The sequence below is a fragment of the Apium graveolens genome, chromosome 6, assembly GCF_009905375.1.
Source record: "Apium graveolens cultivar Ventura chromosome 6, ASM990537v1, whole genome shotgun sequence".
Taxonomy (NCBI): Eukaryota; Viridiplantae; Streptophyta; class Magnoliopsida; order Apiales; family Apiaceae; genus Apium; species Apium graveolens.
Genome location: NC_133652.1, coordinates 54,483,025 through 54,554,225, shown reverse-complemented (window position 1 = coordinate 54,554,225; position 71,201 = coordinate 54,483,025). Strand labels below are relative to the sequence as shown.

The following is a 71,201-nucleotide window of genomic DNA, read 5'->3' as shown; positions in this document are numbered from 1 at the left end:
ATCAGCTGCTTCATCCTTTGAATTTAAGAGTAACACCCACGTGTATCTGGAAAAATCATCAACAATTACTAAGCCATATTTCTTTTTTGACATAGATCTGACATTGATAGGACCAAACAAATCCATTTGAAGGAGTTGTAATGGTTCAGTGATGTCAGTCATTGTCTTCTTCTTGTGTGATGCCCTCTTTGACTTTTCTTTCTCACATATTTCACAAAGTCCATTATGTTGGATTTTTAACGCAGCGGGGGCATGGCAAAACACTTTTACACATACAAAATCCAAATAAAAGCATATAAATCATGAATAAAAATTCGAGGGATCGAATCTAACCTTTTAAAATAATTTGGAGACAACGATCAGAGATCCTTAGCAGTTGCTCCTCAAGTGTGAAGCACTCCACCGGTATCCACCAAGAAAACGATGTTAAGGAGGAGGTAGGAGGTGGAGAGAATTGGGTTTTCCAAACTTTTTGGGTTTTCGGGTTCGATGTGGGTTCGAATAAAATAGGGTCTATAATAGTGTATTTATAGGCAAAATTTTCAGCTAAAATTTTCCCATAAATAATATTATTATTATCCCATTTATTATTCTCATTAATAATTAAAACACCTTTTAATTATTAATTCTTTTTCTAAACACTTTAGAAATAATTCTCTCTCTTGATTTAATTTCCAAAAATTAAATCCTTAATTAATAATATTAAGAACTTTTCTTAATTAATTTATAATCAATTAAATCTCATTTAATCAATTATTAAATTTGCCAATTAGTTATTTATTTCACAAATAAATAATTATTAGCCATTATTAATTAATTCCTCCACCAATAAATCATTCTCTTTTTATGGTGTGACCCTGTAGGTTCAATATTAAGCCGGTAGTAGAAATAAATAATAATAAAACTATTTTATCATTATTTATATAAATTCTCTAATTTATTAAATATGATTAATTAATTAATCACATTTATTCTACATCGTGAGTGATGCTTCTCAACATATCGCGACTATCCGGATAATATGAATTCACTGCTTAGAATACCAAGAACCTGTCAGTGAATAGTAACCGTACAATAAACTCCTTCTACCCTACAATGTCCCGATTAAATACAAGGCATGGATCTCGTGTCAAGCCTATCTAATTTAATCACTTGCTTACCATTTACTATGCGTAGTTCTATGCAAATTAGAAACTCCTTTCTAATTTCATTCACTCTGGCCAGAGATTCCTGAACTAGCATAAGTGGATCAGCCTTGAACATTCGCTTCCTTCACTAGAAGGGGTAGATCCTTTATTGATCATACACTATCTTCGTGTACAAATTCCTATACCCAGAAGAGCCCTAATAATTGTCCCTGGAGACTAAGGACTAAACCAAAGCATAGTTCAGTGTACACAAGATGACTATGATGACCTCAAGTCTAAGGATACTTGTACAACTATCACTAAGCGAACAACTGCTGACACGTGAGTGAACTCCATCAGTTGTTCAGCTAGGCGAGTCATGTTCAGTGAACTTATTCTATAATAAACACCTACATACTAGCTATAGTGTCACCACACAAATGTCTATGAGAACAGACATCCTTCATAATGAAGCAAGCATAGTATGTACCGATCTTTGCGGATTATTAATTACCAGTTAGTAATCCTATGACCAGGAACTATTTAAGTTTAGAGTTATCATCTTTTAGGTCTCACTATTATGATCTCATCATATTCCATAAAAAGCTTTACTCTAAACTATGGTATATCTTATTTAAACACTTAAATAGATAAAGCCCGTAATAAAAACAAAACAAGTCTTTATTAATATCAATGAAATCAAAACAGATTTCATAAAAGTTATTCCTAAATCCTAATACATGATTGGACTTAGGACATATTCCTTTCACATTAGGACTGAATTCCATCTCGGGAAATCCTCTCACCAATTGCCTCTTAACCAAAGAAGTCATGGTCTTAAATTTCAAGTGGGAGAGCTTCTTATGCCATAACCAACTTTAATCTAGAGAAGCTTTCCTGTAGAAACACATAACTTGTCCATTTGCAGAATTCCAGTCAACTACGAACAAATCACCCTTTCTAACTTTATTGAGAGTCAGCTTCTCATTCTTCTGATTAGAGATTAAACACTTCTCATTCTTGAACAATAATTCACATCCTTTGTCAGAGAATTGACTGATCCTGAGAAGATTGTGCATAAGACCTTCAACCAGAGAGATTTCTTCAATGATGACACTGTCAATTTCCAGAGAGATTATGCATCCTTGTCACTTTCAGAAGCACCAACAGACTTGCTCTTGGGCTTGGTGATAGGTGCCACTTTCCTAGCTTTGGGAGGGCTTACAGTCTTTGATCTACCAGTGTTCTTACTAACGTGCTTATCATGATCATGAGATGTATCATGTGTGCGTGTGGAATCAAGATAAGTGTGCATGAAAGAAACTACACATGGCATGCAAACAGATTTATCACACTTAGAAACTTTAGGCATGTTAGGCATGTTATGCACATAAGCATTTGTTAGTCCCTAACAATGCAACAAGAATTACAGAAGGGGGTTGAATGGAATTCTTGAAACTTTTTCTGAAAAATAAAATATTCTAACTTAATATATATAAGACAGTGTTTTGATTTGCAGAATGCAGAATAACAAGTTAAAGATGAATCAAAATACAAAGTAATAAAAACTAAAGTCTTTAAAACTTTCTAGTGGATTTGAATGTATCCACCAGATATATATATATATATATATATATATATATATATATATATATATATCAAGAGAAATCTGTGAAGCTTGAATAGCTCACAGCTGCTTACAACAATAAGAACAACAAAACTTACAGAGAAATGCTAAGGATACAGCTTACAAATGTTTCTCTTAGAAAATACTTGCTTAGTCTTCTTTTTGTTCTAATTGCTACTCTTGGTTTATATATCACCAAGATTACACAGTAATAAGATAAGATAATAAAACAAAGCCTGTTAAGTCTAATACTATGCTACTTCATTACTCTATTCCAACATCTTTGAATAACTTTATAATAGCATGAAAATGGCAATGCTTCGTTGTTCTCAAAAACCCAGTTGAATAGGCTTCCACATTCCTTTTGCATACACTCGACGCATGTGACTGTGTTTTCACTATCAACAGATGTTTGAATTGATTATCCGCCGGGTACACGATCATCTGTCGGGTTGCCTTGTTGATCATCCGTCGAGTAGCATTGTTGATTATCCGTCGGGTAGCTATTTGGAACTTGACTTCATTTCATTTATGCAGAATTACAAGACATCATCTATGTATAATTAATCAACCTATTCTGCATATCTAATTAAAGTCAACATGACTTATATGCTACTACAGAATCTATACAATGGTGTTTGCAGAAATGTGTTTCATGACTTATTATTACACAAGCTACTCACTCAATGGATAACAAATTATCATCCGTCGGGACTATATTGAGTCATCCGTCGGGACTATAAGCCTTATCCGTCGAGTGCTACATTTCTCACTAAGTTAAATATACTAAGGTGTTTTGTTAATGAAATCATAAAGTTCACAACATATTCAGAACAACATTCTTAGCATTGTCTACTTTAACCTCTCTACAAGCATGAGTAAGGTGACCAGCAGAACCACAATTATTACATAACTTTTTAGGGTCATTATTTCTTATCCTGCCATTCCTGTTTCTACTTTTCTTAGTCTTGGAAGTAAAACCTGGTCCGACAAAAGATAAGTCAGAATCACTAGCAACAGACATAGTTTTCTTTGCCTTTTATCTCCTTAAGAGCTCGAGATCCTCAACAAGCATCTCATGATGAATATAAAGATTATCTTCATCAAAGGGATCAACAGTAGCTTTCTTAAACAGAGGCTTCTTAGCTTCTTTAAGAACATGAGGTGTACTAGAGGGATTCACAAATTTCTCAACAGGGTCATTTTCAACTACTCGATTCTTAGAAGCTTTTCTAAGTTCGTCATAGTCTAGACCTATCCCAACCTTTCCACCTACTACTTGATCAGCCATGAGCTTCTTAGCAAGATTTGCAAAATCTATAAAAGCATGCAATTTGGTTTCTAATTCCGCATTCTTGTTCTTAATCTCTTCCTCTGTCTCAAGGTGCTTCTTATTCTTAAGCTCTATATAGGCATTATTTTGCTTAAGATTTTCTACACAGACCCTATCAATAACTAACTTATCATTTTCATCTTTAACCTTCTTTAGTTCTAATTTTAGGTCCTCAACAGTCATCTTAGAACACCTTAATGTAGTACAAACATTTCTATACACTTCTTTTAAGGCAACACGTTCTTCAACACATTCTTTTTTTGTCATATTGTGCCTTAAGATAGTGATGAGAAACTGTATTTCCATACACTAAGACTTTCTGTCTAAAAGCTACACAGTGTTCATTCTCACATAGACTATTAGAGGGTAAAGCACGAACATTTGAGAATTGTACCTATGAAGAAGATTCTGCCATCAATGCAAGATTCCATTTGCTCTTCTTGATCGCAGTATCATCCCAGCTCTTTCCTTCAATTATGTAAGATTTCACCGGATACTTTCTCGAGCTACTCATGTCCTTCTTCTGATAAGCTTTCCCTTTGTCTTTTGCTTGTTGAGACTTTCTACACTCAGTGGCAAAGTGCCCAACCTCATCACAATTGAAGCATCTGAACTTGTTTCTGTCAACCATTCCTGTCTTGTAGCCAAATCCAGATGATGAAATTGACCTCTGTCCACGATTGCTGCTTCCAGAACCCGTAAAGCCTTGTTTCCTTCTAAACCTAATGTTACTGAACATCCCTGCTAGGTTGGCCATAGTAAGATCTTCCATACTATGTAGCTCCTCAATGGTGTATTAGTCACTAGGATTACCAGAGAGGTTTCCTTCATCCATCTCAACTTTAAAGAGCATTTCAGCTTTAGACTTAGGCTTTTCAGCAGTAATGTCAAGCTCTTAGATCCCACTAGCCACAAGAGCAGTTGTCTTGAGTAGTTCATAATTCTTGCTATCAACTGTACCACCACCATAGTGTTAGGGATTCGGGCATTAAAACGCAGTGGAATAACATAAAAACTTCGAATCCCTACCTCAGGATCTATGTATAATGAACGGATGATAATGGAGAATAGGATCATGTACCTTAATAAAGCTTTCCTTATGAATGTAATGGCGTTCTGATCTTGATGAACCACAACAGCCCTCCTTGCGACGATCTGCTCTCCAAAGGTATCCACACGAACGTCCGATCGTTCAACGATCACCGGAGCCGGTACTAGCCAATTTGGTTGCCTCTTCCTCTCTCTCTCTCCCACCCTCTCTCTCTCTCTCTCTATATATATATATATATAGCCTCTCTAGGATGTAGAGCTACTAGGGTTTTTCTCCAAAAACGTGATGCAACAACCAACCCTAAAATTTTACATCTTAATGTATATATAGGGGAGAGAGAGGATTAAGGCCTAACCCTAAACCTAATGGGCTTCCAAAAGACCCATTATGTTTTTGGGTTTATGTTATTATTAAATTTGAATTCTAATATATTTACAATTAATCAAGTCACACTTAATTAATTTAATTAAATTTAAATTAATAATAAATAATATTTAAATTCAAAATTTTAAATAACACTCCGTTTTAAACGTTCTTTGTGTGTGACCCTTTAGGTTATTATTACGTTGACAATAATTTTATTTTCTAATAATAAAATTATAAACAATGAGTGACACCTAGTAAAACATCATTGCTACCCAAGTAATAATAATAATTGGTGATTCAATTAAACCTTTCGTGAATAATGTACAATATAATATAATCCCTTTAGCCGTATATTATAGATCAAACTCGAGGCATGCATTGTGTCATCCTCTTCAAACGTTTAATCATTCTTTCCCTGATCAATGAGTAAACTATTAAACAAATCACTATTTGAGCACGACCATGCATTTTATAGTTTTACTCAATCAAGAGGCCAATAATATCACTCCTTTAATAAAGGAGGGCTAGCTAAATCCCATCTAGATCATCCATATTTCTCATACGATTCATAATATACCCAACGACTACTTTTATGATTACCCGGTCAAGGATAACTTTCAATAGTATCAAAGTATATTAATTCTCATATAGAAATATAATGATTTCAGGTCTAAGGACCAATACATCATTATCACTGTAAGATTAACTTATGACACATTAAACATGTGAGATTATGTGCCTGTGTTTTGACTTTAGTATCACCATACCTATGATCAATGAGATGTGATCATCGGTCAACAAACACACTAGTCTCAACATATTCATTATCGTCCCTCAACATTAATACTTGACTAGGGACCTTTAGGAATAATAATACTATTCTCATAATCTCATTTCTAAGTCACGTATTTAGAGATATAGATTTACATATAATATTCCAAGGATATTTAGTAATCTAACATTTTATCGCAAAAAATAAAGATATAACAAATTACAAAACAATAATCCATAAAATCATAATTAATAATCCAAATGTTTCATAATATAAATATAAAAGTGTTGTCTCTAGGGCACACACACTAACACATAGATGATTTTCCTTTGTTCCTGCTCCATTTCATGTGTCTTCAATTTACCATAAAACTTTTCATGTGTCATGGTTTCAAAATCAACACGTTCACGAATAGATGAAGCTTTATTCTCTAAGTGATGAGGTAGGACCAGTATAAACTTCTTGTTGACTTCTCTCTGCAGATAACTCTTGCCATAGATGCTTAATTCATTCAACAACTTGTTGAGCCTTTCAAAGACCTGTGTTATACTTTCTCCAGGAAAAGACTTAAAGGCCTCATATTTTGAAGTCAACATATCTAGTCGATTTTTCTTGACGTCTTCATTTCCTTCCATCAGCAGTTCTATGGTCTCCCACATGTGCTTGGCACTCTCACAGACCATTATCTGGTTACTCATATCATCATCCATTGACTCCACCAGAATAAGCTGTAGGCTTACATCCAAAACAACCAATTCTTTATCCCTATCAGACCATTCTGATTCAAGAACTGACATTCTAGATACAGGAATGTCTGGAACCTCCTTCATAGGCACATGTCTTCCATTTTTCAATACCTTCATATATTCTGGATTTCAAGCCCAAATATATAAAAGCATTTTCTTCTTCTATAGATTATATCTTGATTTATCAAATTGAGGAACCTTGATATTACTAACTTTTCGAGTACTCATCTTTTCATATCTGAGAAATATTTGTAATACACCATCTCAAACACAAATGCCCAGTCAGTCAACAATACCCAAAGCCAGTCAAGTCAAAACTAACAAACCCAAAATCAGATCTACACACCAAAAACACTCCCACACTATGACAACCAAAATCAACAACAAAACTTGTTAATCTAACGGATCTGATATGTATATCAATCAAAAAGCTCTGATACCAATTGTTAGGTCCAAAAGGTACATACAGGGGGGTGAATGTATGTTTTTCATTTTTTAACAAATAAAGCAGCGGATAATAAAATTCAAAATGAAATAAACAAACACGAAGGATTCTGGGTAAATATGCTTTTATTCAAAGTATAAATACCGAGAGGGTTTGCTTACAACTCCAAATACAAAAGATTTGAAGCTACAAATATAAAAAGAACCAAAATAATAAGCTATCAAACTAGGGTTCTTCTTATCGCTCTAAAGATCTAAAGCTCTTATCTAATGACATTAAATATAATCAAAGAAGCTTTAAATAATGAGTGTTACAAGTTTGTAAGGCTTTAAATGGTGTGAATCAAATTGGACATGACCTCTCCTTGTCAAATTAAGCTTTTAAATGTGCTGAATATAATTTGCAAGAGCTTCTCTATATTCAAGAATGGAGAGATGCATAACCATTCTGCATCTATTTGTTTATATAGACTGGTAGGCATTCTAGAGAGAGAAAGGACACGTGACACTCTATCAACCAAGTAAATTGAATTGAACAGCTTGCATAAATGTTACTTGCGTTTCCTGGAGTTCTTTTCTTCTTGACTTGCGACTAGAAGTAATAGAATAGGACTTGAATTCTTTTTCCAAAGCTTACTGGCGACCAGGGAATAGAACTTTGCACTTAGTTTTTCCTTCATTCAAAGTTAGTGGCGACTAGAGCATCCAAGGGAACTCTACCATGCTACTTGCGACTACTAATGCTAGGATGAGAATTGCCTTAGTCATTTTGCAAGCTAACTGGCGACTAGAGTAAGTTTTCTACTTAGCTTTTTTGAGAACAATCCTAACTTGCGAGTTCATGCATCCAAGAATGTAGGTTGTGACCAAGTTTCTCCTTGTATGCTTACTTACGACTTGAAATCTCTCCTTGGAAACTTTCGCAAGTTGATTGTGGGCCATAGAAGCACACGAGGCTGTTTCTCTTTCCTCTTCCATTCTAACTCGCGATTAGGAATACTAGTATAGCTAGAAGAATTGATTTGCCTTAGAAAATAACCAAACAATGCAAATTAACTTCTTAAGGGACCCACAAGAACATAGACTGATTTTTCTCTTTCTTTCCAATTGTTACTTGCGACCAAGCTTCCTAGTGTAGCTAGGAACTCCATTTTGCCTTTGAAAATAATCATACAATGCTGATTTACTCCTCACTGGCAACCAAGGTGATAAACAAGCAATTCTGAATTTCTTTTTGCTCTAGTTTATTCCCAGATGCTCCTACTAAATCAAGACCAAATCCTGTACCGATATATTGAACTATATTTCCAGGATATTGCTTTTGATATTCAATATACTGATCATGGTGACTCCTACTACAAGATAGTGATCACTTTGAATTAGTTTCTCTAGAGCATTGCAATCCCAAAGTTGTCCTGTCTTCAAGTCTTCTCTATTGAATCTCCGTATAAACCATAAAACCTGTATTCCCAGATACGAATCCTCACTTAAAAATATTTCTAATGATAGTACTTAGTTTCCTTTCATGAATCACTAACACCTAGTACAATGGTCTGGTTCACAAGTGACTAGTTCCACTCTCAAGCCTTCGTACTATAATCTCTCAAATCATTGTCAAGTCTTTTACCAGATACAAACAACTTCACACGGAATCCTTGAGATCTTCACACTGATACTGATAACTGCTTCGAATGACTCCAACTTTATTCCTCCGTTGCCTGAACATGTTAATGTACTTCATACAGATCACTATTGATGTCTTATTCGCTGTAGCTACCAAAACCATCATGTATATGCGCAATAAACAATCTTTACTGATTCTAATGGAATATAGATTATTTCAAAGTACTTTATTCTATGTTGAGTTATCCAAACCAGTATTGTTGAGTTATATATACATTTTCAATCTTACTCAACACAAATTATTAAATTTTAGCACAAATACAAAATTTTCTGATCCCAAGATTCAGGCAAAATTGAGAAAGATGGGAGTATCACGGATTTAAATGTGAATCTTCTCATAAATCATCTCTTCTCATTAATCATCAACATATGATTATTATATCTACCATTATCTTCATAATCACAATACTCTGAAAATAATCTAACCTGATCAAAGATTATCATAGATAAATGAGAAATGGTCGGAATGCGGATTGATTGAACAAATTTGAAGCCGTTAAAGATGAAAGATATGTGGTCAAGGGAAACATAAATGTACCTATACAATATGATTAGAGCGGGCAATTCGTGTCGTACGTACACTTTCTTTTCGTGTACTTTCGTGTTTCGTGTAGTGAAGGGTAAACACATATCCGACCCGTTTAGCATTCATGTACTCAAGGGTAAACACATACCCGTAACTCATCGTTTCGTGTATAAAATAAATAAATTAATTAATAAATATATAAAATATTATATAGTTGGATTTAATTTTACATATATATATTTACATATATATTAAAAATATATATATTTACATATAATGGTATATTTTTGGATATATTTTTATAAATATACATGAATCTTATGTATATATACATATAATATTAGAGTAATATGTATATTTATATAAATGAATATATAAATATTTAAAAAATTATTAAAAAAATTATTATTTCGTGTACTTTCATGTCGTGTCGTGTATCCAAGGGTAAACACATATCCGTACCCGTTTAGATTTCGTGTTCTTTCGTGTCGTGTACTTTCGTGTTCGTGTACCAAAAAGGTGAACACATATCCATTTATATTGTGTCGTTCTCGTGTCGTTTTATCGTGTCGTATACCAAATTGCCAGCTCTAAATATGATCGATGAAGAAGCTGATTTGAAAGTTAAGGTAGGTGTAGTGTAGTCGGAGGGTGACAAAAATGAGTAGGTAGGGATTCTTTGAAATAAGTTATAGGAATAATATAATGTAGGAATATGCGTAAAAGTGATAATCGGTGCATTAAAAATGTTGTGACTAAAATTTAAAGTAATTAAAATGTGGGTTTTAGATTGGTTCTCATTTTTCATTCAAAATTATAAGATATTTTAATCATAACTAAATGACTACAATTACAACAAATGCATCGACTCGACCCTATCTTTTGTAGCATGCATTCCCATCCGTGTCGCAACTGATTCGGTAAGCTACGTGTCCGGTGCACGGAGAACTGCCTTGGGTCCCCAAACTGACTTACTCGTGGCAACCTTCCGGCCGCCCAACGACCTATAACGCTAGTCACTATTCCCCCCGGGGCTAGGAAGTAAGCCCCACAACCCAAAGCGGAAAAAAACAAATAGAATTTGCTACAAAAGCCGGCTTACGGGGGTACTCCTGCGTATGAGAACATAGTAATGGAGAAGGTAATAGCCGAAATGAATGGGGCAGGGGCCTTGTCGTACGAAGGGAACTGAGAGTGCACTTTGCGAAGCTTAGATAAAGCGGGATTGCAGAGCTGTGAAGCGGCAAAGCCGACTATAGATACACCACACTTGCGCTTTTAGTGATAATCTTTTGCTGTAATCTTACTTGGATTAAGTATCTAACCATTGCTGGATATTTCTCAAAAGCCTTAGTCTCTCTTCCTTCAAACTCCCTTGTATAACTTTCGATTTGAATCTGTAATTCATAGAAATGAAATCTTTATCCGTTTTACAATCATAATAACCATCTTTTAACATTTTTAAAAATATTGTTGTCTCTAAATTTTGTCAAAAATGTGTTTACTAAGAAAATAATAACAAAATTGACACTTTACTAGAAAACTCAGTATCGTTAACATGTTATCCTACTAAACGAGTATACAAGATTGTCATTAATATATTTAATTAAAATTTATAATCACAACTTTTACGATAAACTGAGCATAAAAAAGTATTTAGTTTGCAAAATCTTATCTATTTACACTTAATTTTATTTTTAATAAACAAATAAAAAATACGTTGACATTATAAGTTTTCATGTATAAGCACAAGGTAGTGTTAAAATAAATACTACCTTGTGCTTTGCATTTTTACCACGTGTTGACAATATCTATAACTTCTTATAATATATATATATAAATGATGAATTATAGGAATTAGAATGCATAGCACCTTGTGCTTTGCAAGATTTTCCATTTTTATTATAATTTTCTACAAAGAAAATAAAGAAATGACATTATAATTATTATAATAAAAACTATTTGATGTTGTAGAAATTCAAATGTGTAACATTGTGCTAAACTCTATTTCATACTCTGAAGTCGAAAGGAACTACTACCAACTACTAAAATTTAAATTAATCGACATGCAGAGATTATTTCGAAAATGAACCGATTAAAATAATATGAAATATAAATTCATGAAATTAAATATGCCCCGTGCTTTGCACGGGCTATCATGCTAGTTATTAGTTAAGAATGCAACCATTACTCTACTTTTTGCAGCTGATTTTGAAACTTAGTTACACAACTTACACTACTACTCAAGAATGCAACAATCAGTTTAATTATCTACTCTTTGCAGCTGATTTTGATTTTGGTAGTGTTCCAAATACTCTATCCCAAAGTGAGGAAGTTATACCAAATCCCATAGTTTGAATGCGAAAGTGGTGGTTCAAATGATATCTCTGCAAAAGCGTAAAATTTTGAGTTAGTTTGTATCAATAAAACCCCAAAAAAAAAACTTGTTTGTAGACAAATCCAGGCTCCATTTTGATTATTCTCAACTGTAAAGTGTTTTTAAAAAATGGGGGTATACAACAAAACGATGGCGGTTGAGGATCTGAATAGACTCTTCCCTAGTATTTCAAGCTTTCATTATGTAAGAGATTGTTAGATTTATAATAGGATTGCAACTTTATATTTATCATGAAGATGTGCATCTATGGAAAGACATTAAACTTTGACTGTTAAAAACCACCTACACTTTATGCGTGTGCAATTACTTACCTTGAGATATCTTGGCACTTCACTTGTTGGTTGTCCATGGTGCAGGTAATAATGGGTCATATCATACAATACATACCCAAATAAACCACCTCCAACCAACCCCGGAGTAGTAGAAGGCGTAGCTGCAAGTTTCACCAAATTCCATAACTGCGAGATGTACATTGCAAAGTGTCGGTCAGGTACATTTAACATCTCCCAGAAAATTCTTCATTTAACATCTTGGAGGGTTCATATGGTGATTTTAATCTGAAATAATCTTTCTTTTTAAAATTAATGTTTCTCTATCCTCCGGACTTAGGTGGTTAATGTGCCACCAGCAGTGAGAAGTATTTCTTGACAGGATCATTGCTTCGGCCTCGATTATTTAATCAAATCATCACAATCTTTTCTTAGATTTAGTGTTAAAACACTTGATGCAACAAATTGTACAGTTATTGCTTACAGCAGATCTCTTTATTGATGGTGTTAATTGACCAACTCTGTGTACAGAATAATTGTCTTAGATATCTGGGCACCCAAACCTAAACCTTAAGAATACTAGAATAGAACTGCATTTCTTCTTACGTATAAATGAATTAAAACTTATCTTTAAATTGTTTGGACCCTTTAAGTATAACATAGAAATAGAGTCATTATTATTGAAGCCCCGTGCACACACATTGAAACAGTATAACAGGGTTGTTTCCTAGTAACAAGGTCTGAGGCCATTTAATCTGATATGAAGAAGATCATACCGGCACCAAGAGAATAGCTGTTGCAGTAGGAGGGAAAACAAGTCGCAGGCCATCCTGGGGATGCTTATGATGGCAACCATGCAGAAGATAATGAAGCGTATTCGTCCTGCAGTACATTGCATTGGTTCAAAGCTTAAATAAACAAATATGCTTCCATTTATTAATTTTGAATATTAATTTAAATACAATAGCAAATTGAATGAATGATTTATAAAGTAAATATGAAATATGAATCAGAGATTAAGAAACATTACTTAACACAGCTCTCTTTCAATATCAAATACAGGGATGACCAGATCCACATTTATACATAGAGGGAGAGGGAGGGAGGGAGAGAGAGAGAGAGAGAGGAAGGGAGGGAGGGAGGGAGAGAGAGAGACAGAGAGAGAGGGAGGGAGGGAGGGAGGGAGAGAGAGGGAGGGAGGGGGGAGAGAGATACCAATAGCTTTTAGTATATATGTGGAAGAGGAAGCGATGCAAAGTGTATTCCATTAATGTCCATATAAAAATGCCAGTTACAATCATCAAGGCTATTTGAGGAAGGTCATGGCCCATCCGAAAAGACGTGTATTCAAACCAGCATACAACTGGGAACCAAATGAGAGGAATCACCCACCAGTCATTGCGTGTAAGGAACTGTTTTAAGCATGCATAAGTTAGTGTCCCTATGATATACGTTTGGTCAACATAGTTTACCATCATCAGTCGGCCAGTACTTGTATGTACAGATATGCATCCAAATATATATATTTTAATCATCAAATATACTTCAAGAAAGGTTCAACGTTAAAAACATTATATGTCCGTAGTACCTCCACGACATCATTTTCAAAAAACCGAGGGCCTTCCTTTGAAACAATGGGCTGGTGAACCCATTCCTGATAAGATTCTCCAAGATGACCAACCTGTGAAGTGTGAACAATTCTGAATTCCATACCAAATAAGTTGCAACGACAAAGATATCATTACTAATACTTTTAGGGTGACTGATGAACAATGAGACCAGGAAGAGCTAATATCAAGAAAGAGGTGGATCTAAAATATACTTGGGGGAGGGGGGTAAACTAAAGAGGAAAAAGAACTGCCGAAGCAGGATATCTTTTGTAAGAAATCCTGCTATTAATAAATATTGTGGATTCTAAATTTTGAATCAGTGATTGTAGAAAAATGGAAATGTGTAGTTAAATTGGCACTCTAACCAAATAATGATAACATATCCGTACTCAACAAAGATATATGAACGGGCTTGTTACCTGGAAAACAAGGGGTTTATTCAAGTCAACAGTATAGTCTTTCGCAACCATCTTGGCACTCCAAGTGCAACTATAATCAGAAACAAGGAAACTTACAGATTAAGCTCCCGAGAGCTTGTTTCCAAAGGAAAAAGGGGGGAGGGGAAGGGGTAATCATAAATCATAAATAGACATTCAGTTTCGAGTGAGCTCAGCTTGTAGAAGCGCAATAGTTGTAAAGTTGGATAACTTCTTTCAAGACTCATAACAATATGTAATTGACATATAACTCTTACAATGGTTATCTAAACAAAACAACACATTAGTAATAATACCAGGGTCACATAATCATGAAACACACAATGTACATCAATAAAACACCCAAAGCCATGATTTAACACACTAAAGCCCCAAACTTTATCAGGAAAAAGCACAAAACTTAATGATACACACAGATATATTAATAGAGAGAGATACAAAGAATAAGAGATCTAGAGATAAAGTGGGAAAACAAGAAGAGAGAGAGAGAGAGAGAGAGAGAGAGGGAGAGGGAGAGGGAGAGGGAGAGGGAGAGGGAGAGGGAGAGAGGGAGAGAGAGAGAGAGGGAGAGAGAGAGAGAGACAGAGAGAGAGGTACCAGTATAGATTTGGGAGTTAGGATTTAGCAAACAGGAGACTTGGTGTTGTGTACAAGTGAAGCTGAGGAAGCCAGTTCTGTTTTTGAACCAAGATACCTTGATAATTTTGCAAGTACATTTTATGTGCTGGAGACTCACCCCGGCTTATAGATGCACAAAAGGCCCATGGGGGCGGGCGCCTTAAAAAGCCGGCTTTGACCGGGTCGGATTTTTCGAACTTTGACTTTGATCAGGTCGGGCCAGGTCGGGTTTTTCGGAAATATCAAAACCCGTTTGGGCCCTCCAAGCGGGTCTAACCGGGCTTTTTTTTCGGGCCGGATCGGATCGGGTCGGACTTTTTCTAATTTAAATCGGATCGAATATTATTAGAGATTCCGAAGAATACATGTGTTAGCAACTAGATCATCGTAAAAATGTATTAGTTTACATGAAATATTTTATGAAAACATTACTTCGTTGAAAACATTTAAGTTCGGTAAAAAATAAACATGTTTATATAATATATTTTATCATTGTTACGATAACAATGATATCCAAATATATATAGTGTACTTATTATATCTTCTTTCATTATTTATGCCACGAAATATATAAATAATATTATTAATCATAAATATGTAAATATATATGTGTTTAAAGTATTATTTATATTTATAGTAAATGTGAATTTATAAATATATAAGAAAATATATTAGAATAATCAGATTATAACCGGGATTTTAACCGGGCCGGACTTTGCCTAAAAATATAGGGCCCGTCGAGGCCCGAAACCCGGGTCGGGACCGGGCCGGGCTTTGACCGGGCCGGGCTTGACCGGATCGAGCTGGGCTAGATTTTCAGGCCCGGGTTTTTTGTGCATATCTGTCCTGGCCGTATAATTTGGACATAACGCACAAGAATATTCTAGTTCGGACAAAATTTGACAGGTTGGCAACCTTGTACAGTTTTGAGTTTCTTCTGTAGGGTCTTGTTTCAAGTTTGAAAAAAAACTATTCTCAATAATGAATAACTGAAAAATTATATATGTATCTTATTTTAAATAAGTGACGAAGTTATTTTGAAAAATTTTATTTATAAATTATTGAATTAATTAACTATTATTTTTCAAAATTTTATCAAAACATAAAAACTACAATTAAGTGGTTAAAATATTTTAAAAGCTTGCAGACAAGTAATATATGATGTGAAAAATCATCATTGACTGGTCAAACTAATTAAAGTTCCACTAATTATAAAAAATTATTAATCACATTTTAAAAAAAATTCAAATTAATTGTATATTTTTTTATATTTTTGCTAGAAATTATATTTAAAATAAAATATGTGTAATTTGAATTAGAATTACAAAATTTGGTAATCCAACTGAGAAAAAGGTCATTTACATGTTAGTAACACAAATGGTTTGTTTAATCTGCCTTTGAAAGTTTATTGAACTCAAAGGAAGTCGGAAGGTTTGAAAATGAAACATAGGATATGCATTTCCAACAAAATGGACACTGCTAATCTCAAGAAACCGGAGATGATTTGAACAAGGAAAAAAGAATTGTACAAATGGTGAAAATTATCTGATGATCAAGAATCTCAACATCTTGATCTTGTTTATCTCCAATTAAAATCATCTACATGATTTGTGGAGGAAGTGTTCCAAACAGCCTGTCCCAGAAGTTACTGGTGATTCCGTATCCAGAGTCATGGTATCTGAAGTGATGATCCATATGATTTCTCTGTCAAAAAGGTTGTTAAAACACATGAGTTTATACCCCCTAACATTACTGCAGGATGGTTTTAAGAGCGTCGGTGGATGCATGTGTATGAGGACTAGAGTAAAATTTCCTATTTGCATTGTGAAAAGAAGAAGGAGATTGTGTGCTATATAATTACCCTTAGTTTGTGAGAAACTCCTTTCATTGGCTTTCCATGGTGCAAATAATAATGTGTCAAGTCATAGGCGACGTATCCTACCAAGAAGGTATGAATGGTTTAAACAGCAAGTTCCACAACTAAAACAGCACATCATGGTATATCAGAATTAGTCATGAAAATTACTTCTTCTTGTTTGCAACAATTAGTAATCAGTGTGTTATGTCTCACGTGAAACAATGAAAAGAAACAGTATAATCCTTCTTTACATATGCAATCTGATTTGATAAATAAAAACCAAGAGTACGCAGAAGAGGATTAAGGAGATCCTAATAGTAAAGGAGCTTATCTCCAATGTTGAAAAGTATTCTAGTTCAGTCTTTGTCCCCTCCCCTCTGTACTATAACGGTAAACAAGAGTAGTTAGATAATAACTTACTATTGAAGCTAAAATAGCGGCTCCAGCAGGAGGGAAAACAAGTCGAAGACTGTCCATAGGGTGCTTGTGATGGCATCCATGAAGAAGATAGTGGAATGTGTTTCCCCTGTACAATTTATTATAGTCAAGTAGAATGTAGATGGATACAGAAAATATAAGTGTTAAGGAAAAACACTAACCAATAGCCCTTTAATTTTCTATGGAAAAAGAAGCGGTGCAAGGTGTATTCCATCAATGTCCACCCAAAGAAGCCAGTTAAAAATGTGGCTGTTAATTCAGTAGGAGCGAGTCCCGTATTAACAGATTCTAAAACAAACCAAGTTGCAACCGGAAGCCAGACGAGAGGAACAACCCACCATGCTGTACGAGTCAAGAACTGTTTCCAGAACAACGATTTCCTAAGCTCATAACCCCAAATGGATGGTACAAAAAATGTCTAAAAACAGAATTTTAGCATTGTAGCCTAATGAATACGACTCAGCGGAGACAAGTGTGTATGAGTACTCAAATCCACCACTACCGAACTAAGTGCACTGAATTCATATGACTGCATGAAAATATAATCTAGCAAATTTATTATCTTTTAATTTGGCTTATGATAAATTAGCTAATACCTCCAGAAAGGGATTAGCGAAAAATCGAGGGCCTTCCTTGCTAAGAATGGGCTTGTTGATCCACTCTTCATAATCATCTCCAAGCTGACTGACCTGTGTATATATCAAATTAACTAAAAAGCGAAACAGACCTAGTTGGCATTTCTTGTCGACGCATTATATTTAGACCTGGAAAACAAGGGGCTTGTTCAAATCCACAGTGATACCCTTTGCGGCCATCTTGGAGCCTCCTAAACTATTGTACACAAATTTGAAGTTAACAACGCTAATTCATCCAGCAAAGACACGAATATTTCGCAGGCACACTAAAAAAAATCTGTGTTCTCATGCATTATTTAAATCTAAGGCAACATAACACCATTAATCTTTCACCATGCGTAAAAAGATAAGAAAAAGGATGTACAATTTGGTGCATCATAGATGCATAAATAAGTAGTATTCACAATTTTAAGAAATCAGTCGCATTACCTGGAGACGATGGTGATGAAAATTAATCCAGAAACTTGGAGGGGTTGATTCACATTCACGGGCTCTGATAAATTTAAGAAAAGTCCCTGGCTGGTTAATATCAGAACTCGTGAAAGAGATTCGAAAAGAAATGTGAAGTGGTCACATATAGGGAATAGAATTGTAATGTAGGGTACATTTCATTAGTCCTTGGCCTACACCTGAGGACAACCTCACAAGTCGCAACTACATAGCAATAAGCAGTGTCCAATTAGCTTTCTGTGAGGAGGTTTTTTTCGTGTTTTTAATGCGCAAATTATACTAACTTTCAGCTAAGTTTTGTGATGGTTCTCATTTGATTATCTGAACCAAAGCCATGTGTCCCATTTTATTATTCACACAAACGTAGACACAAATATATCAAGAAAATAACCACCTTCATAATGAATTTTATTATTCACTTTTTGTTGCTGTAACGTTTGGACATCCATTTTAACGATAAATATATTTGTTTTCTTTCAAATGCTTCTCTTGAAATCCCTCCCCTGATTTCAATAGTGGAATTACCAGGATTCTTGAATCACGATTCTATGAATTCTTCTCCTAAGGTATCATCACATAGTGTTAATTGTGTGATTAACATATACAAATTGTATATCTACGTTCAATAATGTCTTATTCAATACCAACATTTTGTGGTTTAATAGATACAATTTGATATGTTAAATTGATTTGATTCTTCATGCAATTTATTCTTTTCCGGCTAAATGATGATTTGATTAGTTAATTGTTCACATTGGTATATATTCCGGCTTCTTTTAACAGAATTGTTGTTAATACTTTGGTTACCGTTTGCATTTTTGTTATGTTTTCGGATTGGCCCCGGTCTCCCTCAAAAGCCATTTTGGGGCTTAGATGTCATGTCGAGTCCCTGTTTCTTAAAATTAGGAGAAGGGCTTAATATAATTGATGCATATTTTCCCATTATGTTGTGGAATATGTGGATATCGATAAACTCCCACTTGCCACAAGGACTGCTAATTTGAGCGAATTTATATGTTGTTGTTACTTGTAAATGCTGATTATAGTAGTGTAAGAGATTCAGATAATTGTCTAGAAACTGCAGTAATGGAGTCCAGTGCAAACAACCAGAGCTAAATTTTTTAAAGAGAGGCCTAATAATAACCCTAGATTGCGGCAATAAAATTATTATTAGATGTACGAGAAGTAGTAAATTTGGTCCTCACAAATGATTCTGCCCTCCATTTTGAGTGACAGTCAGATTTTACCTTTTTGAAGAAACATGTACAGAGAGTAGAAGAATCTGGCTACAGTTGGTAATAACATTGCAGATTGCTAGAAATAGGATCCGAGGGTTTGTGGTAAGATAACAGAAAAATAAAGATTAACAAGGGAGTTTTTGAGTAAAGATTGCAACTAGTTTGATTAAACTATAAGTTTGTATATGATCTGGCCTGTTGCTAAATCGTTAGCTGTAGGTACATGTAGTCAAATAGCTAGGAGTATTAGTTGCGGAAGGATGATGTATTTGCTAGATTGGAGTACGACACAATATAACCTGTTGCAAATTTATTTTGTTCAAAGTTCTTTTCATTTGTAATTAGCTGAAATTTTCACTTGTGAAGGTGTTTATGAACATGTCAGACAGTCAGCATGGAGCTAACTCTTACGTTCTCAAGCTAGTCAGAAGGCACAGGCATGACTGGCTGACTCTTGTACTCCTCGGATTGATTGATGGATTGTTAAATCTAATAGAACCTTTCCATCGCTATCTCTCAGAGGAAATGCTAACTCCAGACATTAAATACCCTTACCATCATGACACTATACCTATGTGGTCTGTACCAGTACGTTCTTCGTCTTAATATTATCGTTCTTGTTATAATTTCTCTAAAGTTCAAACTGATATTAGTTTATAATGACAAAAAATTAGTTACATTAGAGGTTAGTAATTCATATCCAGAGTTGGTAATCTGGAACTTTACCATCCAGCCTTCTCAAGACATGGTAGATTATCATACTTTAAAAATTATGCCGTGCTGTCTGAAAAACTGAGACTTTTTACACATATCATGGACGGGTTATAGAAAAGTTCAACTGGAAATAAGTCCTAAATCAACAATGGATATGGATCCCTGTACAGAACTAACATTTATGATTATACCTAATCAACTCTTATCTTTGTAACAGATATATGCTTACTTGTTACCTATCTTGCTGTTTCTCCTATACTACTATGTACGAAGAGATCCACATGATCTGCATTATGCTGTTTTGGGTAAGTGGTGCAGTTTGAGTCTTGTGTAGTTTACCTATGTCTAAATAATAGGTACCCACTTTATTCTAGGATGTTCTTAACTGAATGGCTTATGTATAAATTATCAATAGAAGTTTTGTTACAAGAGGTTGGTTTATGCAAATATATCTACCTTGACATACCGTTTTAGAATGGTTACTTTTGCAAGTGCAGGTGTGTTGTACTCTGGAATAATAACCGGAGTTATCACAGATACAATAAAAGATGCTGTTGGTCGTCCACGCCCAAATTTTTTCTTCAGGTGTTTCCCAGATGGAATGACGGTGCGTCCTGATTTTAAATCAAACCATACGAGTTTCCGCTAGTCTCCTTAAACAAAATATTTTGTTAGGGCTGCTTGACTGTTTTTTCCTGACCAGGTTCTGTTTGTCATATCCAGGCTTTTAAAGAGAATGGAGATGTTCTCTGTCACGGTGATTCTAAAATTATAAAAGAAGGATATAAAAGCTTCCCAAGTGGACACTCTTCTTGTAAGTAGGTCTATCAAGCTAAATAGATACTTTGTTTGCATTTACTTGGACGTTTCAAGTATGTGGGAATTAAGCTAATGATTATTTTTCTTTCGTTTATAATTAACAAACGTAATTTAAATAGACATATTGACAGTAGCAAAATTTTATGTTTCAGGGTCTTTTGCAGGTCTTGGTTTCCTTGGTTTGTATTTGAGTGGTAAAATTAGAGCATTTGATCGTAGAGGTCATGCTGCAAAGCTCTGCATTGTTATACTTCCATATCTTCTTGCTGCGCTAGTTGGGGTGTCTCGTGTTGATGACTACTGGCACCACTGGACAGATGTTTTTAGTGGTGCATTATTAGGTTTGTTGTTCATTATAAGGACTTACAGTAATATCATCCAATATGTGATGAAAGTGATCATGCTGAGAACCACTGATGCTGTTTTGTGTAATTAAATATTTTTTTTGCAGGTATAATAGTTTCTACAACTTGCTACTTGCTTCTCTTCCCATTCCCACATGCGATAAATTGTAAGTTCCAATGTGTAGGGAGTCATATCCACCGTCTTATAACTTAGATACATTTGTATGAAAGTTTCCGATGCTTTTTTATGTGGTTGAAAATAGACGATATTCATAATTAACCAGGAGTGTATCTTAGTAACATTCATAGGATGATAACTTTTAGGAAAATTAACGATGCCTTTTTTATGGTTGAAAATAGACGACGATATTCATAATTACCTAGAAGTGGAAGTATACATGGCTATTAAAATCCAAACTTTTTGTATCTTGTAAATTTCATCTCTCTGAATCATCCACCTTGTTGCCTTACATATCAAAATGCAGGTTGGGCACCTCATGCCTATTTCATTATGCTAGAAGAAAGTGCATCCTCTTCAAGAGATGAAGAAGTTTAATTGAAGATTAGATTTTGAATGTCGGATAGCAGGTTCAGGATACTAAGGCTTTTCTTCTTCTTCTTCTTCTTGGAATTGAAGATTATATGTAGATAAAATACTGTACGTGTGAAAGTTGCTACAGAAACACATTTTTGTGTCAACAGCTGTACACATTGAACATCATACTGAAGTTAATTACAAAATGTATATATGTTAAAATTGTTTATTATATTGGAAATTTGAAATTTGTATTTTAGAAGGTTCCCGGAAGAAGCTAAAATAAAAATCAAAATTTGATTCAAGTTGAGCCTCTGGTCTGTACACAAGCACTTTTGAAAGAAAAAAAGGACACCTTATTTGTTACTCTCTTGTCTGTCTAAAGACAATGCCAGAAATCAAGTATTAATAATCATGTTTTACGTTTCATTTATATGTTTGCACAAATAACATTTGGCTACTCATTTAAACAGTGCTGCCAACCGTAGAAAAAGGCACCTTTTTTGTGCAGCAACATTTTGTATAAACTGCTAGGCAATATGTACGCAATTACAGAGCCTGAAATTTATAAATATACTCAGATTCATAATTAATTGGTTTTAGAAAATTAACTCTATAATCTTAAAACAATAAGACACATCAATAGAATATATTAGATTTGGTGTCGATCTGATGATCAAGACATGGTTGCCTGCTGAAAGAGATCAGTGTGTAATTATTACAGTATCGTATTTGATCACGTAGACACGAAACTCAAGCTGCAGCTTCCTCTTCTTCCTCTTGATCATACTCCTCTTCAGCAGTTGCATCCTGATATTGCTGGTATTCAGCCACAAGGTCATTCATGTTACTCTCTGCCTCTGTGAACTCCATCTCATCCATTCCCTCACCAGTGTACCAGTGCAAGAAAGCCTTTCTCCTAAACATGGCCGTGAATTGCTCACTCACTCTTCTAAACATCTCCTGAATAGAAGTCGAATTCCCTATGAAAGTCGAAGACATCTTCAATCCCTTTGGAGGTATGTCACATACACTAGACTTGACATTGTTAGGTATCCACTCAACAAAGTAGGAAGAGTTCCTGTTCTGGACATTTATCATCTGTTCATCCACTTCTTTCGTACTCATCTTACCACGAAACATTGCTGAAGCAGTTAAGTAGCGTCCATGACGTGGGTCAGCTGCACACATCATGTTCTTAGCATCCCACATTTGCTGTGTCAGCTCTGGGACACTAAGGGTACGATACTGCTGAGAACCTCTGGATGTCAAGGGTGCAAAACCAACCATGAAGAAGTGTAGTCGTGGAAATGGGATAAGATTGACTGCGAGTTTCCTAAGGTCAGAGTTCAGTTGTCCGGGAAAACGCAGGCAACATGTGACACCGCTCATGGTAGCAGAGATCAAATGATTCAGATCACCAACTGAAACAAGGTAACACAATAAACAGAGATTTAATTAAGGCAAAACTATATCTAAAGAAAAAACCGTACAAGTAGAAAAGAACTAGCCCAAATATCAGATTACTATTGTAATCTGATACAGGAGGAGAAACCACAAAGACTTACAAGTGGGAGTTGTAAGCTTAAGGGTGCGGAAACAGATGTCATAAAGGGCCTCATTGTCCAAAACCATACATTCATCAGCATTCTCAACAAGTTGATGAACAGAAAGAGTGGCATTGTATGGCTCAACAACAGTGTCAGATACTTTTGGAGAAGGAAACACTGAAAATGTTAACATCATACGGTCCGGATATTCCTCCCTGATCTTTGAAATGAGAAGGGTGCCCATACCAGATCCTGTGCCTCCACCCAGTGAATGGCAAACTTGGAATCCTGTCACAAGGATAAATCAACAAATTAAGGTAATTAGTGAAAGATATAAAAAACAAGGAACCTTTTTGGTAATTAGGTAGCGATTAATGTCCATAATGTTTTCCTTTGTAGCTTCTAACTTGATGCTTAAAGAGATAGCTCAAGTGGCAAGGGCTTTTCCCTTGTTGTCCCAGGGTTCGGTTACATATAGATCGACATCAACTTAAACTCTTTTCTTTATTCCTCATAATGAGAATTACCAAGTCTAATACATGGAGTAGGTATGTTATGTACCTTGCATGGCGTCACAATTCTCAGCTTCCTTCCTGACAACATCAAGAACAGAATCAACAAGTTCGGCTCCTTCCGTATAATGTCCTTTAGCCCAATTATTACCAGCACCGGATTGCCCAAACACGAAATTATCTGGTCTAAATATCTGTCCAAAAGGACCTGAACGAAGCGAATCCATAGTACCTGGTTCCAAATCCATAAGAACAGCCCTTGGAACATAACGACCACCACTAGCTTCATTGTAATAAACATTAACTCTCTCTAGCTGCGTATCAGAGTCCCCGTTATAGTTTCCGACGGTGTCAATGCCATGTTCATCACATATTACTTCCCAGAATTTTGCACCAATTTGGTTCCCACATTGTCCTCCTTGAATGTGAAGAATTTCTCTCATTTTTTCAAGACTTTTAGAATATGAATTATGGTTATGGGGAAATGTACTGGATCTTTCGGGGTGATGAAAAGTTAGAAATTTTTGTTTGGAAACTGAGAGAAAAGAAAAAAAGGTTGTGTATTTCGGTTTGCAGACAATGGAGGAGAGGAAATGCAGGAGACTATTGAATCGGGTTCGAAAATGCATGGTTTTCCATATTAGCCGCTCCAGATATTTGTACCTATTATGAGTTACGACACATGGTTATCGGTTATCGGAGAAACTTAACAAGTTCAAAAATTGAAGATTATAGTTTGGATAAGTCTAAAATTGGTTGTAAAGATGCTGAATTGATAACTTATCTATGTAATTTGTACAATTTTATTTGTATTCTCATCACATCACTTGGCCAAACACCACAAGACGTACCAATGTTTTTCTTGTTGCTGTTTGTTAACGCACACTAATAGCATGAAAGTAGAGTTTTCCTAACTGACTTAAGGAATAGAAGAGTTCAACCACTGTACGAACACTTTGTTAGAATAACTGGCTTATCCCTTTTAACACATAAAACCACTTTATGTAAAGATATCCCAACATTTGTTACCGGGAATATATGACATTCGCCATTATACAGGGTACTTATAGAAAATGAGATTTATTCCTTGTAACCTATAAATATATAGAATATTGGAATCGATCAAAGTAATTATCCCCCTTGAAGATCACGATTTAACCAGCAAACGATATTCTCTCCATAGAGACCAAGTTCGGGTAATCGAATGGTCAAATAATTGATGGAGTAGTTCATGTTATTAATGCTAGTTCTCCCTTACAGACAGAAGTCATAGCAATCTGGAAGGCTTGTCAGCTTGGCACAAGAAGAAATTTTAGTCAGGCCATAATTGAATCAAATTGTATGGCAGCTATCTTTCTGCCTCAAAGGATACTCCACCTTGACAAATTTCTGTGTTAATTGAGGCTATTGATATCAACAAAATATTTACATTAAACAAATGGAGTGGAAGGACCACTACGCCATAGATGGCCTACCGCAACCCCCTCCCTAAAAAATGTTACCTAATATGTTACATTAGATAGGGTAGTTATGAGCTAATTTAACATTATATTTTTTATGTTATCTTAGCCAAAGACAAGGTGTTGCATTAGCTGCAAAGTGTTACAGCTTCCAAGATATTTGTCAAAGTGTTACCTTAGAGTATTAAAATATAAATACTCTATATTCTCTTAAGCGATTAAATATTAATTTTAATTCATTATAAAAAATTTAAAGTTGTATTAAAATTTAAATAACAAGATATATGATACATGGATATTTTATTCAGAAAAATTTTAAAAAAAATCAAAATAATCATTTCAAAAGTAATAATTATTTAAATATATATATATATATATATAAAACAATATAAAACTGTAAATCTAAGAATTTTTAAAACTGAAAAATTTATATAATTATTGCTCTTTCTTAAAATAACTTAAATTATAATATTAGTAATAATAATATATCAAAAATTGTATGTAAATTTTTAGTCACTAAAATTTTAAAAGCCCCCAATTTTTTTAAACAACCGCCAAAATTTTGGTCTAAAAGACCGCCCACATTTTCAGAGTTAAGACACTTCAATACTCCCTCCCACCCTATCCTCTCTCACAGACTATTTCTCCCAACTCTGTGGCCTTTCTCCCATTCAATCAAATCTTCTCTTCTCTTAAATTTTTGAACTCTTTAGTTAATCTTCACTCACTCTTCTATTTTTGTTTTCTCTTGGTTTCAATTGGGACTTTTCATTCCCAAATTCAATTAGGGTTTGTAGTTTGTGGTAAAATTAGGGATTTACATTAATAGACCGTAGAAGTTTCGGAACTCATGGGAAAACTCTGAAGAAAGCCTCCATTCATTCTTCTTGTGTTGGTGAAAGTGAATAAGGAGAGGGCGGTGAATGCTGGTGTTGTGAAGTTGTTGGTTGAGATGGTGGGGGAACAGGGGAGTGGAATGGCAGAGAAGGCAATGGTGGTTTTGAGTAGTTTGGCGGGGAAGGAGGGTGGGAGGAGTGAGATTGTGGAGGTAGGTGGGATTCCGGATTTTGTGGAAGCGATTGAAGATGGTTCGATGAAAGAGAAGGAGTTTGTGGTTCTTAGTTGCTTCAGTTGTGTAGTGATAATGCTTCAGTTGCTAAGCATAAGGTGTGCATATTTTTTTTTTGTTACTTTCTGTGTATATATGTATTGTATTGAACATGATTCAGTTTAGTCATTATATTTGTTTAGATTGGTATTTACATGTTTATTTGTTGCTCGATCTACATGAAGTAAACACATGTTAATCTCCATAAAGTGACATTCCAGTTGGATGAATATGTAAACAAGGTCGCCTCTATACACCTTAAAGTTGGCAGAGAAGTAAACACATGTTAATCTCCAACTGGAGAGATGAATATATTATGATCCAATTAAGGCCGCCTCTATACACCTTAAAGTTTTTTAAGAGTTGGTTACTTAGCTTCACACATATTACACATACATATATAGAGAGATTATCCGTGATCATATCAAGTGGAATTGGAAGCTTGGATTAATTAAATTTTAAAGCATCAGCATGAGATTTTTCCTTGCTTATCAGTTTGTATATATGAATTAAAACTTTGTAAATTGACCGGTGAATTACAGGTACCATCTCAAATGGAGCAGCTCTATTGCATCAAAAGGGTGCCAGGGAAGTTGATGCATGCACAACACATGCTGTCTTTAGGTATAATACCTTATTTGGTTTATAACATTCAATTTTTACCCTTTTCATTATAAATATATTTAAAATGATCTTTAGTGACATGACTAGTGCAAATTAGGATATTATTAAAACTGCCATTTCAATAATTTTAAAATGAAATGGTATAATGAAATGTCTGTGTCTTAACGTAGTTCTCCTGCAATAGAAAGGTTATCAAGCGGCTTGTTTAAAGAGGTGATCATCACAAATACCATTCCGCTGTCAGAACACAAGTATTTTCCTTAGCTGACAGTTTTATATGTGACCAATCTCCTCGGTGAGACAATATGGCGTGTTCATGATGACTACGCAGTAAGTGCTTTTTTGAGTAATAACAGATTACACAGTAAAATCTGCTCCATGATTATCTTTCTTCATCTCAGTGTGCTGCGGCCCTGCAGGATTTATGTACTTGTTATACTTTCACGATTACTATCTTTCTACCGTAGAAGCACATTAATGAATACTGTGGATATTCTTCCTTCTATATTTGATTGATATTAGGAGTTGCAGAACCTACAGTTATTATGTATACTTACCTATATAATTTCTGTAAAGGAAGGCCAGACATTGGAAAAGACTAGTTCTTGGCTTGGGCTGGATGGTAAGTTTTAAAAGTTAGTTCTTTATTTAAGTTACACCTTGCAATCTCTAGACTGTAACATTTATCCTCTCTTTGCAGGGTTTGTGTTTGGACAGCTCTTATGTTAGTCCTCCTTGCAATATTCAATGCTTGCACTATTATCAAAAGATTTACAAGAATTGCAGGAGAACTCTTTGGTATGCTGATTGCAGTTCTTTTCATGCAAGAAGCTGTCAAGGTATTTTCTTGGTAATGAAAATAAAATTAGTAGTGCCCCTAAGAAGTGCATAATAATAATGAGTCAATTGAATTTGTATTCCAGGGGTTGATTAATGAGTTTAAAATTCCTAAAGGTGAGAGTCCTTCTAAGGAGAAGTATAATTTTCAGTGGAAGTACGTAAACGGGCTGCTAGCAATCATTTTCGCATTTGGTGTACTGTTTAGTTCCTTAAAGAGTAGAAGAATGAGGTCGTCACCGTTTGGCCCAGGTTTGTGAAACTTCCGGGGTTTTAATATTTATTTTTTCTCCGAACTTAAAACTGAAATTAATAAATACTTGTAGGCTGGGTACGAAGTTTCACTGCAGATTACGAAGTTCCTTTATTAATAGTAAAATGGTCTGCATTCACAGAACTTGTACCTGATAAAGTTCCTGCAGGAGTTCCCAGAAGACTTTGTATTCCGTCTGCTAGTAACTTAAAAATTGTTTCGTCGTGGGCCAATAATCCAGGTTAAATACTCACTAATTTTTTTACGTCTATAAAACACATGTTGATGATTCCATCTTTATATTACAAGAATTATTGCTAATATCTGCAATCTATGAACTGCAGAATATGGGATCAGTTCCTACAGCATACATCTTCGCTGCAATCATCCCAGCTATAATGATAGCCGGTCTTTATTTTTTCGACCACAGTGTCGCTTCCCAAATGGCACAACAGAAGGAATTTAATCTAAAGAACCCTTCTGCTTACCATTATAATTTATTGTTGCTTGGTATCATGGTATATAAGTTAATTGCGATTCTCGTAAATTAGGCTTGTAATGTTTGTATTTAGTAGATTAAGAAGTTTAGGATGTATTAGATATAGTACATTTAAATTGTACATCGATTTTATGAAATGGTATTGTTGGATGGATCGTTGGGTTAATGAATTTGTTTTTGGGATTGCATAGATATCAACAAAAAATTTTCATTTTTTTATTAGCAAAGTGGTACATTAGCTTTATAAAATGTTACAATAAAAAAAAAATGGGACCCATATTCCATGTAATAACTGTGGGCCCAAATGTGGGTCCCACTTTTTTAAAAATATTTTAGAACTCTAAGGTAACATAAAAAACAAGTTACAACTGATCTCTCTTTATGTTGCATTAGCAAGCTAAGGCAACATATAAATAAGTTAAAACACGATGTTGCCTTAGGAACCAAAGATGTTACCTTACACCTCTAAGGCAACATGGAAAAACCTATCTTTATGAAAATGTTACTTTAGCTTAAAAGTGGGGCAAGAGCAACATATTTACCTCCTAATGCAACGATTTTTGGTATTACAGTAGGCATTTTATGGTGTAGTGGACACAGACCGAAGATCACTCCTTAAATCGAGCTCAGATATCATGTTAAATAACCAGTGACTCTAAAACTTTGGTTACTTTAACATGGTATCCGAGCTCGGTTTAGGAAGGGTCGTAGGATTGATCCTCCAGCCGATGTATTTATATATTTATGTCGTTGTCTGGTTGTTGATTTGTGTAATTGTACAATTGAGAGAAGCGTTGAAGATTATAAGATCGTGTTGAGGTATTCCTTTAAATCATATAACAATCAGATCCAGATACTTGGTAATCACGGATACTTTTCAACTAAGCGAAGGCTTTACACAACTAAAAACAAGAAACACAAGCTGCTGCACAAAGTCCTGCACAACACTGTGCGCAAACTTCACATATAGAGCTGAAGCAACAGAGGCAACTCCAACTGCGAAAATAGAACCTCTTTTGTAGTCAGAATTAATTCTTACCATTCCAAAATAAGTACATCAAGAAATCAAAAAACAGAAATCCTTGTTTTTATCATTTTAACATGCCTAAGAAGTTTCTTCTTACGGTAAGATTTGTTTCCCATAAACAAATCTTAGCCCCTTAGGATTATATCCTGCCTCCGCCACTGCTTCTAGGAGTAAACAAATATGCTTTTTTGAAACTTACGGGGGCATGGCACCGAGAGGCCCCATGTGCCCCCGCCTATGCCTAGAAGTAGGCATAAAATTTACTTATAGCTTATCCTTTTCGAGTAAACCCTCCTTCATAGTGACACATATATGATATGTTGGGTTCAATTTAGAAATCTGCGGTTTTTATAATTTGCCTTATATTATCTGAAGAAATGTGAATCTGAATCAGAAAGAGCAAAACACATGCATAGATATTAAATAGATACGTACCTATTAACTTCCGAATTGTAACCTCTATCTACTTGATCCATCTTTTGTGTTTCCGGCTGCATAGTCATTCGAAAAAATTTCAGATTATATTCCACGAGAGAGCAGCTTGTTCTCTTCCCAAATTGCAGTATGCATGAGTAAGGTCGGTGAAACAGAGAGAGAACGAGAGAGGACCTGAAGAAGTAATTATGCTCTTAAGGAGCAGGGCCCTTTGAGATAAATGAGAATTGAAGTTGTAGGTTTTGTAGGTGAGGTCCATCAATTAGAGAAAGGCATAAAGAGAGGGAGTAAAGAAGAGGTAGATGTATGCCAATAAGTGCCAACTATGCATGGGTATACATGCCTACATGCATGATAAGTGTTCAATCGCCTACATGCATGATAAGTGTTCAATCGCTCTAAAATCTTAAGCTTAACAAATATAACCAATACGAATACTTGTACCAATTACAATATTTAATTTAAATCAAATAAATGAAGGTGAGAGCTCGAAATCGAGTCCCTTTATAAATCAAGCTCCAATATCATGTTAAGTAATCAGTCGCTCTAAAATTTTAATATAGTAGAAAAAGATCCGAACAAGATCTTATACTCTTTAAATATGCCAACTAGCAAACTACTTGATTAAGTTATTCTTCTTCTTAAGAAAAAAACTAGCTTGATTAATAGGCTAAAAAATGTGATTTGTACTAGGCAATTCAATTGTAACTTAAATTCGAATTACTATCATTTTGAAATACTCACTCCGTCCTAAAATACATATTGTTTTAATTTTTGAGATTTGAGGATGGTTAGTCTAATAACCACCGGTCTATCACCTTTGGTGAGGATACTTTAAGAAAAACTCTACATGCTCACACAAGTAAATTAGGACTTTCATTCAAAAGTTCTTTTAAAGGCATTCAGATGAATATATAATAGATAACCTCTTAGTAATAGAAGGAATTCATGTCAGGAAAAAATCTCAGAGACAGTTCAAAACCCTGTTTCATATGCAGTCGGAAAATAACCGTCAATGTATATGTTTTAACTAAATTTACATACTATTCTCGTCCATTTGACTTTGTTGAAATTTATATTATACAAGTGGAAGATTTGGCTATGAAAATTCCACATTTCATAAAGGTACTTACCTTATACATTCGGTTTCCTCAATACTGGCGTGACAACAATACAAGAAGCAATTCTATCAACACTTAAATTGCACAAGTCATGCCAAACAGATTGATGTGAGATGTTTTTAGCAAATACATTTGAATGAAGTGCTTTCATTCTAATCGGATAATCACAAAAATTGTCTTGACCGATTATGAGACTGATGAGGCCTTTTTAAGTTTTTTATTAATAAAGGCCTTCTTAAGTTTTAGACTAAAACTTTAAGTTTTTGCCGAATTCTCGTATCCCCGTATCGCGCACCCGCACTCACGCACACGCACTCGTGCTTCCTAGGTTTTAGTAGAAGTTAAAAAGTAAGAAAAAGAAATATGTGATCATATTGAATGAGATGTCATTGAGGCTGTCTTAGCCTCCAATATCACAATGATATGGTAAAACCTCAAAGTTTTGAGGCTTGCAATTAACCAAGATATATAAAACACAATCAGTCACCGCTGATATTTTTATTTAAGGTTGATGCCAACAAGCAAATTGCGATACAATGAAATATCAAAATCATCAATGTCAAATATTAGTAATTAAACAATAATTGAACAATGGCTTCACAGCCATAAGAATTAATTATAACCAATCCAATACGTTCACCTGCTTAAAATCGTGCCTGCAGCTGCTGGACTGTGTTTTTGTTTAGTTGGAAAGCCTTGGCAAGAATGTCAGCAGATATATCAGGATTGGCTCCAAACACAGCATTAGCAATGGTGATAACCCCTGGATTTTGGCTGCTAAGAGCAGCAATTACTACTGCATTATCGTGTCCAATATTCTGTTGATAGTGTACAAGACCTTCTGGGAACACAAACACATCACCTTCGTTAAGGACTTTGGTGATATGACGATTTTCTGGATTCGAAGTGACAAATCCAACCCTCAATGTACCTTTGATAACTGTCAAAATTTCAGTAGCACGTGGATGAGTATGTGGAGCATTGATTCCCCATGGTGCAAAGTCAATACGAACAAGGGAAATGCCAAGAGTGTTGAGTCCAGGAATCCTGGCAACATTAACCGTAGTTACATTTGATCCAACTTTAGTGGATGATGTGTCACCGGCTATGTTCAATCCGCCAGTAAAGAAGTCGTTTTCAGTTACAACCTTGGGGTCCTTACAAACTAGTCCGTTCACCAACACTGAAAAAAGAATTATATTTTTCAAAGTGAACAACAAAGTGAGTTAGTTAAATATGTGAATCATGCATGAAATATATATACCTGGGCTATTTGCATCAGCAACGCAAAAATCCTGAAGAGGATTATTATCGGTCGCCAGAGCAACAAAGCAAGTCATACTACTTATAACAAAACATATAAAAAGAACTTTGGAGCCACTTGATGAAACCATCTTCAAACTTTTGGATATAATTGTGATATGTATAAACGAGTTGGAGAAACGTTTAGAGAACAGATAATGAGCTTTGAGAGTTGAGTTGTGAAGACATAGATATTGTCTATGGCTTATATACAATACTTTAACGAGGGAAAGTGTGACAGAGAGGATAAAAGATACACATATATTGCTTGCATGACATAGTCAATGTAATAAGAATGAGTCTGATTTAATTATATAAATTATGCACAGTCAAGATACCGGAAGTAGTAAAAATGGCAATTCGGTCGAGAATTGAAGTGGTAAAACTAAGTATCTGGCATTTGTTATTTTAATTATATATATGTGCATGACATAGTTTGGTTAAAAGTCTATCCAACAGATCATCTTTAACTAATTGTTAAATTTATTAGGTGCACTGCTTTTAGTATTCCCCAGGAAACAATAATAAAAAACCAAGCACCTCAATCTGTTTCTTAATGTTATTAATAAAATAGCGAACTGTCAGCTTCTGAGCATATATTCAAAATGCAATGTATTCCGCAAAATGAGTTCAAGACATTTCAACCCACGTGTAATTAACTTTGCATGTATTTCAATCAATTTTACCTGCTTATAAGTTTATATATACTTGTAACATACCATTGCTGCCACAAAAGAACGCTGGCTGCTTATTAAGTTACTAATAAACCAGCAAGGTGAAGGGAATCATGGAAGTCTTACCTAATATAACAAACCTAGTTCAATTTAAGGTATTTAAGGTACATTTATATAGATAATTGTGATTTTAATATTTTCAATATTAATTTTTTTGATCTTTCACAGTATTGTACTAAAATTCAACTTCGAGGTGTAATATATACAATTAACGATTTAAGTATCATCCTTATCCTGAAGGTACATTACATGTAATATTTGATAACATTTTTTTAGTGCTAAATCATGTAAGATTGATTTTTATGTGCTTCTGGGAAACGAAAACATTAGATTAAAAATTCAATCAATATTTTGAAAAATTGTAATTCTAATAATTTTAAGAAAATCGACGTCTAAGTATGATTATTATTATGTGATTTACTCACTAACATTAGACATCACGAATATAGATTTGGGGTTTTTAAACTTACGGTGCATGAAAAAAAATTAAAAGTTAATTTTAGAGTAAATATTATTTTGCATCCATAGCAATATGCCTTTTTTTAAAATGGTTATATATTATTTAAATTTTGGCACCTTGAACCTAAATATTAGTTGTTTTAATTTGAACTTTTTTGACCATATTTCGTCCAAATTGACTATTAACATTAGTTTGTGCAATGGTAGAATCAGAAAGCTCTTTTCACCACACTACAAGAGTTCATTTGTAATGGAAAATTTGCGACGAAATAATTGGGTACGCCACTTTATGTCAGATTATGATAATTTTTTATGACGGAAAACCAAATCGTCGCAAGAATAATATTTCATAATTAAAATTTGGCATTAGACATTAAAAAAAGGGAAATTCATACAACGTTATTTGAAAATTACGTCGATTTGAACTTTCCATTACGACAGGAAACTTATGACAGAAAAGTTAAGATCATCCAACTTACAACTGAAATCGGCGGAAGCGGTAAATTTGAAATTTTTGCCAAACTTTTGGCGGTAAATTCAACCTTTCTCAATTTTTCGGCGCACAATAACTTGCGACGGTCGTTAGTAAGCAAATATTTTTTTTAAAAAAGAAATATTTTTCAATGATCCAACCATACAGATATTAAGATATATCAATTTTATTCATATAAAAATTAATTATAAAATTTCAAATTTATCTTGTATGATATGATTTGAAAAATATAATAAAAGTACTACTCACTAAAACGAGATTCGTTTATGATTAACTAGTTATATTTTTAGTAACTTTCCCGAATACGGTCTATCACATGTACTCATGCTTTTATTTTCCGATTCCGTAATTATTGTATAATCAAAATTGAAGTCCAATATTACGGAGAACAAACCACACAAAATCCTAACTTCGTTTTCTACTGAATCAAACACAAAATTTACAAATAAATACATGGATCGATTGCTAATGATAAGTGAAAGCTATCTATAATATCAAAAATTATAAAAAATGTCTAGAAATTAAACCCCCAATTTTAAACAATAAAACCCTAAAATCAGGTTTTAGTTCCTTACATCTTTCAATAATTTTGAATAGAATCTTTTGGGGTTCGATGAGAGTTTCACGACTGTTACTCACATGCTCGATTTGGATGCCACTAACACCACGACATAGTAGATTGATTTCAAGAACATTTAATTAACCCTAATCGTAATCAAAACCCCAAATCAACCGAATTTCAAAAGAGTAGTGCTAGATGCACAAAAAATTTTACAAAAAATTGTTAAAAAAAGATGTGTCATGGTTGATGTGGCAGTTTAAAATGATTTAATTGGTGCTTTTGATGTAAATGCATGGGGGTCCATTTTCATTTAGCCAATAAAAATTTGACACTTGACATTTTGTAACTATTTTTGGGAACCAATTTGGTACCCTTAGCATTTTCCTTTCAAAAATTACCAAACACCAAATTAGATGTTAGAAATGGATAGTGCTCATTATGGAACTCTATGCTGGTTACTGTAACCACCAGAGAGTTGGAGTTCAATAACATTTTCAAAGTTGTTGATTTTTGAAATTTGGAATTATGAGGTTTTATTCTGTTATTATCTAAACTTTGAATGATATTTTTCCCAATTTTGCCCATGGTCAATTTTTCGGTAATAGTTAATTAGGACACTAAACGATTCGGAGATGTAAAACGAACCGACAATTAATATTTTAGGCACAAGGTGCCAAGATAAATAAAATAGAACAAATTCGGAAAAAACGTAAATTGTTAGGTGGTGCAAAATATATTTTACTCTTAATGTTAATATACATGATCAAATTTTATAATCAATTTCCTTTACAAAAAGAATTTATAATCACAAAAATATGGTTATGCATACTATTAATTCCTAACATATTTAGATATCTTAAAAAAAGATAAATCATAACACACAAAATCGAAAGAATAAAATGATAAAATTATCAATTATTAAAAATTTAATCAAAATAACCATTCTAAAAACGATGATCAATTTTAGCCAATTGGATACTCCACTATAAGTAATTGGGTATCTCAATTTATATTAGGTACCCTACTGACAGTTTGGTATACTATATACATAGAATACTCCAAATGATAGTTTGTATCTTATATATTTGGACAATTGGATATGCCGAATGTTAAAGTTGGCTAATTTTTGAAAAATGATTATTTTTATTAAATTTATATAAAAATTAGGCTAAACTTGTTTTTCGTGAGAGTTTAAGATTAGAGATGAATATGTTGTACTATGATAAAGTACCTAGTTGGCCTAGAGTTGAGAATAAGAAGAGAGTGGAAACTTACTAGTTATTTAAAGAGAACTTAACTAATTAAATCGACTACATTTGGAAAAACAACATCAGAAAGATTTAGAAGATGTCTCTTTTTAAATGCACACAAGAAATGTCAAAGCTTAACAAATATTATCTGGAGTTCCTAAAGTAAAGTAGAGCCATAACTTCAGTCACCGATGAGATTTTATTTAATAAGGCTGATACCAACAACTACAAGAACATGGCGATACAAATAAAAATTAAAGGCAACAATGTCAAATAACAGTAATTAAACAACTGAGCAATGGCTTAACAGCCTTAATTAAGAAATATATAATAAATCCAATACGTTCATCAATCTGCTTCATCAAAATGCGCCTGCAATTGCTGGACTGTGTTTTTGTTTAGTTGGAATGCTTTGGCAAGAATATCAGCAGATATATTAGGATTGGCTCCGAATACAGCGTTTGCGATGGTGATAACCCCTGGGTTTTGGCTGCTAAGAGCAGCAATCACTACCGCATTATCATGTCCAATATTTTGTTGGTAGTGTATAAGACCTTCCGGGAACACAAACACATCACCTTCGTTAAGGACTTTGGTGATATGACGATTTTCTGTATTTGAAGTGACAAATCCTACCCTCAATGTACCTTTGATAACTGTCAAAATTTCAGTAGCACGGGGATGTGTGTGTGGAGCATTGATTCCATATGGTGCAAAGTCGATACGAACAAGAGAAATGCCAAGCGTGTTGAGTCCAGGAATCCTAGCAACATTAACTGTGGTTACATTTGATCCAACTTTATTGGATGATGTGTCACCAGCTACGTTCAATCCGCTAGTAAAGAAGTCGTTTTCGGTTACAACCTTGGGGTCCTTACAAACTAGTCCGTTCACCAAAACTGAAAAAAGAAGCAAGTCTGTCAGATGTTTGTAGTGTACAAGTAAAATGTAGACAACAGATAATATGAAAATGAGGTAGTTACGTCAAGAATGCATGCATTTAAAATATATATATACCTGGGCTATTTGCATCAGCAACACAGAAATCCTGAAGAGGATTATTATCAGTGGCCAGAGCAACAAAGCAAGTCATACTACTTACAATTAAACATATGAAAACAAGTTTGGAGCCCCTTGAAGAATCCATATTTGAAAACTTTTGGTTAAAAAAAATGCTAAGAGACCAAATGATGAGTTCTGAGAGTTGAGTTGTAAAGATATGGATCTTGTCCAAGGCTTATATAGAAAACTTCTACCAGGGAAAGTGTGACAGAGAGGATAAAATATATACAAAATTGCTTACCTATGGCACTGACATATTCAAGATACAGAGAAGTAGTAAAACTATATATGTAATTGGCATCTGTTATTTATTTATATTTATTGTTGTGACATAACTTGGTTGAAAGTCTATCCAATAGATCATCTTTAACTAGTTTTTAAATGTATCAGGTTCACTGCTTCTAGTTTCCTCAAGAAACAATAATGAAAAAACCAAGTAACTCAAGTATGTTTTTCAATGTTAATAACAATATAGCTAACTAGTCAGCTTCTGAGCAGATATTCAAATTGCAATGTATTCAGCAAATGATTTTGAGACAAATTCAACCCGCGTCTAAGCTAATTCTCCTGCAGCTGGTAAAAACTTTGCATGTGTTTGAATCAGGTTTACCTGCTTAATAATATGTTTATATATTATATAACCTACCACTTCTGCCCCAAAAGAATGTTTATTGACATATTAAGACCTTCACATCAGCAAAGTTCAAGCCTTCTAGACTATTCTCATAGTCCAATACAGAGCTGACATCTGTTAAGTTAGAATAACAAACTTTTCCTCCATTTTTATTAGTTTTGAATAGATCTGTGTATATGTGTAATCAAGAACACACATTGTAATTACTTCTTCTCTTTTCTTCGATGAGATTTTTACTTTCAGAAAAGATAACATGGTATCAGACCCCGTGTAGACGATTCTATTGGCGATTTCTTAGTTATTCATCATTCTTCGACGTTTCATTGTTATTCCTGCATAATTACTATTCGTATACAAATTCAGGTTCATTCGATCAATTATAGATTGTTGAATTTGAGTTAATTCTTCGTTTTATGGATAGCTATATGCGTAATTTCTGATATATATACATTGATTGTCTGTTTGCATTTATTTTTCGTGTTATCCAGTAATTCCGGATATTCTATCATTATCCTTGCGTCGGAAAATTGAGTACTAAAACCTAATCACTAAATTCTGGTGATTGACGAGTGTTCAACATCTGCGAATACTTCTTGTTATCTGATTGTGTTTCTTTGTTGAGAAATTCTGTTCTAAATCACGGATCAGTCCTCATTTCTTGTCAATTGTTTGAACACTAAGTATTTGTCAAAATTACTTTTTTTTCAATCAAAATTACTCTTAAACATTATTTTTTTATCGTAGGTAACCCGCAGCCGCTACCCTTTGATGCGCACTGGGTAAACCCTATGGGCTCACGCAATAGCCTGCAAACTATTTGCTTAATTCAAAGCAAATAATAAATACACAAACAAATCAAACTGCAACTAATCAGACGAATCAAGATCGATCAAGTGTCTACTATATCCATCCGTCTAATGCCTCCACAACTCAGTTAGTTGATCAAAATAAGGTATATTTCTTATTATGATATAGAATTGTAATCATAATAAGGTTTGAACAATCTTTAATTACTCAGTTAGTTGATCAAAATAAGGTATATATGAGCCGTTTATTTTAAAATAGTTTAAAAACCGGGAGATGCAGTGCTGCTATGCACGGGTCTTTTAGTAGTAATATATTTTTATATTATTATTATATATAATTTTGATGTATAAGTAATTAAATACTAAAACATTATATATATACGATTCCATTTATATAAAAATAATATAAATATTTGGTATATAAAAATAAAAAAGGAAAATATTACATATAGAAAGTCATATAGGAATAAAAAAAGAATAATAATCATATATTTAGAGCTATAGTAACATTTAAAAGGGGTGAAATTAAAGTTCGTAAAACCGAAAATGGTGAAACCAAAGTACCCTTAAAAATGGATTCCCTTATTAATTACAATGTACAAATGATTCTAATTTATTATTTTAATAAAAATAAAAGAGGGAAAATAGAAATATCATAATTATAATATGATTCCAGGAATCTATATTTTGTTAAAAAATAACATAAAAATCTATATGAAATAAAAATCTAGGGGTCAAACACAAATACAGCGTAACCGTACTAAACAAGTATCTACCAAAAAATAATTTAGAGTTCTACTGATATAGAATTGTAATCATAATAAGGTTTGAACAATCTTTATTATTTTTAAGGGGTGAAATCAAAATACAGTATTTATAATATCCATACTATTTTATTTAAAATGAAATTTCACCAACAAATTAAGTATTCTAAATTAAAATATTTCAATTTAAACACATGACCTATTTACTTGATCGTGATTTATATTTTTCGAAACCTATTTAGTTGGGCTAATATATGAACCTATTTATTTTAAAATATAATTAAAAACAGGATTCAAACCAATAAAAAAATAAAAAAGTATGGCTTATAAAATTCAAAAAATGGGTAAAAATAAAGGATTTTTTCATAAATACACAAGTTTTACAAAATTTTTGCAAAAATACTATCACTTTTTAAAAATATTTGCAAAATACTTGCAATCATTTTTGCAACCACATTTGCAACTTGAAATTATAAAAAAGAAACCGTAAATTGAAATCATATTTACGGCATAAAATGTAACATAAAATGCAACCTAAAACAGTTACACAATTTACACTAAATTACAACCTATTATACAACATCGTATTTTTGTAAATATTTTCAGAGTAAAATGGTATTTTTTCAAATCTTTTCAGAAGTTAGTAAAACCGCAAATAATTTTACAAAAACTAGTATTTTTGGTAAATTCCCCAAAAATAATATATATAGAATTATAAGTCATATAAGAATAACAAAAATAAAAACAATAAACTTAGAATTATAACATGAATCATAAAAGCTGAAACCAAAAGTTGGTAGAAATAAAAAATAAGTGAAACCAAAATATTACTTAAAAAGAGATTTGTTATTAATAAAAGTTATTAATTATAAATAGATAGATTTAATTAATAAAATGTAATTGAATGAAAATAGGTATAAAATTGTTCTCGCATATTGTTTGGAGAGCTAAACTGAAATTCGAATTATGTTCGAGAAATTAAAAGGTTAGTGTTGTGAAATGGAAAGGTTTGAATACAGGAGAGAAGACGAAAACGAGTGTTATGCGTGATCGTAGATTTGTTAGAGCCGTTCATGTTGTGTTGTCATGGATTAACAATGAAAAGTAATGTGAGTAGTGTTAGGTATCCCAAATTTATTATCCAAATTTTTTATTAAATGACAGAACAAATATGTGACGCATTTTAATTTGGGGACTCATATGTATATATGTATGGTCCATATTATTATTTGGAAATTTAGTAATTACAAAGTTGACACAACAGTATTCAGGAAAAATTTTGGTAAATATATTTAAGGTCTCTATCATTTTCCCAGTAATATATAATTTTTTCTTGAAAGTAATTAAGTAAGGACATTTAAATAAATTTAGCAAGCATTGTACGATAGACTAATTATCAAATTTTCAATTTGGAGTAGACATTTTTTAACGACTTTAATATAAGTTAAATTATAATATAGTAAAATTAAGTAAGTTAAATTAAGTAATTTCAGTAAGTACAGACCGACTACCAACCTTTTGATATTTTGTCTATCATAGTATAGTATAAATTTTCTAAAAAACAGTTTTTGAAATTAATTAAGTCAGGACATTTAAGTAAATTTAGCAAGCATTGTACGATCGACCAATTATCAAATTTTTAATTTGAAGTAGTCTTTTTTAATGACTTTAATATAATTTGATTAAGAATATACTCAGATTAAGTAAGGGTAATTAAGTAATTTTAGTAAGTACCGACCTACTATCAAACTTTTAATATTTCGTCTATTATAATATATTATAGATAATTCTGCAAATATTTTGAGAAATTAAAAGTTAGGGCTCACAATACAAGGAGAAAGGGCAATTGTGATAAAGTTAGTAAATTTGTTTCGAAAAGCTAATTTCCTGACAGAAAATAATGATTCTTTCACATACTTTGTGAAAAATCTATTCTGTCATAAACACTGAATACTTAATTAAATTATTTTCCGCTTGCCATGTCCTTATAAAATTAAGTTCAAACTACTTAGATGTTCTGGTATTGCATATCGCATCTACTAAATTATATTAACAGGAATAGGCTCTTATATATATCTTTTTTACTTTTATTAAATAAATAATGTGATACACCTACTTACACTACAAGAAATAGAGTCATTTCCGACCGCACAATACTAACCGAACCAATATATAAATGGGAAGAAAACGACTAATATTTACAATCAATCGGAATTACAAAGGAATTAATGATCTATTTTTACTGACCGATTATTATAATCGCAGTTAAATTTGGTTGATTAACCATTGACATATCTTATTCCGACCAATTATATTGACTGTTGAGCAGTTGTTAAAAGATTAAAAGAAAAATGATCAATTAATACGATTAGAAATCCAAATTATAATTAACCGATCCTTGCCATGCTACCACGTCGTAAAGACCGGCCAATACATAGTTCGATATTTCGGTCAATATTGTGCTGCAGTTTTTTAATTATAACATTAAAAACTTAAAATCCCTTACTTTCTCTACCTTGACAACCCCTCTTTCACCTGGTTAACATCCCTCTCTCTCTCCCTTTCTCTAATTAGCTTCAGAGACTTTGTCTCTATGTCTTTCTCTTGTACCCTCTGTTTCTTTCTCACTATTTCAATTAAGGATTATATATGCTTGTTTTAAGAATTTAAAATTAGGTATATTGTTAGGTCACACACACACTGTAGAGGGGGTGAATACAGTGTATAGTACAATCAAATCGAACTTTAATAACTCAAGTAACAGAAAACAAACTTTATTGAAACAATAAACTCTGTTACAGTATGGAACTGTTACCTCTCAGTGATGAACAAATATCACGAGAGTTGCTAGGGTTACAATGAATAATCTTCTCGAATAAGATAACACTTTTAGTGTAAACCCTATGTCTGTGTTTATATACTACACAGTTACAAGATAATCGCTAATTGATATGGAATATAATTCTGCTTCCTAAAATTTATCAATCAGATATCTTTTCTTTCAAGTATTCTATTCTTCATAGAATTCCTTCTTCATGCATATCTCTTCTTATGTTTATCTCGATCTTCTTTCCTTTAATCAGCTGCTGTCCTTATCTGAACGTCCTTCAGTACTTAAGTTCTGATATCCATCTTCTGATGATTATCTTCTGATAATATAAGTACTAATATCCTTAAGTCCTGACTTTCAGTAAGTACTGATTTATCCTGTTTAAGTAAGATCTGAAAACTAAACATAAATCATATTAGCCATGACATTATCAAATATATCTAACAATCTCCCCCAACTTGTAAATTAGCATAATATACATGTTTAACAGATATTTGATGATGTCAAAAACATGAAGTACAAATGCATGAGAATTAGACTAGATAACTACAACTTACAGTCCTTAAAGCTTTACCAATCCTTAACTTCTGATAACAACTTCAGTCTGTACAAATATCAGAATTTAAGTAGTTGTAGATCTTGACTTGGCTTCATCTTCTGATATCTCTGATGTCAGGAGTTGTTCTGAGATAGTTCTTCAATAAATATCTCTCAGCATATCTGAGTTCATCAATCATCCTCCTTTTAGCATCTTTAAGTTCTGCAGTATCTTCACCAGTTTGAAAGATTGCAGCCCTGAGATCATTAATTCTAGCTTTTCTTATATCCTGATCCAGTCTGATCAAATATGCCTTATCAGACTCTAGATTGAATTCCACAGCCCTGTAACCCAGAAAGGTAGTTATAATCTTAGCAGTGTTGGGCTTCATTTCAACTATATCACCCTTGTGATCTCTGTACTTTGGAAGATATGTGTTGTCAGACTTAACATAATAAAGTCTTTTCTGTCTCTGAATCTGATTCTTCAAATAGTTTGCAGCACTTTCAGTTATTCTGTCATTTACTCGAAGTAAGAATAATAAATGCTCCAGTTCTTCAAAATACTTCAGTGGAATGGCATTTTCCCTTATATGATAAACCCTACCATCTGTCATGAAATACAACAAGATGTGTTCTTTTAAGTAGGTATGGTAAACCATTTGTACAGATTCCAATTGATTCAATCTTTCAGGAGTTGCTCCAATACCTGGTTCACTTAAGGAAGTTGGATCATTGGTAGTGTTCTGTATTCTTCTTTCATCAGCACTTCCCAATCTAGTTTTATCTCTTGCTTCCTTTCCAGTAACCACTCTTGCTTCAAAACCACTTGCAGCAGTCTTCAAAGGTTGAATCTGTTTTGCTTTAGTGAATCCTGGTAGGAGTGTCTTTGATTTATCTTCTGATATCAAGTTAACTTGAGCTATGTCAGAGGTTACTTGCTTCTTTGAAATATTAGAACTTACTATTTCTTGACTCTGAACAACTTGAGCCATGTCAGAGGTTGTCTTAAGAACTCTTCTTAAAGTTAGAGCAAGATCATCATCTTCATCAGTAATATCTTCATTCACAGGAGGCACATAAACCTTGATAGGTTCACCAACTTTTTCTTTGCCCTTGGACCTTGGATCTATCTGCGGTTGTGATTTAGCCATGATTGCTTCAGAATTTGTCCTTTCTTTTATCACAATGCCTTTGAGTTTTGGAAGTGTCTTTTTACCAGAAGCTTCAGATTTAGATGTGACTTTTTCTGATTTAAGTCTGGCTTCTTCTTCCATTAGACTCTCCAAGTCCATTCCTGGATTTTCCTGAAGAAATAACTGTCTTGACATTTCTTCATCAAGATCTAAAAGTTCATCAGAACTTATCCTTTTACCAGTAGCAGAACTAATTCTTTTTCCAGCATCAGAACTTGTCCCTTGACTTGTGATTTCAGCTTTTCTTTATGAGAAATCTCTACCTCGACTATGACCTCTACCCATTCCAGAGTTTCCTTGATCATCTTTTTCATCATCCTTCCCCTTCAGTCTCTTATCAGTTTTGCATTTGGACTTAATTACTTTCTTCCCCTTTTTGACAAGCAATTCCACTGAGGCTTGGATTTCATTAAGTTGAGATTGCTGAGAAGCTTGATTTTTCAGAATATCATCAATCTGAGCTTGTTGGTTCTCTTGAGTCTTCTCAATATAAGCAACTCTGTCAAAGGTAGGTTGGAAGAATTTTTTCTTATCAATCTTCTGAAATTGTTCTTGCTTCATTAATTCTTCCCTAAGAATATGTAACTCTGCATGAGTAGTAGAATGAAGACTTTGTAGATGTTAGTACTCAATGCAGTGACTCTAAGCTGTGTTTTGAAATCATCAGTATTTAACATCTAATCAGCTTTTGTCAAGTGCTCAGCCAGATGCTGTGCAGATGGAGCACAGGTAACTGAGTTCCATTCCTTCGTCCACTCCTGTCCTGCAGGAGTTTCACTCCAAGGTACTGGTGCTTCTCTGATAACAAATTTCTTAACTAATTCAGATTTAAGAACAGTTTGTTGAGGGGCATGTCCTGAAGGACCTGCTTCATCAGTATCTGCTTTTGGAGCAGCATCACCAGTATCTCCAGCATTTGCAGCATCAGAACTTACAGAATCAACATCTTTTGACAAAACAACAGTATGCGAAGCAATTGAGGCTTCAACATCATCTTCTAGTTGCTGATATGGTTCCAAGTTCTGATCAACAGCCAAATCCTGATGCTCACCTATATTCTGATCATCATCATCTAGATGCAGAGAAGGTGTAGTAGATAATTCTAGAGTTTGAGCAGCATCAGTAACAGGTGTTGTTGATGGATTAGTTGTTGTTGGAGCTTCTAAGAAAAGGATTTCAGACACAACCAGGTTCTGAATATCAATTTCAAGTGCCTGGATCAACAGGAGGTACAGACTTTTGAACAGGAGACACAGATGGTGTGTTGGCCTTTTCAGCAGCTTCCTGAGTTGGAGTTGATGGAGAAGCAGTGGCTTTAGCAGATTCTGATTCTTGTGAGATCAGAGATTCCTGATCTCCTTCCTTAGCTGCTGTTTCCTCATCATCTGAAACTGGCCTTTTAGCTCTCTGTTTCTTGTATCTCTTTGAAGATGGGGATTCCTTGGGAGTTTCAGGAGAAGTCATTTTTCTAAGCCTTTTGAGAAGCTTAGATCCCCCAATTCCAGAATCCTTCTGAGAATGAACTTTCTCAGCTTTTTGAACAACAGGGTCTGAAGTAGAAACCTGTTCCTCACTGTCAGATTCATCTCTCAAAACAATCCTCCTTCTCTTATGAGTTGTTTGAAGAACAGTCTTTGTCCTCTTAGGCTTGGAAGATGAAGGCTTCACAGTATGTGCTGAGGATGAGGGTTGAGCTGTCTGTGAAGTGGAGATATATGATTTGAGATATGTTCTGAGGGATGGTTGAGTAGTATGAGTGGTATGTTCTGATGGTTGTTGTGGTGTTTGGGATGTTGTGGTAGGTTGGACATCAGAATAAACAGATCTATAGGGGTCAGGATCAGCATTTACCAAGATCTGTTTTACAGACTGAGGAATCTGTAAAGGTCTAACCACCTTTTTCTTAAGATCAGCGTTTACCAAGATCTGTTTTACAGACTGAGGAATCTGTAAAGGTCTAACCACCTTTTTCTTAAGATCAGCATTTACCAAGTCATTAAAGGCTCGTTTTGCAATTTTGAAAGGTGGAGTTAAGGTACCAGCAAGTTGGGGTTCATCAGCACAACAAAAACTATATATAAGCTGACAGAATCTAGCAAAGTAAACTACATTCCTATCCTCTGTCATCCTATCCCCAATAAAACCTATCACAGCATTTGCAAAATTGAAATGAGTTTGGTTAATGATTGCATACCCGATGTGCTGACTCATTATAGGGATTGCATCAAAGTTGGAACACTTATTCCCAAAAGCTTTAGTGATGCAGTCGAAGAAGAAACTCCATTCATTTCTGATATGAGCCCGTTTCAACTGCCCAAGCTTAGCCAAACTCTGCTCATACCCCAAACTGGCCATTAACTCTTGAAGAGCTGATTCCTCTGGGGTTGAAAAAGTACATCCTTCTGGTAAATGTAGGGCCTTTCGAATTGTACCAGGAGTTACCACATGAGTAGAATCATCCACTTCGAAAACAATACTGGGAGTAGAGCCGACCACACGGTCGGGCCGACCGTGCCGGGCCGAATTTCCGGCGGTCCGGTTCAACAGCCAATGAATTCGTGAACGGCCCGTATAACTGCACGAGCCGTGCCGTGCCGTGCCGAGTTGACAGAATATGAAGCCGTAAACGGCTCGCGAATTAAACGAATTAAACGATTCCGGCGAGTCGGCGGTCAGGTCAGGCGAATAACCGCGAATAACTTCTGTTTACACTCTCGATTTGATTGACACAGAAGTGGCAGACAACTTCTGTTTACTTTTTTTTTTGATTTTTTCTTTTGTTTTGTTTTTTAAATTTGTACAAATAAACTTTGCAAATAATTAAAAGTACAAACCCACCTTTTACTACTCCTATTTTTATTTGATAAAATAATTAAAACAAAATTATTATTTTTTTAAAACAAAGTTGTATATACACACGGAATATACAAGTTAAATAGTTATGATTTTGTGTAATATTGAACTTAAATAAAGATTTAAAAGGAAAAAGATGTAATATAGTTGAATCAGTAAACAATTGAGCCCTAAATAATTATTCAAATATTACTTTATTAAGGAAAAGGCTAAATTGTCAAATCTTTGGTTATTTCATTAATTAGATATTTCATAGCTTGATACCTATTTTATGATAATTTACAGGTCTTGAATCTCAAAGAATAACTGTCTGAAGCAGAAAAGGAAATGCACCAACTAGGCAGTTGAATAATTCACCACGTGCCGGGCCGGTTCACGAATTACAGCACCTACGGTTCGTTGGCGAGTTATACGGGCCGGTTACGTGCCGTGCCGGTCTTCCTACGAATTCTGAAAAGCTTATTCGTATTCGGTTCGTGTCTTCAGCCGGTTAGTGCCGAATTATTAACCGGCACGCATCGAGCCGACTCAGAGGAATATTTGGTGAGCCGGTTAACGTCCGTGCCGAGCTAAACCGGCCGTCTGGCCACCTCTAACTGGGAGTACCATGTGTACCACCATTATCAAAGTGCCCAGTCCGCCAAAATGTCAGAACTTGTTGGCTCGAAAAGGTTGAAGGATGGGTCAATGCATACCCGATTTCACTGTGTGTAAGAAGATCTTGCACAAAATGTAACTCAGATGGAGCTTCAGCATGATCGAGAATTGCAGCATAGTTGTTTGGAACAAATTTAGCTCCATCAATGATCAAATCCTTAAGTGCCATGAGAAAAATCGAGATTTAAGAGTGCCTGTTAGGTGTTTGATAAATTGTCTGTATGAAAAACCAACGTCAGGAGATGAAAGAGAGTAAAAGCAAAGAGAAAGATAAAGTTGAAAAAGTAAATAAAAGATTGTATAATCTTCTCTCTCTCTCTTACTTATACTAGGTAAAAAAATATAACCGTTGGACACCTGTCAGACATGTAGCAATAATGAATATTTAATGGGCACGGGAAAACAGTAATCATTACTTACCCACTTGCAGTTTTTCGAGGAAAAAACCGTTCCACTTACCCAGTAATTCCATTAATCGAGGTAAATCAGTTTTAATTCAAAATTTAAACTGTTCCCACTTATTGAATTATTTTTCACCGCAACTCCAATATTCTGAGAAAAATTCAAGAATGAGAATGACCAAAATAAGTCAAGTAAATAAGTACTGAAATTGTAAGATCAGAACTTAATTTAAATTAAAATAGAAATGGTCATCAGAACATGGATATATCAGGATTTATCAGTGCACTTAAGTTACAAACATCTCAGAGACAAAAACTTGCAAAGAAAAAGGAAATTCCATTAATATATCAAGAGGATACATTCATGAAAATTAAATTACATCAGAGCTTTACAAGATTGTCCTAAGCTTCTAAACATAACATCAACAACCTTAGTCCTAACTCAAGAAGCAGGGCAAGGCTGACGATAAGAAAAACAGGAAGAAGAAAATAAGTTATTTCTTCTTCCTACTCTCGACAAATAGAATAGCGAGTCTGATGATTCGCTCTTGCTGGCGGAGAGCTTCCCGCCTTTCCTCCTCCATCGCTCCAGATGGCGATGGTAGTCCATGTAGAAGAACAAGAGATGGGTGAGTAACTCCTGGGAACTGAGTCCCATATCTCATCAGGATGGCAGTGACGTGCCATTCCTGCTGCCAGGCTTCACAGCTCAGCTCCATGTTGAATGTTTCATAGTTCAAAAACATATTGTAATTGACCATGGTGTTTTTGATATAAAGAAAATGAAGGTGAGTTTGTGATAAAAGAATTGATGTATAGGCTGATGTGAAGTGGGTGTTTATATAGACAAGAGAATGCCAGGGAGACCGCAAGGAATTTAATGCTGACGTTAGAATTAATTCTACCCTCGTCTCCCTAGACTTGGAAAAAGAAAAATATCATCGGAAAGATAAAACATGGTTTTAAATGCGCACAAGAAGCAAGGAAAAATGACTGTGCATGTACGTGTACCACTATCCCTAAATATAGTGACTGTTAATCTTCCTCTTCAACATATTCTGGTTTAAAACTGAGACTGTTTATAAATTTTATCCATAAATAAGTCAAGTAAGAAGCAGAAGTTAATATCAGAACTTAGACTTATGCAACTTAACAGCATCAGAACTTGATTTCTTAACTCGAAAAGTGAATGGCTATTTCTGTAATTCTTCACACAAATTCTGATATAGATTCTTCAGAACTTAATCATCAGAACGTTCAACAGAACTTGTCCTCAAGAATTTATGCAATCTGACACATAAACTGTTCATCTAAAATAGCATAATCATCACATAAATTTTCATTATTCATATGGAGTGTTGAGTGTGTGCATTAAGCTAAATATCAGACAAAATAAAGTCTTTCACTTCAGTACATCTTAGAAATAAGGCATAACTAAAACTTTACTAAAACCTGTCATTATTCTGAAGCCTACTATTGAATGAGTTCATACTTGAGTCCACCTCAACTGTTTTGTGCTAATTTTGTGCATCTTTTTAAATTCCATTGTACAGTGGCTTCTCAGTGTAAGTGAGTCACGACTGCTTATCAGAATTTATGCTATTATCAGAGTATTTCTCCAGTAATCATGAGTGTGAAAAGTCACCAAGAAAATATTTTCTTTGATGCATATTACTTAATACCAGCAATGCACTTGGGTCGTCCCTTCCACATTTTTACTCTAGATCTCAAAGGAGTACCTGATTTTAATCCTTGATTCTTTTCTTTTTCTTTTGATAAGAGGTTATCAGCACTTAGTACATTCAACAGATTTACTAGCATCAGAACTTAACAGATGAGAAGCATTATTCTAGTTTGTGACTTAGTAATAAGATAGACAAAGTAAACTCAACTAAGCTCAATATCAGAATTTGCTTGTGTCAATGATTTCCACATAAATAATTACTTCTAACATGGGATCTCTAGTTATTAAGATTACTAGGTCAGCATCTAGCACAGGTATCCTCATAGGATTGAATAGTTACATAAACAGACATATCACTATCAGAGTTTAGAAAGTCACATCAGACAACATCAGTACTTAAGCAATTTTCAATTAAGCACAGAACACAAAGAGAGTAATTTCTGTAAATACTGATCATAAAGTCTGATGCATCAAACAAAACTAAGCAGATTTAAGAAAGAACCTGAAACCATTCCAAGTTCATTTACCAATCTTGTAAAAGTAGCTTCACACAGTGGTTTTGTGAAGATATCTGCTAGTTGTTGATCTGTTGGAACAAAGTGCAATTCCACTGTACCTTCATCCACATGTTCCCTTATGAAGTGGTACCTGATGCTGATGTGCTTTGTCATGAGTGTTGAACTGGATTACCTGTCATAGCAATAGCACTTTGATTATCACAGTAAATAGGGATTTTGAAATATGTTAACCCATAATCCAGTAACTGATTCTTCATCCAAAGAATCTGTGCACAACAGCTTCCTGCAGCAATGTACTCTGCTTCTGCAGTTGATGTGGAAATTGACTTTTGTTTCTTGCTAAACCAAGAAACCAATCTGCCTCCAAGAAATTGGCAGCTTCCACTTGTGCTTTTCCTGTCAATTTTGCAACCTGCAAAATCTGCATCTGAGTAACCTATTAGTTTAAAATCTGATTCTCTGGGATACCACAATCCCAGATCAGCTGTTCCTTAAGATACTTGAATATTCTTTTCACAGCTGTTAAGTGAGGTTCTCTTGGATCTGCTTGAAATCTTGCACAAAGACAGGTAGCATACATGATATCAGGTCTCACTAACAGTTAGATAGAGTAGAGAGCCCATCATACCTCGGTAATCAGTAATATCTACTGATTTATCAGATCCTTGTCCAGTTTTGTTGCAGTGGCTATGGGAGTGGATGCACTTGAACAATCTTGCATTCCAAATTTCTTTCCGCAAGTTTCTGGTGTACTTAGTTTGACAAATAAAAGTGCCTTCTTCTTTCTTCTATTTGACTTGAAGGCCCAGAAAATAGCTAAGTTTCCCCCTCATACTCATTTGATATCTTGACTGTATCAGTTTGGAAAACTTCTTGCAAAGTCTGTCATTGTTAGAACCAAAAATGGATATCATCAACATAAATCTGGACCAGAAGTAAGTCCTTTCCATGGTTGGAGGTAGAACAGTGTTTTGTCTATAGTTTCCTCTGTTAAATCCACTTTCCAAGAAGAGAAACTGAGCTAAAGTCTCATACCAGGCTCTTGGAGCTTGCTTAAGAGTCCTAAGTGCTTTCTTCAAGCCTGTAGACATAATCTGGATATTTTGAATCTACAAAGCCTGGAGGTTGTTCAACATATACTTCTTCCTCCAATTCTCCATTGAAAAAAGCACTTTTCACATCCATTGAAAGACAGTAAACTTTTTGTGAGCAGCATAAGCCAAAAAATATCCTTATGGCTTCTAATCTAGCAATGGTGCAAATGTTTCATCATAATCAATTCCCTCCTGTTGAGAATATCCTTTTGCAACCAGCCTTGCCTTATCCTTGTAATTATGCCATCACTATCAGTTTTGTTCTGAATACCCACTTTGTACCAATAACAGATCTATTTCTTTGGTCTGGCACTAGGGTCCAGACTTTGTTCTTTCAAATTCATTTAACTCTTCCTGCATTGTTTGCACCCAAAGCAGCATCTTGAAGAGCTTCTTCCACTTTCTTTGGCTCAGTCTGAGAAAGAAAAGAGTTGAAAGACATTCATTTGAAGTAGTGTGTCTAGTTCTGACACCTGCACTCAGGATTTCCAATTATCAATAGGTATATGTGCTTTAGTCCACTTCCTTGCAGATGGAAGGTTCTCTATAGAACTGGATGCTCCCCATGATCCATGCTGTCTTCATTTTCATTTTCTGATGCTCCCCCTGAAACTATGCTCTCTGAGTTGGATTCTTCAGAATTTAGATTTTCAGTACTATCAGAACTTGGCTTATCAGAATCTTGACGAATCAGAACTTGAAGAGCCAGTTGTATGTTCTGATGCTTCTTGAGATATGGTAATATCTTGAGGTATGCTCCCCCTGCATAGGTGCATCTTCCTTGGCGTAGTCACCACAGTTTTAATAACATTAGAGTTCAATCCATTAGAGTTTGCAGTATCAGGACTTATATTGTCAGGAATTTCAGTATTAGAATTTGAGGTCTTCATTTGCAAATCTCAGCTGATCATGATCAATAAAATCTTCAAGTCCCAGTAATCTTCTTATCATCAAAATAGACATTGATAGATTCCATGACTACTCTGTTCTTAAGTTATAGACTCTGAAGGCTTTTGTGGAAAGTGGATATCCAACAAAGATTCCTTCATCAGCTTTTAAATCAAATTTAGATAGCTGTTCAGGATGAGTCTTAAGAACAAAACACTTGCATCCAAATACATGAAATACTTCAGATTTGGCTTCTGTTTCTTCACCATCTCATATGTGTCTTTCCTTGCTTGTTAATGAGTGTTGCATTTTGAGTAAAACAAGCAGTCTGCACAACTTCAGCCCAGAAATAGGTTGGAATCTTTGCTTCTTCAAGCATTGTACGTGCAGCTTCAATGAGCGTTCTATTCTTCCTTTCAATAACTCCATTTTGTTGTGGAGTTCCAGGAGCAGAGAATTCCTGCTTGATTCCATGGTTTTTGCAGAACTCTTCCATTATCAAATTCTTGAACTCGGTGCTATTATCACTCCTTATTGTCTTCACATAATCTTTGACCAATTTATCCAGTTGTTTGACATGATCAATCAAGATAGATGCAGTTTCACTTTTTGTGTGCAAGAAATACACCCATGTGTATCTGGTGAACTCATCCACTATGACCAAAGCATATTTCTTCTTTGCAATAGACATGACATTTACTGGACCAAATAGATCAACATGTAGTAGGTGATAAGGCTCAAGAATTGATGATTCAGTCTTGCTCTTGAATGAGGATTTTCTTTGTTTAGCCTTCTGACAAGAATCACAAAGGCCATCAGGAGCAAATACTGACTTTGGCAGTCCTCTCACAAGATCTTTCTTGACCAACTCATTTATATTGTTGAAATTTAAATGAGAGAGTTTCTTGTGCCAATTCCAACTTTCTTTAATTGATGCTCTACTCATCAGGCAGATTGCAGAACCATCAGTACTTGTTGAAAATGTTATCACGCCTGTATCCTTTCAGAACAACTTTGCCTGGAGATTTACTCACAACTTCACAGTGTTCTTCAAAGAAATCAACATGATAACCTCTATCACATATTTGACTTATACTCAGCAGATTGTGTTTAAGTCCTGAGACCAGAGCTACTTCATTAATGATGACATTCCCAAGATTGATATTGCTATATCCCAATGTGTTTCAAATGTTGCCATCTCCATAAGAAACACTTGGGCCAGCTTTCTCCACAAAGTCTGATAGTAGGGCTTTATTTCCAGTCATATGTCCTGAACATCCACTGTCCAGAACTAGGATGTTTTTCCTGTTGCCCTGCAATCACAAAGACCACTAATGATTAGTTTTAAGGACCCAGACTTGCTTGGATCCTTTGGCCTTATCAAGTTTGTTAATATTTGCAGCGGATTTAGCATCAGAGTTAGTTTAACATTTTTCTTATCAGAATTTACACTATCAGACTTGGAATCAGAACTTACACTAGAAGGAACAATGGAAACTTTTTTTAAAGAAGGTTTTATTTGATAATAATCATAGTACAAACTATGATATTCCTTACAAGTATAAATGGAATGCCATAAACTACCACAATGAAAACAAGGATTTTGTGGCTTATATCTAACAGACTGACTCTTAACTCCTGACTTTTGAAGGTAAGGAGTTTATGTTCTTATTCTTCCTGCAGAAAGAAGCCAGATGGTTAGAACTTCCACAGTTATGACATGTTTTCCTAGGAGCTTTAGGAACAGGTTTATAATCACTGCTTTTATTCACACCTTCCTTTCCATTCCTATTTTTCCTAGGTGTTTTTACCTTATTTGCATTCTAACATCTTCAGCTTATGCTTAAGCTCCTTCTTTAGTCATTAAGCCTATGGTTTACTTCAGCTGTTCTTTTTCCTGTTGTAGTTTGTCAGAAGTTAATTCCCTTTTTAACTTCTTATTTCTCATTATCAGACTTTACAGCTACAAACACTTAACAGGTTTTAACTTTGGCTTATTGCTTAACAACAACAGGCTTAATTTCTACAGTTCCTTTATCATTCTTATCATCTCCATAACTTAAGCCCTCTTTCCAGTTTTCACTACTTAACAAATTCTGAGTTGTTCTGCCAGAGTTAGTCCAAGTCCTGATAACCTCTCTTTCCTTTTCTAACTCAGTTTTTAGAGATTCATTCATTTTTATTACTTCATCCCTAACATAAAAGCATCATCTCTATCTTTCTGAGTTTGATGGAACATAACTAACTCGTTTTCTAAGAAATCATTTCTTTTCTTAAAAGCAAGATTTTCAGAAGTTAATCTTTCACATGTTAGAGTTTGGTCTCTATAACTAACAAACATGGTTTTAAGATATCTTCTCAACTCATTAATATCATCAGTATGAAAGGCATAAGTGGTTTGAGGTACCTTTGATTCAGCAGCTTCAGAACTGCTTTCAGCACTTGCCTTATCAGCATTTGCCATCAAGGCATAATTCTCCTCACTTTCAGAATCTGAGGTGTCTGTCCAGCTTTTCTTCTTTGTGATAAGAGCCTTGCCTTTGTCACTCTTCACTTTCTTGCAATCAGGAGATATGTGGCCTTTCTTACCACAGTTGTAGTATTTGACATTTGTATAATCTCCTCTGTCAGACTTTCCTCCTCTGCTCTCAGATCTTCTGAAATTCTTCTTATCAGAACTTGTGCCTTTCCTGGAAAACTTCTTTCCCTTCCTGAACTTTCTGTATGCAGTCTTTGTGATCCCTTTCACCATAAGAGCACACAGCTTCATCATCTCTTCATCAGCATCCATCTCAGGCAGGCTTTCAGATTCCGAGTCATCATCACTTTCAGAACTTGATGACTCAGTATCAGACTTTGTGAAAAAAGCTTTACCCTTGTCTTTCCTTGAGGTAGGTGCTTTGGGGGATTCTTCTTCAGCTTTAAGAGCAACTGTCCTTGACTTTCCTCCTTTCCTCTTGCTTCTTTGTTCCATCTCAAGTTCATGAGTCTTGAGCATTCCATAGATTTCATCAAGAGTTGTTTCATCAAGATTGTAGTTGTCTCTTATTGTTGTTGCCTTCAAATCCCAGCATTCAGGAAGAGTTAACAGGAATTTAAGGTTTGAATCTTCAAGATTATACTCATTATCAACCAGTGACAGATCATTCAAGAGTTTGACAAATCTATCATATAAGTCAGTCAATGACTCATGAGCCTTTGAGTCAAAGTGTTCATACTCTTGAGTGAGTATTGTCTTCATGTTTTTCTTAATCGTATCAGTTCCCTGACACCTTGTTTCCAGGGCATCCCATATCTCCTTTGCAGTCTTGCAGTTTATTACCCTGTTTGCCATTACATTATCAATGGCACTATGCGTCAGTGTCGTACCTTAGCATCCTTAGCAATTGATGCGATATCTTCAGCCGTATAATCACTCTTTTCCTTTGGTACGTCTTTGCTGCCTTCACCTGCAACTGCCAACTGCGAGCTTGGTTGGTTGTGAGGCCCTTCCTTGATTCTATCAAGATATTCTGGATCTGTTGCTTCCAGAACATGATCATCCTCACATTCCATATGGGATATTCAGATGGTCTCAATATGGGAACTCTGATGGTCTCATGTCATATTTGAATTTGTGTCTTTGGAGGTTCTTCAGTTTTGGTGGGCCTTAGTTGGAGTTTCTGTTTCAGACATGATTGTGTTTGGGTCTTAAACTGTTTGTACGCTAAAAGAATGGCTCTGATTACCACTTGTTAGGTCACACACACTGTAGAGGGGGTGAATACAGTGTATAGTACAATCAAATCGAACTTTAATAACTCAAGTAACAGAAAACAAACTTTATTGAAACAATAAACTCTGTTATAGTATGGAACTGTTACCTCTCAGTGATGAACAAATATCACGAGAGCTGCTAGGGTTAATATGAATAATCTTCTCGAATATGATAACACTTTTAGTGTAAACCCTATGTCTGTGTTTATATACTACACAGTTACAAGATAATCGCTAATTGATATGGAATATAATTCTGCTTCCTAAAATATATCAATCAGATATCTTTTCTTCCAAGTATTCTATTCTTCATAAATTCCTTCTTCATGCATATCTCTTCTTATTTTAACTGCTGTCTTTATCTGAACGTCCTTCAGTACTTAAGTTCTGCTATCCATCTTCTGAAGATTATCTTCTGATAATATAAGTACTGATATCCTTAAGTCCTGACATTCAGTAGTACCGATTTATCCTGTTTAAGTAAGATCTGAAAACTAAACATAAATCATATTAGACATGACATTATCAATATATCTAACATATATTTATGTTGATGATGTTAAATTCAACCAAAAAAGTAAACAATATTAGGATTAACCCGTCTGATCTGATATGCGATCCTATTTCCCTAATCCGAGCGACTTTGACCTAAACGACCACTCCGGCGGTCGGTAAAGGCCATCTTTCTTGTAGTGTAACTATTGATTGCTAAACTACTATTCTCCATATACTACAAAAACTCGACCAAAACTTCTTCTAAAAAAAAGTAGTAGATCATCTAAACTTTTTAAGCAATGCTGTATACCCCAAGATAAAATATCAGAACTTTCCCGAAAATGAGACTTGTCATCTTTTTATTCGCGAGATTTATATTAATAAACGAGGGTCCATTTAATTTATCAGTAAATATCCAATAACATGATGACAACTCATCATTCCAGTTCGGTTTGGGGAACGATTTTTGTAAACATAGCATTTTTCTTAATATTTTTATTATAAGATACTTCTGATTCCCTTTGTTGCATTTTTTCTGATTAAGTCATGTACATAATTTAGAATATTAATTTATTGATTACGATTCCCTGGATTCTTAAAATAGCTGGATCCTGAAATTTTCAGGTATATAGCAGCTATAACTCTTCACCAGTGATTTAGAAAAAAACATTGTTCGTCTTAGTGCTCTCTGGAATCAAATTCTACCTTCTACTTCCAAAAAATGTACAAAGATATAGCAAAGAAGTAGAAGGTGAGAGGTTTACTGTGAAAGTGTTTTAGAGAAGACATGTATCGTATGCTAAAACTAGTTGTAGGCCTCGCTAAAAAGTGCATATTTACTATATCTCTATATTCTGACTAAAAAGGTTCCGGAAATGGTGAGAACATGGCTCGGGACTATATTTTCCTCATGCAAAGACAAATATAGTGCTTTTGACCTTTTATATTTTATAACGATGACCAAGATATAACTTATCTTGAAGTGGAAAACTGAAACACCACAAAATTTACTTTATTTTAATTAAACCTTGAGATATTACTTTTTTACATAAAATAGGTTAGATTTCCAGGACGTTCAAGCCATATTACTACATAAGTTTCAACATATTGTACAAACAGTAAAACGAAATGGTCCTGACCAACTTAAACAAAATAATTAAACCTGGTACATACTATACCAATACTAACTTCAAAAAATTTAGTCATTTGTAGATTCCTAAGAAAACAAGTCAATCCAAGCTTGATGCTCCATTTTTTCCATTCTTCTTCCTTTAGTTGATCCTTTGCTTTTATCAAATTTGGTTGAACAAAGAGTATAATCGATATGAGCGAAAAAAAAGCGCAATAAGTTTTTCTATTCGGAGCATAAAGTCGGAAAGAAAGATAATACGAAGAATGAAAATAATAATAAAGACAAAATATACGCACTTATTAGACAAGATAATACTTACACAAAATACTCTAAATGAGTTATCAAGTATTTCTTGAGCAATTTAAAATACATTTCTTTGCTAACGTAGACCACGAAACTGAGTGATCCTTCGATCATTTAGGACTAAATTTTTCCATAATGCAATATAGGGGTAAGTCCTTGTTGAAACCAATATTCTTCAAGATTACCTAATACTACCCTTCCATCGCCCTCTTCCAAATACCCGCGTACTATCATTTTTAACTTTCTTTTGGCCTTAATTCCCACTCTATAAAATTACCCAGCTTATATATATATATGTATATATATATATATATATAGAAAGAGAGAGAGAGAGAGAGAAAATATTAATAACTAGATTAGTCATCACTAAATAATCCTTTTATTGACACATTTAAATATAAGACCAAATGTTGGATTATAAATGTAACACTTGTCCAATCATATACCTCAATTAAAAGTATAAGATGCACTTGAATAAATATAAAATCAAGTATTTTGAAAAAATGACTTATAATGTGAAGTATAATATCTACCTTATAAATTTTGAAATGATTGCAAGTCCCAAAATTTAAATTGATATAAGTAAAATACAATTATTATTATTATTACCATTTTTTAGATAGGGTCATTACATTCACCCCTCGTCGAAAGGATTTCGCCCTGGAATCTACTATCTCGACACCTATGCAATATGCAATTAACTTGGTATTTGATCGCAACTAGATAATTTGTCTTAAGAATAAATGTAGTACCAAAATTAATCACCCAAATATGTTTTGTCTCTAATAAAATTATAGTCTAACGCAGCTTATTATAGAGTATTCTTCAGGAATCTATCTTGCACTATAAGACTACTATATGGATCAAAACAAATATCTATATGGATGAAAACAAATATCTGACTCTCTTTTTCCGCTAAGATTTAGTAATTGCAGATTACCAAGAACTTGTCGTCTTGATTAACTATGATGTGCAACATTGCAAGACCAGACCATGACCATTTCTTCTTCTTGTATACCCTTGATAAAATAATCAGTAATGGCAGACTATTGCTATTATGACAGACTCAAGTGATCAGTACTGATGAAGTGCCCAGACTAGCGAGCTACTCTTAGTACATCTACAGTAGGATACACCTCATCTGGAATAATTTTTTTTTCTTTTTTTGCCAAGATGACTTCAAGATTAATTATTAATATTATTATCATCCCAACCGAAAAAATTCAAGTTCTGCTCTTAACCTACTTGTTAGATAGGAAATTCTAATTTATTTAATACTAAGACATGCTACAAAACTAAACTTCCAAGTCTTGAAAAACTTTATCCAATAGTGTTGGAATTAATCTAAATGTTTTAATTGTTTTTAATTCTTTGAATAAATCAGATGTACTAGCGTGTATGTCGTAGCACGAATAGGTGTTCATTGTTAGTAGTTTGTGTTGTAAGTCTCACTAACAAATATAACAATATAGAGGCAAGTATATAAAAAATTTAGCAAGTTCAGGCCAAGACTATAGTTAACAAAATAAAACATGCATGTAAACAAAATCAGTAACTGAAATAACGAAGAGAAAAACGAAGATGTACCCGAAATCATAGCTTTCAACAGTGACTGAAAATAATGGTTGTGCACAGATACAGAACGCCAAGAAAAGAAGATCATAGCTGAGAGATCACCAGGCCTTGCTCGAAGCCCTGGCTACTCTTGAAGAGGATATGGCCCCCTACCTGCTGCGTTTGGGATGCGTGCAATATCTCCACCAGGATAAAATAACTCGAAGTTTGTATTAACAACAGCAACAAAACCTCCACCTCGACTAGCACCTCAGTCGCCGGAAAAACTAACTAACAACACTTCGAACTTGTGTTTTTGGGAGAGAAATGCAGAGAGGGAGAAGAGAAGAGAGTGTTGTGTGGTGTGTCTAATACATTCACTTTACCCTCTATTTATAGGAGAGGAAAAGTGAAACTGCCCACACAATTAATATATGAATTAAACTACTCCATTAATAAATAAAATCAAAACTGATCAGATTTTGACACCCACATTAACACCCACATTATTATCAGATTAAATTTTAATTGAATATATATATATCAGTTAGAGATCAGATTATATTTATATCCAGGTTCAATGTATTAGACTAAGCCCACTAACAAAGTGACTTATCCTAATTCAGTATCGAACCCAGCCCAACAATTGTAATAATTATAATGAGTCACTGATAAATAAATTTGAATTAAAATTAATTCTCAAATAAATAAAATCCTCGCCCAGGTTGCCTCGCGTATACGAGATGCCAAGACATTCGCCCAAATCGCCCTTCGACCCGACCCGGTCCGGTGCGGTGCGTGAAGGCGGCGGTGCGCGCGCGTGCGCGCGTGAAGCACACAACAACACAATGGACCATCACACACCTTAGTAGTTGTATACTACTCATATGTGTGATACCATATAAAGCACAAAACCCCCTTAATTTATTTCAATGTGGGACAAAACATTCTAAAAAATTCCAAGCTTTTTCTAACTACTTTCAACTCTCATTTCATATGGATTTCATTATGAAAATTCTTAAAACCATACATGAAAAATTTAAGTTCAAATATCATTGAACAATTTCCAATCATTAGTTTTTAGGATTAACATCAAGAACATAATTAAAATTAAGCTCTAAAATCCTAATTTTCTAATAGTTTGTTTGGAGTCTGGTGAATAAATCGTGGAGAAAGATCAGATGCGCTTTCCTAGTTTTTAGCTGTCATTTGGTTTGTACTTAGTTTTATAAGTATCTCTCTCTGAATTGTAATATCCATTCAGTTATCAGTATAGTAAGTCAATTTATTTCTCATCAGTTCTTTGTTTATATTTAACATCTGGTATCAGAGTTTCACTCGATCATATACCATTCCACCACACTACCAAACAACTATGAAGACCGGCAAGGCAAAAAAGATTTCTTTTGTCCTAAGCTACTCAATGTTAACAAAAGCCAACTACACAACATCAACATGAGCTATAAAAATACATGTCTTTATACAAGCCCATGATATGTGGGAGGCTGTCGAGCCTAAGGACCCCAAGGCTGTTGTGGAAGACAAGGTGGAAAAACGAGCTTTGGCCATATATATCAGGGAATTGGTGAAGATTTATTGCTGTCAATAGCATATAAAATGACCTCAAAAGAAGCATGTAAGGCGATAAAGAAATGCATCTAGAAGCACACAAAGTGAAAAAGGAAAAGGTTCAAAAACTCAAAGCCGAATTTGAGTCTCTTACCATGAAAGAAACAGAGCATCTAGAGGATTTCTGTAAAAAGATGAATGGCTTGATTACCAATATCTGAGCTTTAGAAGAGAAAGTTGAGGAGACGTATGTCATCAAGAAGCTTTTGAGAGTTGTACCCGCGAAATTTCTTCAAATTACTTCAGCCATTGAGCAATTTGGAGACTTGGAGAATATGTCTGTAGAAGAGATTGTAGGATCCCTCCAGGCGCATGAGGAGAGGATACGTGGACATACTGAAGCAAACAACGAACAACTCTTTCTTACTGAAGAAGAGTGTACGCGACGTCAGGGTAATGATACTAAACTGCTACTCACAAGGGATGAGTGGCTTAAATGGACAAATAAAGGAGGAATAGGGGCAACAAAGATTATCACAACAAAAATAGGCGTATGGTTCGTGACAGAAGTAGAGTCAAATGCTTCAACTGCCACAATCATGGGCATTTCACTATGGAATATTGTAAACCAAGGAGGGACAGAGAACAGAGGGTTGAAGCCAATTTGACTCAAATTAATGATGATGAACCTGCTTTGCTGGTGGAGGAGTTTGAGAACAGTGGTGATGGAAAAATAATATTATGCAACGGTGGAAGTAGTACTAACAAGCTAGTTGTCATGAGTACAGAAAATGAAGACAACACGTGGTATTTAGACAACAATTCCAGTAACCACATGACTAGGCATCATGAAAAATTCAAAAACTTAAACGAAAGCATCATATGCCAAGTAAAATTCAGGGACGGGTCTTTAGTGCATATCAAAGGCAAGGGTTCTGTAAATATGGTGTGTAGAAATGGCGAAGAACATGAGCTAAAAGAGGTGTAATATACAAACTCTTCGAAGCAGCATAATCAGTTTGGGGAAGCTGTCAGAAGAGGGAAATAGAGTTGTTCTTGATGGTGATATGTTGTGGGTCTACGCTGCAAACAGAAAGCTTCTCATCAAATTATAAAGGCTTCTAACAGGTTGTATAAGCTGTGCATCAAAGGGGCCAGAGGTGAATGCTTGTTGACAAAAATGGAAGAGGAAACATGGTTGTGGCATATTTTCCTCGGCCATGTCAATTTCCAAGCCATGCAGATGATGTCAAAGAAACATATGGTATATGGTCTGCCCAAACTAGTGCAGTCCAAAGAAGTGGGTAGCGAATGTCTCATGTCTAAACATGCACGTAAGCCATTCCCTTCCCAATCTAATTTCACTACTAAAACTGCCTTATAACTGATACATGGGGATTTTCACAGCCCCATTTCACCCGCTACACCCTCTAGGAATAAATACTTCTTGATGTTAGTCGATGATTACACAGAATGATGTATGTTTATATAATTAAGAACAAATTGAAGCACTGTCAATTTTTCAAAGATTCAAGGCTTTAGTTGAGAATGGGGCAAAGCAGGGAATACGTGAATTTCAGACTGATAGAGGAAGAGAGTTTTGCTCGACTGGATTCGACAGGTTTTGTGAGGACACTAAAATACTGAGACACTACAAGATACCATATTCTCCAGAACAGAACAGTGTGTTCGAACGATGAAACAGAACGGTGGTGGCCATAGCATGAGTATGTTAAAGAGAAAAAAGAAATGTTCCATCTGAATTTTGGGGGGAAGCATTCAGGCATGCAGTATATATTTTGAACAGATTGCCCACTCGATCCCTTTCAGGAATGACACCTCACGAAGCTAGGTTTGGTAAGAAACCTTATGTTAATTATTTAAATGTATTCGGATGCGTTACTTACATAAAAATTCCTAATGTTCATGTTAGGAAATTAGATGATAGAAGTAAAAAGGTCGTACATCTTGGAAGAGATCTAGGCACAAAGGCCTAGAGGCTGTTCTATCCATCTATAGGAGAGGCACATGTTAGTCGTGATGTATATTTCGAAGAAACAAGGAACTGGTAATCGAATAACACTGAATTAAATATTGTCGAGTCAGGAAACTTCACAGTAGTGGGAATTACAGCTGATGAGTAAGAAAATGTTGAATCACAGTATTGTCTTTACATTCTGGGATAGAAGTTGTGGGTTTTCAATCTCATGACTATCAATGAAAGAATGCCATTGGAGGCTGAACCTGTATCACAGAGCATATGGCAATATAGAGATAAAATGCACTTAAGATCTATAATGAATGAAAATTATGCATTTAATCTTTGAGAGAAATGATGTACAATAGTGATCTCAAAAGATTTTAATGAAATAAGCAATCACCAATGTAGAAAGAAGTTTGATTTTTCTCTTAAAACTGTTTGAGTGCACAAATCTGTTCTTATGCCTAAAAAGATAAGTGATTTGATAAGACACAGACCGATGACCTAACAGTATTAAGAAGAGAAAGAAAGATTTTGTCTTTTAATATGAATGAGTTTTTGTAAAAGCATTGATCACTTAGGGTAAAGTCTAAGCAATTCTCATTGATATTAAAAGCTCCATAATATATCTTTATAAGATTACTATCAACAACATTGTGTATTGATAAATAATCTTAACAAGAATGACTATGCTGTTAATTTTAAATTATAGTGAATCTTTCAGATATAACAACTCATATAAATTTACTAGAACTTAAAATCTCACAATTATCTGCAACAAAATATTAACAATATATCATTGTCTGATACTTGTCAAGTACTTTAGATACCAATAATTATTTTGCTTCCTATTTTAAATATTAAAATAAGATATCAATGAATTAAATACCAATTATCTATCAAAAAGACATCAGCATTCAATTTCATATATCGTACAATTGTTAACTCCTAACAACTGTAGTATCTCAAACAATATTGGTTCGATAAATAAAGTAACATTAACCAACATTGACTTGTTTGCAATCTTAGAAAAATATTCTAAGTTCCATATACTTTGATCCATTGAGTATTGCATCTATTATCAAAGTGTTTAGGAATGTGCAAATAAGTATAAAGATTATTCTAGGTGAACAACATATGGTTACTTCTAATAAAGCAAAATCTTCATTGACCATAGTTGTACTTCAAGAGATATTTTTACACTTTTTATATTAGTATAAGTGACTCAGGATAAGCATTGATTACTTAGAGGAGTTCTAAGTAATATCACAAATACTAATACTTCACAATTAGTTCATAGTTAACCTCTTAACTAAATATCATTAATTGATATAAGTCAGGAAATTACACACAACTAATCATACTACAATTATAATTCTGATTTCAGTGAATTCTTGAGATGTAAACATTACTAAATTCACTAAAACCAAAATCTCATAATTAACTTATAACACATAAGTTACAATCAGTATCCTAGATATCAATTGTTGACAAATTTAGTTATAATCAATCATGCTACTTATTTATTTTACGTTAGTTTGAATAATGGAGCAAATAACATCATTGAATTGCTTCAATTTCCATAATCCAAACAACCCAAAATAAATATTAAATAAATAAATACTAAATATCTATGAGTTAGACACTAGCACTTAAATATTTATAATTATCCTTGAGTAAGCACCAATAGGATATATGACTTATATACATGGCAATCACTCTCTGGATAATTAGTAATTTTAGAAATACTTTCTAAGCATATAAAATATTGAGAGTATTATACACATAACTTAGAAAATACTTCAACTTTCAATATCAGTGATTTTAGAAATAAGCATTGATTACTTAAAACAAAAAGTCTAAATAATATCACTAATACTAAAGTATCACAATTATTCGTACAAGATATAAATAACTATGGCTGTATATTATTTTAATATAATTTAAGTTATGAGACTGATATAGAATGGAATTGTCTATAGTCATAATTTAAATCAATTAAAATAATATTCAAACTTAATGCTGTAATACTTAACTACCACAAATACATATGACATTGTACTCATGATAGTCAAGATAGTAGCACTAAGTACGAGGTACTGGATTACTGATAATTTCACAAGTCCTTTAAATATTGAAGATTTAATACTTGTGAAGTTATATGAAGAATTCCTTACAGATGAGATTTCCAACTAATATGCAATGAATGATATCCCACACTTACAAACAAGTCTTGAAAATTAACTTTAACAAGTGATTTAATAAATGTTTCTGTCAGTAATTCTTCGACTAAAAGACATGCTCTCGAAATAACTGATACCTGGTGTGAATGTGCCTTATCATAGAGTGTTCACAGAGTTGTTGGATTTGAGGTTATTTCTTATCATAATAAGAAATCAATCTTCTTCCACGAAGTTGATAGCTTCCCGAGATGCTTCTCCTGTCACTTAAGTTGACAGCTTCAGAGATGCTTCTCCTGTCTTTCTTACAACCTGTGTAATCTATATCTATATAGCCAAACATGTTAAGCACAATATCTTTAGGGTACTTTACTCCAAGAGTTGATAGTCCCTTAAGATATCTAATAATCTTGTTAATAGCTATATGATTGGATTCTCTAGGATCCACTTGGAACCTTACACTTTGGCATCTTGAGAACATTACATATTGTCTATTAGCATTTGAGTAATAGAGTGAGCTCGTCATACCTCTATATCTTGTTATTATACCTGAGTTGCACTGATCAAGCTTTAGTGGTTTCTGTTGGTAAGTAGTCTTGGCATGTTCAGAATCTTCCAAATTTTGCATCTTCAAAAGATCCTTAACTTACTTGTATTGCCATCATCCTTTTGGTTTACTTGTGCTCCTAAAAGAATTGTTCTTTTGGCTTTCTTGAGCTCTTAAAAGAATTATCCTAATGGCTTGCTTGAAGTAATTCCAAAAAGAATTGTAACCTTTCCAACATGCTCCTCCATACCAACTCTGCAATTACTTAGCAAATAATCTTGCACAAGTTTTTGTTAGTAGACCAATATATAACATTATCATTATATCAGAGCACATATATAACATTATGTTTGTGCCTAGTGATAAGAAAGTTATTAATATGACGACTCTACTAGTTCATATTAGACTGTAACTTCAGTTAGAGTGCCATACCATGTCCTTGACGATTGCTTGAGTAATATACCAGTTCATACCACCTGAAGTGAGATTGTGAAGAAGAGATATACGTAGTCCAATAGGTTTGCAACTGCAAATTCCATGAACTGTGGTGCATTGACTTCCTCTTTTGACTCACCAACCAGGAGTACACTTGTACACATCTACTAGAGTCCAATTCCAAGTGTAATGTGCATCAGGTGCCTGATATGTCGTAATATCCTCAAGTCTCGTCATTGGTGCTATCTGTTAGATACTGCTTCCTGATAATAACCTAGCATCCAGTTTGGCCTTGTCCCTCGTAACAATACCATTGTCATCCAGTTTGACTTCTGGTTATCCTTGTACCAATTACAATATTGTCATTTGGTTTGGATACCAGCTTCCCTACAATCTGCTTGCTGACTGATTGAGTTCATCTTATTTTTGCAATCACCCAATCATCCGGATTTATCAGAGCTTCTATAACTTTCTTAGTTTCTTCTTCAGATAGAAAACTAGAGAAATAATCATTCATACTTAGTAGCCCTGCTAATCATTACTCCACTAACTGGATCACTTAAGAACTAGACTCCGGAATAATATTGACATCAAACCCTTTGTCTCAGCAGATATGTTCTTTAGTGTCCTCTGATTTTTAATGTGGTATTGTGTCTGACTAGTTGATCCTTCTATTGCCCCCCCTAAGCTGTTGCTGGGATTTTCTAAAAATCCTTACCCTTGCTGACTGGCTTCATTGAAATAATGAGTTATTTTAAACACAGCCAATCCACTGCTTGGATATGAATCATCAATACCATTAATTTATCCTTTAACAGCTTGGAGCATGGAGTTGTTGAACTATGCACTTAGACTTTCAATCATCTTCTGTTGATCAACCATAAATGCCCTGTAGGTTGTAGACTCCACTGAGTAGCCATGGAAAATATCCTAACTGTAGAACATTCTCACCAAACACTTTGAGGTTATCCAGTGTTTGCTTCTGTTGGCCATTAACTCATTAGTGGTCTTCATGTATACATCCAGATCAAGGCTTGATCTTACTTGCTGCAAACTGTTTTAACTGCTCAGCCCTTTGGTATTTAGAAAGTCTTGACTAGCTTGATATTTCCCTTGTAGCTTTAATCAAGTTCTGATTCTTCCCTTGTACCACTCCATTCTGACACGGAGTTCCTAGTGCTGAATATGTCTCTACAGTTGCTTCCAGTTTGATCTCCTGATATGATTAATCACCATCTATGATGTCTTATCTTGAGAAATGCACGAAAAACAACTTTGTTTCACAAGAGTAGTCAACCCACCATCACTAAGGTATATCTTTACTTGATGTGATGTTGTCTTTGACTTCTCTTTCTGACATGCCTCACATTTACCATCTTCTGAATTCAAGATGAGGCAGTCCTCTCACTAACCCCTTTTTACAAAAGAGTTCCTTGAGTTGATGTTCAAGGGTGAGAGCTTCTAACTTACTCTTAATCAGAGCAAGCTTCTCAATCTTCCTGCTTCAGATGAGACACTAATCCTTCATTGAATTGACATATTTGTCCTTTGATGCAAAACTGTTCTGATAAGAGGATTTGTGCCTTGATTCTTCAGCAAGGAAGTTGCTTCAACTGTTATCAGTGATTCCAAGTTGTTATCAGTGATAGCAATTGTTGAATCTATGATGACATCCCTTTTCTGCATAGCTTGTCCCGTAATGAAAACCTTTGCTGTCATCTCCAAAATTATTGACGGAATAGCTTTTGTCAATCATATTTGATTGTGAGGCTCTTTCTCTGATCATATGCCTTGAGAAACAAATTACCAAGAATACATATGAATCAATTGACCTGTTACGTCCTGCACTCACACATGGATTAAGAGTTCTTGGTACCCAACTTATCAGTTTGGGTCCAGATGGATTAGAGATATTATTATAAACAGAGATAACAACAGCTGCAACCTTATCATGCTAATCCTTATCTTTGATTGACCATTTTCTCCATTTTAATACCCTTGACAGAGTTGTCTCTAGGCTAGGGGAAAATGGTTCCAACCTTACATAAGGAGGACTAACAATCTTTGCCCTATTGTAATACTAAACATGCTTCTTCTATAATTAATGCAAGTACTGAGAGATGCATTCATGGCATAAAGATAAGCAAGGCATTGTATTGGGAATATATGTCATTCATTCAGAAACATTACACATAAGAATTAAGCAATATAGGCATGATATAGAACAAACAGAATTAACAAGTATATCACTAATTCTATCTAGTCCAATCCTGTTGATAAATCTCATCTAGCTATCTCAATCCAATTATAAACTAATGCATCTTAACAAACAATTCAGATCAAATGAATAAATCACATTGTAATAGGTTACATGAGAATAAGCAATAACAAAGGTCTTATATGCTAGAAAACATCTATCTCACTAAAGCAGTTAATTATGTTCAACAAATATTCAAACACATATATAAGATCATCTAAAGTAACATGCTAAGTAAACATCAATTCTAGTTACCAGAAAATAATCTAGTGAACTAGTTCAACATTAACTATGTGTGATGCTATCATGCTTGTTGCGAGTGTTAAACATTTAAACACTATGATCTTATCATGCATTAAATATTGAGAGCAAAATATTGCAGTGGTTCAAGAAATTAAAACCTGAGATATGTGAGTTGGACCATCTTCCGAGATTGCTATGAAAGCAAGATATTCATGATATTCGTCATCTGATCCATCCCAACTCTTTCCCGTGCATTATATAGTTTTGACTGGCTGCTTCCCTAAGAAAACATTCCACCTTTGTCTCAACTCTTCAACTGAATCCCTACTCATCCTTGTTTGTCAGTTTCTTGTTCTGTTGTAGCAAAACCCCTGATAGTTACTTGACACATATTGCTTGTCAAACCTGTAGCTATCAAATCTTGTTTATGTCCCAACCTCAGTCTTGTAATCACCCCTTGAATTGAATCTGTAAGAATCACTGCTTCGGGATATATAGGCTTGATCCTTGGATGTAGCTTATGTACTCCTTGTGAATCTAATGCGACTAAACTTCCCGGACAAGTGAAACACTGCCCTGATGTCCAGTCCCTCAAGTACTACTACCTGAGGTTCTTCTGATTCAGCTATCAGTAACTCTTACATTCTCTCCTGAGGTTCCAACTATACTGTATGTAACTGAGATGTTGTCTGTCCCCACTAGTCTCTCTGACATCCACAACCACTATTCTTAATCCACATTAAAAGCCCGGAGGAATCCTGAGTCTACCAACACTTGAGTACCCTTAATTTAATATTTAAGAGAAATTTAAATTACTAATATATTTAATTTTCTTAGAAAATAAATTAATGAAAAAGAAATATTTACATAAAATCTAATTTTCAGAATTCGAATTTGCTTAAAAATTAAATAAAATATAAATTATTATCTAAGAAAAATTAAATTAAAAGAATCTTAAATTTTAAAGAAAAAACAAATAAATTAAAATAATAATTAAGGGGCTACATAAAGTCTAAGTCGCTGTGTCGACAAGGTATCCCTGTATAACGGTGATCGTAATGGAGTTCGTGTACGCCGTTTTTTTTTATTCTATGGCGATCAAATAACATTGGTGTGTAGTAGTGCAATGAAATAAAAGCAACTCGGCTGTGGTGATCTTATCAGTAGGAGGAGGCCTTTGTTCTGTGGCGATCGATTGTATGGCGACTAAGTAGTAGAGTTAGGCTCTGAGGCTGCTCCGTTTGACAGCCATCTTCTCCGCGCGCGTGACTGTGTAGACGCGCGTAAACTTCCAGCTGCCAAGCCCCGCGCGTGGGCGACTAATGCGTGTTTCCCAGTTCAACAGCTCGCGTGGTCGCCATTCAAGACCCATGCTAGTGTACCTTTTTTTGTGGTGCAAATCAGGAGTGAATTTGATAACCTGAAGCTTTCCGAAGTGATTGGCAGACTTGATTACCAAACCTTTCCAGTTGTTAACAAATGTACATTTTTTATTTGAAAAGAAAATGGCAGCCCCAAAAAAACATAATTGGCTGTCTTAAAATAATTAACCAAACTGTAGCTAGAAATGAAAATAAATTTAAATTAAACAATTTAAATTACTAAAATTTAAATAGTAAATTAATTTAATTAAATTTACTAAAATAAATTTATTTAATTAAGTTCGTAAATAAACTTATTTAAATTAAATTTATAAAATAAATTTTTAAATCAACTTTACTAAATAAATTTATGTAAATGAAAAATTAATATAAATTTATTTAGGGATCCTAATTTTTGTATTAATCAATAAGCTCTGGTACCAATTGTTAGGTCCCGAATTATCGTAGATGGGGTTGAATACGATAATCACTAAAGTAAAAATTCTTTCGAATTTTTAGCGGATAAAATATTTAGTGCTCGGTTAGTGTTTCGTGTTCTTAAGAGGAATAATGTTTGGAACTGTTGGTTATAGGCCCAATAAGGCCCATCGAACGAAGGCCCATTAAGCGGTTGTGCTACTGGGCCGAAGGACCTCCAGGCCCGCGTAACGAAGGCCTACGGAAGCTCAGGCCGAGGCCCACTATTCGCGGACCGTTGGACAGAACAAGGGACATAGCGCCCCCTTTTCCCTCCCTCCTGTAATGATTTGTAACGGATCGGCATTCACCGCAGGATTGGGTATAAAAACCCTTGTGAAGTAAGACAAGGGAGACACATTCTCAACACTCTGCTTCTCTTGTATTACTACCCTATTTTTACAGCCAGATTCTGATTCTCACACCGGAGGTGAATCGGGGGTACAAACCCTCGCATTCTCTTCACTTTCAGGTACGGCCGAAGTCATCTTCAATACAGCCGAAGCCTGTTCACGCGATCGAAGGATCTGGGCGTAACATTTGGCGCCGTCCGTGGGACATACGAGAGTTACAAGTTGGGAAGACTATGACGGAAATTCATGAGTATTCACCGCCACCTGGTTTCACCGAAAAGGGACAACCATCCTCCCTAGTTGACGAGGACGGGGTTATCACGCTAACCCCTAAAGAAGAGGCCTTACTCCTAAAGATTCGGGCAGAAAA

At 34.4% G+C, this 71,201-nt stretch overlaps 7 protein-coding genes and 1 long non-coding RNA gene across 15 annotated transcripts; 2 read left to right on the top strand and 6 right to left on the bottom strand.

Moving 5' to 3' along the window:
* Positions 1-11,762: 11,762 nt before the first annotated feature.
* On the bottom strand, positions 11,763-15,127 carry LOC141663932 (dihydroceramide fatty acyl 2-hydroxylase FAH2-like). The gene is made up of 7 exons (XM_074469777.1): positions 14,987-15,127; positions 14,372-14,441; positions 13,931-14,023; positions 13,558-13,754; positions 13,119-13,224; positions 12,385-12,531; positions 11,763-12,062 (listed from the first exon to the last, which is right to left on the bottom strand). The coding sequence occupies exons 2-7, from the start codon at positions 14,420-14,422 to the stop codon at positions 11,943-11,945; spliced, it is 714 nt and encodes a 237-aa protein (XP_074325878.1). The 5' UTR covers positions 14,423-14,441; positions 14,987-15,127; the 3' UTR covers positions 11,763-11,942.
* Positions 15,128-16,383: 1,256 nt separating this feature from the next.
* Positions 16,384-18,513, bottom strand: LOC141668257 (dihydroceramide fatty acyl 2-hydroxylase FAH1-like). Of its 3 annotated transcripts, none has more exons than XM_074475051.1 (7): positions 18,368-18,513; positions 18,068-18,134; positions 17,900-17,992; positions 17,465-17,661; positions 17,286-17,391; positions 16,869-16,945; positions 16,384-16,711 (listed from the first exon to the last, which is right to left on the bottom strand). In XM_074475051.1, the coding sequence occupies exons 2-6, from the start codon at positions 18,116-18,118 to the stop codon at positions 16,925-16,927; spliced, it is 468 nt and encodes a 155-aa protein (XP_074331152.1). In that variant the 5' UTR covers positions 18,119-18,134; positions 18,368-18,513; the 3' UTR covers positions 16,384-16,711; positions 16,869-16,924. The 3 variants fall into 3 exon arrangements, with proteins under 3 accessions (XP_074331152.1, XP_074331149.1, XP_074331150.1); XM_074475049.1 differs by having other exon boundaries at positions 16,640-16,711; positions 16,869-16,987; XM_074475048.1 differs by lacking the exon at positions 16,869-16,945.
* Positions 18,514-18,829: 316 nt separating this feature from the next.
* On the top strand, positions 18,830-22,273 carry LOC141668094 (putative lipid phosphate phosphatase 4). The gene is made up of 8 exons (XM_074474787.1): positions 18,830-18,954; positions 19,993-20,214; positions 20,558-20,645; positions 20,838-20,947; positions 21,064-21,154; positions 21,312-21,500; positions 21,611-21,670; positions 21,989-22,273. Exons 1-8 carry the CDS (start codon positions 18,937-18,939, stop codon positions 22,057-22,059), a joined length of 849 nt encoding a protein of 282 aa, XP_074330888.1. The 5' UTR covers positions 18,830-18,936; the 3' UTR covers positions 22,060-22,273.
* A 324-nt stretch (positions 22,274-22,597) lies between these two features.
* Positions 22,598-24,908, bottom strand: LOC141668093 (tubulin beta-7 chain-like). Its single transcript, XM_074474786.1, has 3 exons — positions 24,150-24,908; positions 23,607-23,876; positions 22,598-23,462 (listed from the first exon to the last, which is right to left on the bottom strand). The coding sequence occupies exons 1-3, from the start codon at positions 24,727-24,729 to the stop codon at positions 22,792-22,794; spliced, it is 1,521 nt and encodes a 506-aa protein (XP_074330887.1). The 5' UTR covers positions 24,730-24,908; the 3' UTR covers positions 22,598-22,791.
* A 1,243-nt stretch (positions 24,909-26,151) lies between these two features.
* LOC141667388 (putative boron transporter 7) lies at positions 26,152-29,056 on the top strand. 6 transcript variants are annotated; one of them, XM_074473864.1, is made up of 8 exons: positions 26,155-26,727; positions 27,211-27,292; positions 27,463-27,622; positions 27,873-27,914; positions 27,993-28,131; positions 28,216-28,381; positions 28,456-28,623; positions 28,727-29,056. In XM_074473864.1, exons 5-8 carry the CDS (start codon positions 28,015-28,017, stop codon positions 28,846-28,848), a joined length of 573 nt encoding a protein of 190 aa, XP_074329965.1. In that variant the 5' UTR covers positions 26,155-26,727; positions 27,211-27,292; positions 27,463-27,622; positions 27,873-27,914; positions 27,993-28,014; the 3' UTR covers positions 28,849-29,056. The 6 variants fall into 6 exon arrangements, with proteins under 6 accessions (XP_074329970.1, XP_074329965.1, XP_074329966.1 ...); XM_074473865.1 differs by having other exon boundaries at positions 27,869-27,914; XM_074473863.1 differs by having other exon boundaries at positions 27,815-27,914.
* A 634-nt stretch (positions 29,057-29,690) lies between these two features.
* On the bottom strand, positions 29,691-30,658 carry LOC141667663 (uncharacterized). Its single transcript, XR_012552725.1, has 2 exons — positions 30,344-30,658; positions 29,691-29,877 (listed from the first exon to the last, which is right to left on the bottom strand). It is a non-coding gene; the product is annotated as an uncharacterized LOC141667663 (long non-coding RNA).
* A 1,296-nt stretch (positions 30,659-31,954) lies between these two features.
* On the bottom strand, positions 31,955-32,956 carry LOC141668095 (putative germin-like protein 2-1). The gene is made up of 2 exons (XM_074474788.1): positions 32,729-32,956; positions 31,955-32,647 (listed from the first exon to the last, which is right to left on the bottom strand). The coding sequence occupies exons 1-2, from the start codon at positions 32,856-32,858 to the stop codon at positions 32,109-32,111; spliced, it is 669 nt and encodes a 222-aa protein (XP_074330889.1). The 5' UTR covers positions 32,859-32,956; the 3' UTR covers positions 31,955-32,108.
* A 3,532-nt stretch (positions 32,957-36,488) lies between these two features.
* On the bottom strand, positions 36,489-37,461 carry LOC141667799 (putative germin-like protein 2-1). Its single transcript, XM_074474423.1, has 2 exons — positions 37,282-37,461; positions 36,489-37,163 (listed from the first exon to the last, which is right to left on the bottom strand). The coding sequence occupies exons 1-2, from the start codon at positions 37,409-37,411 to the stop codon at positions 36,613-36,615; spliced, it is 681 nt and encodes a 226-aa protein (XP_074330524.1). The 5' UTR covers positions 37,412-37,461; the 3' UTR covers positions 36,489-36,612.
* Between the last annotated feature and the right edge of the window lie 33,740 nt (positions 37,462-71,201).

Bases quoted from the DNA above. Each gene is read 5' to 3' on its own strand.
- LOC141668094 (XM_074474787.1), top strand. The intron at 20,646-20,837 runs GTAAGTGGTGCA...TTGCAAGTGCAG, and splicing joins TCTGCATTATGCTGTTTTGG to GTGTGTTGTACTCTGGAATA. The intron at 20,948-21,063 runs GTGCGTCCTGAT...TGTCATATCCAG, and splicing joins GTTTCCCAGATGGAATGACG to GCTTTTAAAGAGAATGGAGA.
- LOC141668257 (XM_074475048.1), bottom strand. From the start codon at position 18,118: ATGGCCGCAAAGGGTATCACTGTGGATTTGAACAAGCCCCTTGTTTTC. The intron at 17,993-18,067 runs GTCTAAATATAA...ATATATACACAG, and splicing joins ACAAGCCCCTTGTTTTCCAG to GTCAGTCAGCTTGGAGATGA. The intron at 17,392-17,464 runs GTTAGTGTTTTT...TAAATTGTACAG, and splicing joins AGAAAATTAAAGGGCTATTG to GGGAAACACATTCCACTATC.
- LOC141668093 (XM_074474786.1), bottom strand. From the start codon at position 24,729: ATGCATTTTCGAACCCGATTCAATAGTCTCCTGCATTTCCTCTCCTCC. The intron at 23,877-24,149 runs GTACATAACATA...TCCTTGTGACAG, and splicing joins GAATTGTGACGCCATGCAAG to GATTCCAAGTTTGCCATTCA. The intron at 23,463-23,606 runs GTAAGTCTTTGT...ACCTTGTTTCAG, and splicing joins TAAGCTTACAACTCCCACTT to TTGGTGATCTGAATCATTTG.
- LOC141663932 (XM_074469777.1), bottom strand. From the start codon at position 14,422: ATGGTTGCGAAAGACTATACTGTTGACTTGAATAAACCCCTTGTTTTC. The intron at 12,532-13,118 runs GTATGATCTTCT...TACATCTCGCAG, and splicing joins CAGCTATTCTCTTGGTGCCG to TTATGGAATTTGGTGAAACT. The intron at 12,063-12,384 runs GTAAGTAATTGC...ACGCTTTTGCAG, and splicing joins AAGTGCCAAGATATCTCAAG to AGATATCATTTGAACCACCA.
- LOC141668095 (XM_074474788.1), bottom strand. From the start codon at position 32,858: ATGGTTTCATCAAGTGGCTCCAAAGTTCTTTTTATATGTTTTGTTATA. The intron at 32,648-32,728 runs GTATATATATTT...TTCTTTTTTCAG, and splicing joins TGCTGATGCAAATAGCCCAG to TGTTGGTGAACGGACTAGTT.
- LOC141667799 (XM_074474423.1), bottom strand. From the start codon at position 37,411: ATGGATTCTTCAAGGGGCTCCAAACTTGTTTTCATATGTTTAATTGTA. The intron at 37,164-37,281 runs GTATATATATAT...TTCTTTTTTCAG, and splicing joins TGCTGATGCAAATAGCCCAG to TTTTGGTGAACGGACTAGTT.
- LOC141667388 (XM_074473868.1), top strand. From the start codon at position 28,015: ATGTTAGTCCTCCTTGCAATATTCAATGCTTGCACTATTATCAAAAGA. The intron at 28,132-28,215 runs GTATTTTCTTGG...TTTGTATTCCAG, and splicing joins TCATGCAAGAAGCTGTCAAG to GGGTTGATTAATGAGTTTAA. The intron at 28,382-28,455 runs GTTTGTGAAACT...AAATACTTGTAG, and splicing joins GTCGTCACCGTTTGGCCCAG to GCTGGGTACGAAGTTTCACT.